The sequence below is a fragment of the Diceros bicornis genome, chromosome 19 (assembly GCF_020826845.1).
Source record: "Diceros bicornis minor isolate mBicDic1 chromosome 19, mDicBic1.mat.cur, whole genome shotgun sequence".
Classification (NCBI taxonomy): Eukaryota; Metazoa; Chordata; class Mammalia; order Perissodactyla; family Rhinocerotidae; genus Diceros; species Diceros bicornis.
This window is the reverse complement of record NC_080758.1, coordinates 27,868,821-27,939,493: the sequence shown is the minus strand read 5'-3', so window position 1 is coordinate 27,939,493 and position 70,673 is coordinate 27,868,821. Positions and strand designations below refer to the sequence as shown.

The following is a 70,673-nucleotide window of genomic DNA, read 5'->3' as shown; positions in this document are numbered from 1 at the left end:
TACCAAAATAATACATTTTAATTATAAGAATAAATCAAAATAGCAGAAAATATATTGGAAAAAGTGAAGATACATTTATCTGTTAAGCTGCCCTCAACTACACATGATAAAAATCCTTATAAGGATATTTTCTAACAAGATGTCCAGAGGTAGGCAATATTAAGGTTGATTCATCAGCTGTAAAATGCCAGGACACTAAGTCTGCATCTCCATAATATTCTAGGCATTTCCTTCATGGTTGCATTGTGGCTGCGGTGACTCTAAGCATCACATCCTCACACCAGTATCCCAAGCAAGGGTGGAAAGGGAAAGGTCAGAAAGGGGACTTTTTTATCAAGGTGGAAATTATTCTCTCAGCAGTTTCCCTTCATATCTCACTGGCCAAATTGAGTCTCATGGCCACCTCTAGCTGCAAAGGAGGCTGAGAAAGCAACTATCTGGCAAAAAGGAATGAGATTGCCAAACCTAGCTTGGGCCAATCATGATTCATCCCTTTGCTGCCCTAACAAGATGGCTTTCATGAGCAAAGAAGTGGGTAAGGATCACTGGATAGGCAACTTTAGTATTTGCCACAGAACTCCTTTCATTCTCCCCCAGTCCCACTCCTTTCCCCAGAGGTACCCACCAATTAGCAATTTGGGGTGTATCCTTCCGGATTTTTCAGCCCACTTACATATGCGTGTTAGCAGACATTTGGCCATTTCTCTTTCCTTTCACACTGTCAGAGCCACAATTTTGCTCTGTTGTTCTCTTTTTTGTGGGATCAGGAATAAATCCTGATTGCTCTAAGCCAGAGATTGGTTTAAAGATGGACCTACAACCCAGCTACAGCCAATGAGGTGTGAGGGAAGGTTGGCTGGAGGGTTCTAGAAAACGTTTCTTTGCTTTTAAAAAAGAGCTGAAAAACAAAGAAACAAAAAAAAAGAGCTGCAGCAGGAAGAGCCAGTCCCTTTTCTTCTACTGGTCATCGAAGGGTATGAATGTGATGCCTGGAACTGTCACCACCATTTTGCAATTATGACGAGATCTAGTCAGAGGACGGCAATGTAGAAAGATGGGAAGTACCCAAGTCCTTGATGATGAAGTTAAGTCACTGAATTAATCAACCCTGAAGCTGCCCCGCCTCTGGACTTACTGTTCTATAAAATAATATGTCTTCAGGGGCCGGCCTAGTGGTGTAGTGGTTAAGTTCCCAGGCTCTGCTTCGGTGGCCCAGGGTTCGCAGGTTCAGATCCCGGGCATGGACCTACGCACTGCTCATCAAGCCGTGCTGTGGCGGCGTCCCACATACAAAAATGGAGGAAGATGGGCACAGATGTTAGCTCAGGGCCAGTACTCCTCAGCAAAAAGAGGAGGATTGGCAACAGATGTTAGCTCAGGGTCAGTCTTCCTCACAAATAAAATAATAATAATAATAATGTCTTCAATGCTGAAGCTAATTATCTTGGGGATTTCTGGACCAAAGTCAAAATCATCCATCTAATATAGATATATAGGTTTGTTTGCTGTTTTTCACATAAATGGGGTCATAGTTATATGCGGTGGAACTGAGTTCAGTTGTGAGGAATGAAACCCGAAATAGCAGTGATGGAAACGGGATGGAAGTATGTTTCTCTCTCATGTAAAAGATGTCCAGAAGCAGGCAGTCCAAGGCTGGCACGGCATTCCACAGTGCAGGGACCCAGGCTCCTTCTGTCTTTTGGTTACCCCATCTTCAGTAGAATATGAAGCTGCAGCCACCGCATCCACATTCCAGCCAGCAGGAAGTGGGAAGGAGCAAAAAAAAACAAATGTGCAGGCTCGCAGAAGATGCACACGTTACCTCTGATTACATCTCATTGGCTGGAGCTTAGTCACATCGCCACACTTAATTGCAAAGGAGTCTAGGGAATGTACTTTATTCTGAATAGGCATGTGCCAGCTGAAAATCAGGGATTCATTCTGTGTTTAAGGAAGGAGAGAATGGACATTGAGGGGCAGCAAGCAATCTCTGCCATGATATGTATATATTTGGTGTAATTTGCTTTTTTCATTCAATTTATCCTGGCTTTATATCCATGTCAGTACATATAAATTTACCTTGATATTTTGATGTTTATTTTGTTCTTCTTTTCCTAGCTTCTTATGATAAAAACATAGATCATTTGTTTGAGAACTTTCTTCTTTTCTAATATAAGCATTTAAAGCTACATTAGAAAAAAGCTATAAATTTCTGAATGAACACTTATTTCCCAGTAAGCACTGCTCTAGATGCAGCCCACAAATTTTAGTATGTTGTGTTTCCATTATAATTCAGTTCAAAATATTTTCTAATTTCCCCTGTGATTTCTTCTTCCCATAGGTTATTCAGAGGATGTTGTTTAATTTCCAAGTATTTACGGGAGTTCTGCATATCTTTCTTTTTATTGATTCCTAATTTAATTTGCAAATTTGAGACTTGTTTTATAGTTCAACATATGGTCTGTCATGATCCATGTTCCAGGCACATTTGAAAATAATATTCATTCTGCCATTGTTGGGTGTGGTGTTCTAAAAATATCAATTAGGTCGAGGTAACTGATAACACTGTTCAAGTGTTCCTTATACTTAGTGATTTTATGCCTACTTGTTTTACCAGTTGCTGAGAAAGGAGTATTGAAATTTCCAATTATAATTGTGATGTGTCTACTTCTCCTTTTGGTCTGTCCATTTTTCTTTACCTTGTTCTTTTTCGTGGCTGCAAAATATTCCACAATATAGATATACAGATTTTACCCATTGAAGGACATTTAGGTTAATGTAAACGTTTGCCCTTACAGTGTGGCAGTGAATATTCTTGCACATGTAGGAGAAATTACCAAATTCAAATTTACTAGGTCAAAGAGCATGTACACTTTTGACAGACACAGCCAAGTTGCCCTCCAAAAGGACTGTTTCTGTTATATTCAGACCAACAGTGCCCAATTCCCCACACTATGACCCACATTAGATATTAGTCTTTTCTCATTCGACATTCTCTTGGGGACAGGATGAGGGAAGGTCTGGAAAGAAGATGTCTCATTGCTCACTTTGCGTTTCCCTAATTCTAAAAAAGCTAAGCAATATTTCCCTCCATGACTGTGCCCCTTATCTGCCCAAAACCCCAGTGAAGCTTTGAAATTAGAGCTTCTAAAGTCTGCATTAAATTCTCAGCCTAGGCTATTCCCCTCTGCTTTATCTGCCTGGAGTAGAGGGGTGTTCTTTCCCCAGTTACCAGAGCCTTGGTTAGAAGGAAATCTGGAATCAGCCAGATCTGACTTTGAATCCCTCTGGTTCAGCCGTCTGACACCTGTGTGACCTTGGGCAAGTTACTCAGCCTCGCTGAATCTTTGGGTCCTCAGCTTTACAAAGGCGATGACAAGCACTTTGTACAAGTGTTATATGTATTAGAAATCAGGTATGTAAAGGGCCTACACAGCATCTGGCACCTAATAGGCACTAATGACAACTAATTAAAAAGATATAGGTATTCATTGGGCACTTGCCATGTGCAGAGCACCGAGCTAAGCCCTTGTCTCAGATTATTTTATTAATCCTCACAACAGTAAGAGACAACATCACGCTATGATGAGAAAACTGAGACTCTAAGATGTTAAGTGTCTGTCCAAAGTCACACAGTGCGTAACCAGCAGAGCTAAGGATTAGATCAAGAATGTCTGACTCCCAAGCCTGCTTCCCAAGGCAGTTAGCTCATGTCACAGATTAAGAAACTGAGGCCCAGGGAGGTAAAATTAAATGGTAAGTGAGCAGCAACCAGTTGACCAAATATTTCCCCTCCTTCTAGGTCTGGGTGACCAGCTGGAGAAGAGACTGAAGAGAGTGGAGGCAGGGACAGCTACCCAGCAGAGGAGTCAAGAGCATGGAAAATGTCTCTTTCAGCCAATTTTCCTGAGGAACCCTGGCTGAGGCTCAGGGCTGGGAATGGAAAGTGTGCAGGGAGGAGGCGGCAGCCGCGTCCATCCGGAGAAGCTGTTTGCAAAGTCCTGCTGGGAGAGGCAAGGAGGGTGGGGATGCTGGGCCTGGAGGTGGGGGGAGAGGAGCAGACCCGGGAGGTGGGGGGTCTGGCATCCACCCAAGGCCTGGTCTCCTGGGAGAGGAGGAGCAGACGTCCCTCAAGCTCCCTGCTTCCTCCTTGGGCTCCCCTGCTCTGCCAGCTCCTGCTGTGCCCTACCGACTTGTCTCGGCATCAGCCATCCCAGAATTGAGACGCTGGCAAATCCAACTCTCTGGGGACTGTGCACAGTTGACTCAGGGAGGTGCAGTGGCCAGGAAAAAGGATTGATCCTACTCTTGTAGATCTTGACCAGGGGTGGGCTTGAGAGCCATCAGCTTTACAGTGACCTGATCTCTGTGACATCAGTGTGGCCCCTCTGCTCAGAAAATCTCCATTCACTACTCACATGCTGTAATTCCACCATTATAGATACCACTGAGGCTGTCGTTCAGCCAGTATGCAAAGGTATGGCCATACCAGTTGTCAAAATATTTAGATACATTCCTACTAGCTGTTAATAACCCCTGTCCTGAGTGTCCTCCAAGTATCCTCAAGCATAATGGCCACTCCAGACCCTCCTCTGGGACCACCCACACCTCCCCACTTACAGCCACTAAAGAGGTGACACCAGCCATAGCAGGGCAGTTCAGGCCTGTGTGGATGGTCATGAGTGACGGTCATAACAGTTGATAGTACTTTTCATATCATTCCTGGAAACAACCCTTTGTAAAACTTTGTCTCTGGTTTAAAGGCAAATTGATAGAAATCTAGAGGCAAAAGGGCCTTGTGCAACCTGTTCATTTTCCAGGTCCAGAGAGAAGTAGAGACTTGCCCAGGGTCACATGGCCTGTCAGTGTAAGAGAAGGCATTGGAACACAGGTCCCTGACTCCTGACACCTCCCTTGGCTGTTAACTTATCTGGCCCCACAAACACTGAACTTTAGCGGGTGATGGAAGGAGGTGATGGGGAGGAACCTGTCTCAAGGCAGAACTGATAGCCAATCACTTGGCTCTTGTACCTTGTAATCGTAGTCATGGCAATATTCTCCTTGGTCACTATCTCCATTGAGATAGCTGTCATGGCAACTACCACCCGGGGCCCCAACTTCCTGACACCAAGAGCCTTAAGATAAACTCAGAAGCAAGTCTGTTCCATAGCACTGACCCAGATCAGAGCTCCGAGTGATGCCCAACATCACACAGTAAGCTGGTGGTGAAGCCAAGGTTCCTGAGTCCCCAGGCCAAGGCTCTCACAGCTGCCCCGCCCTTTCCAGGGCTGACACCCCCACCCCGCCCCCGTTTTTCTGCCCGCCCTGGTGCTTCCCACATTCCTCCAGCCCTCAGTCAGGATCTCCTTCCCACGGCATCTCACCCTTGGCTGCCTGTCAGCCAGCTCCTCCTCCTGGGAACAGGCTGACATGAGTTTAGTGTAGGATTCATCGCAGGAGTGTTCATCATTAGCCGGGGCTCCCTAAAGACCAAAAAGACTTCAACACCCTTTGCCCCCCGAGAGGAAGTGCTTTCCAATGGTGGAATTGGGGGCACTTTTAGCCCAGGATTGAGGAGCTCTTTTTGGGTGGTCAGGCCCTGTTCTCTGTGTAATGCCAGAGTTGCTGCCCCATTGTGGAAAGGGCTCTGGGCGGGGAGTCCGGTGGCCTAGATTCTAGCCCTGCTCTGAGTCTGATCCCTTGTTCTGCTTTTATCAGGTCCCTTCTCCTCTCTGGGACTTGGTATCCCCACTAGACAGAGGGGGATGAGAATACTGTTCCACAGTCGCCTCCTTCAGCACCACCACTATTGTAAGGCTGCTGGAGACCAGATGAAATCTAATATTTTTGTATTACTAAACAAGGGTTGGCATGGTTTAAGGCACTGGCCTACCTTCCTGGTTTCTCCTTTTAGAATAATGGAATCTCAGGATTGGGAGGATGGTCCCAGCCCAGGGAAGAGCTTGAGCAAAAGCAGGGAGGCTAAAAGAATCTATAAGTTGTTAGCATGTTGAAGTGCAGGGTATACTGCCGAGGATGACAAGAGAGTAGGCTAGAAGGAGAGGACGGAGGTGATGGAAAAGGATAAGTCACCAGTTCCCGGGGTGAGGACATTGTCCCATGGGCCTCAGGGATTCACTGAGGGTCTAGGACAGTCTCCTGCCTGGGTCTGACCCAAGTAATTCCAATACTGTGGGACACAGCTGTGTAGGATGAGGGACAGCCTGGAGGCAAAAGAGAGCACGGTACACACCAGAGAAGCATTCATTCATCCATTCATTCCAGGAATATTTGTTAGACACAATCCAAGCTGTGTGACTTTGGGCAACTTATTTAGCCTCTCTGTACCTCAGACTCCTCATGTATAAAATGAGGACAGTGAAGACGCCTGCCCCATAGGGTCGTGTGAGGACCAAACGAGTTAGTGAATCCATGTAAACGTTAATCTCCAAGAGCTCCTTTTTGTCTCCCTCTGTCCGTGTCCTCAGAAGCAACAAGCACCCTCTCTACACCAAGGGTTTGCAAATTCAGAGTCTCCAGGGGCCAAGCAGATAACAAAAAAGGAGGTGTGAGACCTGGTGATGGGAGAGCACGTGCCCACCTAGAGGGGGAAGCACAGCACAAGTCACCAAACAGCTATCAGGCAGTGTTGCCTAGTGGTTAGGAGCCCACATTCTAGAGCTATGCTGCCTGGGTTCAAATTCGGCTGCTGCTGTTTACTGTCTGTGAGTTCTTAGGCAAATAACCACTCTGTGCCTGTTTCCTTAACCACAAAAAAGAATAATACTCATACGTACCTGAGTGACAACTTCACGTGAAAATGTACTTTGAACAGTGCCTGACGTTAGTAGGTACTCAATAAATATTAGCGCCTATCACAGGAAAATGCAGGGCTGAGATCGCCAGATCCTCTAAATATTCAAGAGAAGCCAAAGATCCAAAGTTTTATTTTGAAATTGCTCTATTTTTTAACTTTGGCAACTGAGTGAAAATAGTTGTTAAACCTTGGTGAAGGTCATACAAAACACATCTGCGAGCAGGACTGGGCCTAGGAAACTGCAATATCTGCTCTATGATGCTTAAACTTATAGAAAATGGAAGCCAGAAAGGAAAAAGTCTTGGAGGCAGCTTCTGCTTTGAACCCTATGACCAAACTCTGCCTAGGCAAGAGATACAGAAAGGGGAGGAGAAAATAGAGAGAAAAAACACAAATTAATACATCAAATTATCCTGGTACATAGTACATTGCCCACTGAAGTGTTATCTGCTATGAGCATTTTTTTTTAAGTAGCTGAGATAAATAACAGGAAAGGTGGTCGGGGTGGGGGGTGACATTTAAGCTGAAACTCATGAGAAGGAGCTAGCTTAACAAAAAAATCAGGGAGAGAGAAGACCAGACAGGGAGGGACAGCCTACGCAAAGGGCCTGAGGCAGAAAACAGCTCTATGTGAAAGAGGAGAGCAGTAATGGATGAACTGGACATCTTGGCAGGGGATTATTTTGGGGGTGGGGAAGCCATTGAAAGGTTTCAAGCAGAGAGAAATGATGTGGAGGGGTCTCCAGGAGATGAATTAGGAAGCTGTTGAAATAGCCTGGGAGGGAGGATGTGGCCTGGATTGGCCAGCAGCCTTGAACGTGGACAGCCCCAGATTTTTGAGTCTGAACTGGCCTCAAAGTCAAAGGCTGGATTTAAGCCTCAGAGCAGACCTGCTGCTTTTCCATAAACCAGGCAGTGGCCTTCCCATAGCTGGTATCCCTGGGACCATCTGGGACTTCCCCGCAGTGCCCAGGCAGAATCTGTTGACTGGCCTACGCTGCCCTCTGCTGGCAGAAGAGGGCAGTAGAGCAACGGCCGCAGCTGCCTCCCAAAGAAACAATTTCAGATTGAAAAAGATAGAAAGGATGACTCACCCCCAATAATCTTCCCCATCTCAGTTAATGGCATCTCCATCATCCAGTAGCTCAATTCAGAAACCCAGGACTCAGTTCCTTCTCCTCCATCACATCCCATTAGGGAGTCTCGTTGATTCTATTTTCTAAATAAAATCCTAAATCAGAAATTTCCTAAATATATCTTAATCACATCCACTTCTCTCCATCTCCACCAGCCCCACCGTAGCCAAAGCCACCGCCATCTCTTCTTTGATCTATTTATTCACTTTTATTCTTGTCCTGACCAGTCTATTTCCCATCCAGCAGCCAGAGTGCTCATGATATCCTCTCCTCAGTTTATAGCTCCTCAGACCATTCTGTGTTGAACCAAACAGGGAAATCCTTGATATACACACAGCCCCACCCACCCAGGGCACTCTGCAGGTGGAAAAACTGGATGAAGATGCAGAGAACAGAGAAGCTCACATCAGAACCTCACAAACAAGGGCTTGACCACCCGCCACTGGGAATTCCCCTCTCTCTACGTGGTGTCCCAGCCTCACACCATCTCACTGGCTGCTCTCCTTCCTCCATACTCCTCTTCATTTCTGTCTGTCTCATTCTCTCCCTCTTGTTCATTTCCATTAAGAAGCAGATTTGCCATGTCTGTTTCTTTGGCACCTGCCAGCCAGGGCTCTTAGGGTCTCACGTTCCCCTCAAGCAGATTGTCAAGGTATCTTCCCCTACTATACATATCTATAACTCCCTCCCTAGGAACAATACCCGTGCCAGGACGATAGCATTTTCACCCTGAGTACAGTCCTCCCTTGGTATCTGCAGGCGATTGGTTCCAGCCCCCACCCCACGCGGACACCAAAATCTGCGGACACTGAAGTCCCTTATATAAAATGGCATAGTATTCACATAACCTACGCACATCCTCCTGTTTCCTTTAATCATCTCTAGATGACTTATAATACCTAATACAATGTAAATGCTATGTAAATAGTTGTTATACTGTATTATTTAGGCAATAATGGCAAGAAAAAAAGTCTGTACATGTTCAGTACAGATGCAACCAAAGTAGGTCTTTCCATCTGCAGTTGGTGGAATCCGCAGATGTGGGACCCGCAGGTACGGGACCCGCAGATACAGAGGGGAGGACTGACTACACCTACATTGTGATGCTAACATTACATGACTCGAACATTCCATCATTGCAACATCCTATGGCTTGGCCTGTGATTACAGAAATCCTCAGTGACCCCAGACTGAGACCCTGCAATGGAAGCCTCACCCACCCCAGAGGCCTTTTGACAGTGGAGCTGGACACCCTGACCACACTGAGCCAAGGAGTTTCATGAACTCAGGTTCCTGAGGCAAATCATAACATGTTAAGTCAGCTCATGGGGCCTGCCATTTGTAGCACACCGGGTTTGCTGTGAAAGAGAATAAAGACAGTACGCAGAGAAAAGCAGAGAGGAGATGCAGAGAGGATCCTGACAACATAGACGCCCTAGTTTCCAGGTGTAACTGAGGCCCAGCTCTGTCCCTGCCTGTCCTGTCCAAGGGTTTGGCTTATTCACCTCTGCCTTGGAGTTCAAGAGCCTTATACCTTCCCTCCTTTGCCTAAAATGCTTCCAAGCCCTTGCAAACCAAAGAACCCTGGCTCACCGTCAGAAGGGCACTGGCCATTCCCTTTGCAAATCCAGCCTCTGTCCCCAACCCAGCAAAGAACAAAGGGAACTCTGAAATGACAACTCTTCCTTAAAGTCTCCAAAGACCTTTTATTTTCTTTTTTGAATCTCAAGAGCTGAGGGATCAGTTCATCATACCCATTCCTTCATGGTAGACCATCATCACCGTAATCCACACAGCCCCTGTTTTATTTTACTTATGTACATATTCTTTTGTTCTAATCCCCAGTTCTCACTCTCATTCCCATCCCTCTATAGGGAACCATTCTAATGTGCTTGATATGTATTCTTTAGCATGTAAATATCCTTGTTAGATTTGCGATGTTGCTATATGATATGTACTTCTAATTTACATAAATCATATCACACATCTTTCTTAATGCTCAGCTCTACATTTTAAAGATCTAAACATGTTGATGAGAGTTAGGGGGAGTGTAAGGGATGCAGTTGGTGCCCCATGCAGATCCCCTTTACCAGACATAGTGGCTCGACCCCCAGGTGTTGTGAGTATTGGCTGAAAGCCACTCGCAGCTGCCACCTTCTCGGGAGAACTGCTGTTGGTCAAACAGGAGCCAACTAGCCAGGAAGACTACCCCTCACCCCCTGACTCCTAGACTGTGGCCAATGACTGACAGATACAGGGGTACAAGAGGCCTAGCCTCAAGGCGGGAACAACTCTGCAGCGCAGTTTGTGCCCCAGAGCTCCCCTTGGGGTCACAGTGAAGCGAGTCTCTGGCTGAGACCCATCCTCACTTAGCCTTTTATCTCCTGCCTTCCTTCATTCCCTTCCTCCTAAGAATACTCTCCCCCAAAATCACTCAAACAAGAATCCTCATCTCAGGCTCTGCTTCTAGGAAACCTGACCTGTGATAGTGACCACACATTATCATCCAAACTGGTACACTTTTGAGAGTGCAAGGGGTTCTGTTAATAATTAGGCCAGGACAAAGGGCATAAACCATGACTGTCCTGCCCAAACCAGGATGCAACATCACCCCAGCTGAGCACGTGCTTGGGTTGTTGCTTCTTGTTGCTGCGTAGTACCCCAGAGTAGACACCCAGCACATTTTGTCAATCCATTCCCCAGGGACACACACCTAGGTTTGCTCTAACTTCCCGCTACCGAAAAAAAAACAAAAAACAAAAAAAAAACACTGCAGGAAAGTCCGTGGACATGTCTCCTAATAGACCTGTACAAGAATTTCTCTAGGGTTGTGGAGAGGAAAACACAACCCACATGAGTGGTTTTGGCCTCCAAAAAGATTTTCCCAAATGAGGATTCCAACCTTAATGCAAGGAGGTATGAAGGCACAGAAAGTGTTTCTTTCTGTTTCTTTTATCTTAGTAAAACCCCTCTGACACTTACTGCTGGCTCCACCTGCCATAAATACAGGAGTTCCCTGATGTTCCCTGAGGAGATGGCATTTGGCTGGGGCTCTGAGGGATGAGTAGGGTTAACCAGGATGTGGGGTAAGAAAAAGAAGGTTAGGAGGAAGGAACAATATACTCATTTATTCATATACAAATATTTATTGAGCACATATATGTCAAGGCTCTGTGATCTCTGCAGACAATAAGAACAGTAAACATTTGTACAGAGTTTTACAGCTTTCTCGCCCATTGTCTCACAAGGATCAGGAACACGGAATCACTTGGACTTCTGAGGTAGGCATCTGCCTCCTATGAATAAGCAGGTTCTCCTACACCAGCATTTCTCAAACTCAATGGGCATGTGGATCACCTGGAGATCTAGAAGGTCTAGGGTAGAGCCTGAGATTCTACATTTCTTCCAGCTACCCAGGTGATGCTGATGGTGCTAGTCTGGGGACCACACCTTGACTAGCAAGCTCCTACAGAACCACAAAACAATTATTACACCCAAACAATCCATATTCAAATTTCCACATTTGTCTGAAAATTTTCTTTACAGCCTTTTAAAAAATGTTGTGGTCCAGGATCCAACTAAGGGTGACGTATTACACTTGGATTTCACTTCTCCTCAGTCTCCTTTCATCTACAACAATCCGTGTGGATTTTTTTTTTTTTCTTTAATGGCATTGACATTTTGAAGAGTCCTGGCTGGTTGTCTTGTAGAATATGCCACAATCTGGATTTTTCTGATTTTTCCTGATGTTTCTTCATGCGTAGAAGTGGGTTAAACATGTCTGGCAAAAAGATTACACAGGTGATGTGTCCCCAGCATCGCATGACATCCTGTCATTTTGTCACATCCCATTTGGTGATGCTAAGTTTGGTCATGTGGTTAAGGGAATGTCTACCAGGTCACTCCACTGTAATGGAAACTTTTTCCTTTTATAATTAATACGTAATCGCTGGGGTAACACTTTAAGACTGTGTGAATATCCTGTCCCTCAACAATCTTTCTCCCAGTAGTTGTAGCATCCATTGATGATCCTTGCTTATTATTTTCAAAATTATTTAAGTATGTAACAGTATGTGCAAGTGTGTGTGTGTGAGCATATATGAGAAAAAAACTGGAAAATCTGAAATCCACTCACAGTGACAGTAATAAATGAAAAAGGGGAGTAGGGCTGCATCTTTCTTTGGAACAAATATTTGGTCATTTAACTACCCCAGGATCTAAAGAGACTCCATTCCTGACCTCAGCTCAGATCTCCTCTGGGAAAGAAACCCCATATGGGAGGCTTCGGCAGGTAAAGCCTCGGGACACCCACCCTCAGACTGTCTCCCTGTCTCAGAGACTATCAAGACAGGTCAGCCCCAAGCCAGAAATTCAACCCTCTGGAAGCCTGAGAGGAGCTTTCTGAACTTGGGTTAACCCCTCAATTCCCTGGGTCATATTCACAATCTCCCACTCTGGAGTGTAAAGGGAGATGGCCAGATCTGCCCTAGGACAAACTAAATCAATTGGTCAGCCTAGTGGGAAGCAGGCAGTGTCTCCAATTTCCCATCATATGCTCTCAGATAAGGCGGCTCAGAGCCAGGAGGCCTGGTTGCTGGGCAAATCCTGTGACCTGAATTATTGATGGATGAATTCATCAGGCACACTGCCTTCACCCATCCACTCAGGTCCTGTCCAACTTGTTGAAAAACAGAGCCTCAAACTGTACACCATCTGCCCAGGACTAAGTTACTCTGGTCCAAACACCTTAGCCTCTGTTAGCTGGAATGTTAGAAAGAGCAGGGACTTTAGGGTCCTACAGACCTGAGTACAAGTCTCTCCTCTTCCACCGCTGACTGTGTGATCTGAGCTGGCTAGTTTACCGCTGTGAGGCTCAGTTTCCTCATCTGTAAAATGGGACAAAACATCCCTTACTAGTTTTATTTGGATCAAAGAAAACACACAAAGTTGCTAGTACCATCCCTGGCGTGTACTAGGCAAACAACTCTATTATTCAAACTTTTATAGTCTGACTCCTTGCCTTTGTCTCCCCTCACCATAAATCGCATGCTCCAACCCCACCTCACACCTGCCAAGCTTGGACCAGGCCATGTGATATTACACCATTTGTGTCATTTATCAACTTATTGCTTCTAAGCTCTAAATCTGCTCTTTTTGTTGTGATAATGGAGCTGGACCTTGTAAATATTTCTCCTTTGCAGCTGACATATGTTAAGCCTTTTCAGTAGAGTGTACTAGAAGGGCACTGGAGGAGAATGGCTCTTCCCTTCCTTGTTCCAGCTTGGCTAATTCCTGAGTTCCCACAGAGCATGCTTGTTTCTCCACTGGTTGGCCCAAAGTTTCTCCAGTGCTAGGTGCCTACAGGGTGCAATTTCCTCCAGTTTATCTACCACATACTTTCTCCAGCTCTTAACTAGGGCAGCAGTAGCACAGCCAGAAGCCCCAGATAACGTGGGCCTTCACCCAAATCCAGGTCACTGCTACCAACACCCTCTCCTCACCCCTGAACACACATACACTGGGACCCCCATAGTGCTGGCCATTTATAGTGCCAGCCACCTGACCTTCATCCTCTGGAACTGGTTGGAATCGCTTTGGCCCAAGTCGTATGCAGAAGTGCCCTAGGTTCCTAGGGAGGGAGGTCTCTCTAAATTATTTATCTCCATTAACATGCTATGTAACACGTAACTACACACTACCATCTTATAGACTTTATATTTTATTTGTTCATTTTATTGTCTTCCAAACACCCCAACTCCTGCCATACTAAAAATGCAAGCTCCAAGAGGGCAGGGACGGACTTTTGCCTGTATTGTTCACCTCGGTGTCCCCAGAGCCTAATACAGTGCCTGGAATATAATGGGATACTCAACAAATATTTAAGGAGTAGAGGAAAGATTGAATAGTGAGGAACAATTGAATATTGGATGAATGCATGAATAAACAAATTCTTAGTTATTAGGATGAGGATTTGTGGGGAGTGGGACAGCCTGCGATTGAGGAGGTCAACTAGAACTGAGGAACGTGGTCCTCCGGTCTCCCTCTGGATGGACGCCCACCGCAGCGACCCAGTGTTCCTTTCGCGACCGCCAACAAGTTGCTTAGCAACCGGCCGCCCGCCCCTCCGCTACCGCTAGAGGGCGCGCGGGCGGGGAGACGTGAACGCGCACGCGTGCGCGACGCGCGCCGGCGAGGGAGGCACGTCACTTCCTGTTTCTTTAGGGGAACGTGGCTTTCCCTGCAGCGTCCGTCTTCTCTTCTGCGTCTCTGGTGCAGCAGCCAGAGCGGGAGTCCGACCCCCGAGCGCAGCCTCGCCATGGACTCGGCCCTCAGCGACCCGCTTAACGGCAGCGCCGAGGCAGGCGGCCCAGCCAACGGCAAGACGCGGCCGCCTTCCACGCCCGAGGGCATCGCGCTGGCCTACGGCAGCCTCCTGCTCATGGCGCTGCTGCCCATCTTCTTCGGCGCCCTGCGCTCCGTGCGCTGCGCCCGCGGCAAGGTAGGGTCAGCGGCAAAACCGGGCGCTTTCCACCTCCCACCCGGGACACGGCTGACACGCCCGCCCGAGACCGGACAGACACCTCCTCTCCCCGGACACTGACTCTTCCCACACTAAACGCTACCATTTCCCCACCCTGGGCCCACGACCCTGGCCTTCGGTGCCCCGGGATCTGGGCACCGACCCGCGAACCGGATACTGACACCTTCCTCAAATAGGGGCTGGTTTCTAGCCCCTATCGGACCGTGACACATCCCTTCTTCTATGCTTCTTTCTGGGAACACTGTCAGCTGCCCCTCACACTGCTGTTCGGGCTAATTGTTCTGAGTCTCTTGGACCCGGCCATACTAGCCCCACCTTCAGCTCTCGCTGCTCATCCCATCTGGGACAGTCACCCCATTCTGGGCTCTGGGTCAACCCCAGTCTGACCTGATGGGGTACTGGGCCTGACAACTCCTGAATGGTACAAGCTCATGGCATTCCTCCGTCAGGAACCCTGCCTCACCCCACCCCAGGGCAAATTCTAGCATCCAGGCCCATCCCTAGACTCTGACGCCTGTCCAGCTGGAATCTGTGACCCATCGTGTGCTCTCTTAAACCCTGAGATGAGGCCCTTGCCCCACCTCAAGAAAATTAAGCCAGGAATAGAGCCCCAGCTCAGGCCTCAGGTTTTTGCATCACTTTTTGGAACCAATTCCAGTCAGCCAGCCCCTCAGAACCCAGCACCTTGGTGCCTCTCTTTTTAACCAGGTATAGGCCCCTTATTTTTCTGATTTCCTCTCACTGACCACCACCCAACCTTGGACCTGCCCTAGCCTGAGCCCAGACCCTGTTCCTAACCCTTGACTCTGTACCCGACCAGACCCTGATCCTACCTCAAAGTAGCTTTTCTCCCTCTGCCCCCTAAGACAGTTCTTCCACCAAATTGGGCTTACTTGCTGAGTAACTGAGCTGCTGTTGGCCTCTCTTTTGAGACTGGGTCAGACCCCATCCCTGGCCTTCCTCAACATCTGTCCCCTTTCAATACCCAAGAGGACCCCAGCACCTTCCACCTCCTGACTTCCTCCCTCCACTCTTCTTCCCTGTATTAAGCCTCTGTAGCCCATTGTACCAATGGCTTCTCACTTCCTGGCACCCTCTCCCCTCCTCCACAACCTCCTGATCTGCAGCTCCCTGCTCCTTCCCCTCCCAAACCTGAAGTTGAACCTAAGCGGAAGCTGTATTACCCAAAGAGGGCAGGCCACAAAGCAGCTGCCACTTTTGAAACTGCTCAAATCCGGGCTCGCAAAACACTACCCAACTTGAGCAATGGCCGAGGCCTGCCACCGTCCTTCCCCAGGATCAGAGAACTCACTGCTGGCTCTCTGTGTGGTCAGACGCAAAGGAGGGTAGTCAGGCATTGCTAAGGTGACCTCATTTGCCTTCCTCTTCTGCCTCTTCTAAGCAGAGTTCAGGTGGCCTTCAGCTTCCCTACCGTGCTTTTCAGGCAGACTCTTGGTGCAGAGAGAAGTTCTGAAATAGACCAGGACAGAGGAGGTAAAGGGCACCATGGCGTGAGCTGAGCAGCTTGACCTGAGGGCCCCCCAAAACTAAATAATTCTCCTTGGCGCCTTCTGCACATGGATCACTAATCTCTTCAGAAAACACCTTCCAGGCAGCAGAATTTCCTGAACCTCCACTGTTGTCTAGGGTCGGGGGATGCTTCAGAGATGAGTGGGTCAGAGTCCTGTCACCGAGGAGTTGGGGTATCTGGATGAGGGAGGAGTAACTGTGATTGTAATACAGGTGGTGCCGTGGGTTTCAGGAGAAAGATTGCGCGTACCTGGGCAGGGCAGGGCGGCTTTGTGCTGGAGGTGGGCTTAGCCTTGATGTAGAAGCAGAATTTCAGCTAGAAGACCTTCTAGGCAGAGGAGACCAGGTAGGCAGAGGCACAAGGCAGTTCAGGAGATGGTGGAAGGTCTGGTGTGGCTGGGGCAGAGGGTATGGATAGAAGAGAGCTGTAGATCCACTGTAGCCGCTGAATACCTCCCCCCAGTGTCTCCTGCAGGGCCGGGGGCTGGTAGACTGTGTGTGAAATTGTAAACGGCCTGATCCTTAGTAGGCCCCCACCATGAACAACCAGGATATTCTAAAGTTTACACAGCCTTCACCCTCTTTGATTCTCACAGCAACTGAGTGTGGCAGGCTGAGCCAGTTTTTTTGTTTTTTTTTTTGTGAGGAAGCTCAGCCCTGAGCTAACACCCATGTTAATCCTGCTCTTTTTGCTGAGGAAGACCGGCTCTGAGCTAACATCTATTGCCAATCCTCCTCCTTTTTTTTTTCCCCAAAGCCCCAGTAGATAGTTGTATGTCATAGTTGCACATCCTTCTGGTTGCTGTATGTGGGACGTGGCCTCAGCATGGCTGGAGAAGCAGTGCGTCGGTGCGCACCTGGGATCCGAACCCCGGGCCGCCAGTAGCGGAGCACGCGCACTTAACTGCTAAGCCACGGGGCCGGCCCGTGAGCCAGTTTTTTATCCCCATTGTACAGGGAAAGAAACTGAGGGTCAAGGAAATGACTTCTCAAGATCCTTCTGCCAGTGAGGGGCAGAACCAGGTGTCCTAGTCCAGGGCTCTCTCCTTGGTACAGGTGCCCTAAAGACCCATACAAGTGGCTTTTTGGCCTAGGGAAAGGACAAGGACAAGCCAGACAACTCCCTTTTTCTACCCTGAGTCGTACGTCCCTGGTCATTTGGCAAGGAGAGAGAAAAGTGTGGGGGCCCAGGAGTTTTGATTTCCCACCCATGTTAGACCCCAAAGCCAGCTGAGAGAGGGCATGTGAGGACAGAATTCTCTCCCTGGGGCCAAGTCGTCCATAACAGGCAGGGCGCATTGTGAAATCGTGGGGAGAAGGTGGAGCATCCAGGAGCGTGTTGGGAGGAGCGATCGTAGCGCAGTGCCCATCCGTGTCAGACCTGCATTCCCAGAAGGGAGCAGATCCCAGCCCGAGCAATAGCTGTACCGCAGACTGCTGCAGAGGCCCATGGCCTGTAACTCGGAGGAGCCCCTCAGCCAGCTGGACTGGGCGCCTGCTCTGTGCCAGGCCCCGGGCTGGGTACCAGGGACGCAGCGACAAAGAAGGCTAAGGCTTGTCCTCACAGAGCTCAGTCACCAAGGAGAAATGGATGTGTGACCAGCCAACTAACCTGAATTCTGATACACTTCCTGGAGGAGGCAGCAACTGTCTTTGCATGTGTGGGGGAGAGGTCAGCAGGCAGCACAGGAAGAGAGGGAGGCATGGGACCACAGGGTGTATTCAGGGAGGCAGTGAGTAGGGTGACGTGAGCCCTGCACAGGGGCTGGGATGCAGCAACAAGATGCTCAGGGAGCCTGCAGCCTTTCTAAGGTACAGAATCCTGAAGGCAACGCAGCTGTTAATCTTCATAGTTAACAAAATTACTACACGCTTGCACTTGTAGAAGATTCCAGCAATGCAGAAATATAAAGGAAAAGCCTCCTCAGTACCACTCCTTGGATGTAACCCAGTTAGCTGTTTGGTGTGTAACCTTCCAGAACTTCTTCTGTGTGTATGCAGACATATTATGTATGTGCCTGTGTGTATATGCATGTATAAGTTTATTTTTACAAAAATGATATTTTACAGTACGTATTGCTCTGCAACTTGATTTTTTTTTTTTTTTTTAAGAATATGTCTTGGTCATTTTCCTATGTCAATACATGTAGCTCTACCTCATTGGTTTATGGAGGGGAGGGTAGGTAATGCATACCCATGGTATAGAATTCCAGAAGTACAGAGGGGTGCACACGGAAAGTCTCCCTCCCACCCCAGCTGCCCAGTTTCCCTCCCCAGAGGCAGCCCGTTTTACCTGTTTCTTGGATAACTATCTGAGAGATTCTGTGCCTTTGTAAATAAACACGCATATGCTTTCCCCCATTTTTGCTATATAACTGTTATAATTTGTTATATATATATGTATGTATATATGTGTGTGTGCGTGTGTATACACTTTTTTGCACCTTGCTTTTTTTGCCAAATACCTGTTGGAGATCAAATATGTCAGTACATTGTGAATGGTCGTGGTCTTCTTTAACGGCTGTATGGTGTCCCACCTGTACCCCACAGTGTGTTTTGAGCAGTGGTTCTCAGAGTGCAATCCTTGGACCAGCAACAGCAGCAGCATCACCTGGGAACTTGTTAGAAATGCACATTCTGAATCAAAAACTCAAGGTAGGCCCAGCAGTCTGTTTTCACGAGCCCTCGTGGCAATTCTAATGTGTGCTCAAGTGTGAGAACCCTTGACTTAGAGTCCTCCACTGGTCATTTAGACTGCGGTCAGTCTTTGGCTGTTACACCTGCTGACATTAGTCTCCTTATACATTTGTTATTTCATATTTGTCTGTGTGTTTCTACGATAAATTCGTCAAAACTGATTTGCTGGCTCAAAGGCTGTGTGCATGTTTGATTTAGGTAGATTTTACCAAATTATCCACCACAGAGGTTGAATCAGTTTACACTCGCACCGGCAGCAACCTTGATTCCTGTGTAATGGCTGCTGAGTAGTCCATTCTCCAGTGGTTTTTGAGCAGGTATGTGATACAGTCAGGTCTAGGCTTCAGAACAAGCTCTTGGCGGGGTAGGTGAGGGGTGGGAGGGAAAACAGGAAGGAGGCTGGTGAGGTGGATGTGAAGACTGCAGTGGGGCCAAAGGATTGGAGTGGGGGTCAGTTCAAGAAATGCTTAGGAAGTGGAATTGTGGCGAGGCGAGTGAGTGAAAGTGGTGGTAAGGAGAGGAGACCCTGGGGTCCCCAGCTGGAGCGACAGAGTAACAGAATGGTCCACAAGTTCTGCATCCTTTCTGGGGCATGGCCTGGAAGCAGTACTCCCAGAGCTCGCACTGAGCCAATGGCTGGGAGCTGGGCATCTGTCTTCCCTCACTGCTTTTGCTTCCGCCCTTATAACTGAACATCCAGAATGTCACTGGAAGCTAAATTTATTTTTGCTATTTGTGTCAGCTTTTCCCCCCACTCTCTAATCATGCTTTGTGTTCCAGGAGCTATTGCATTTGCTTAAGAGCATCTGGTTAAATAATCCAAATTGAATTGGTAGGGAATTCTAACAACTTTTAGTATTTTTGTAACCATGAAGATTAACTGTTTTCTTGCCTTCAGGATTCTGTTCCTCAGAAAGGTCGCAGGCTCCCTGAGCACAATTTTCCAACAGAAATTTCCAGATAGGAAAGGTAGAGGTCGTCTAGGGATTAGTGGCCAAGAGTTTGGGCTTTGGAACCAGACTGCCTCAGTTGGAATCCACGTGCCAGCTGTGTGACCATAAGCAAGTTACTTCACCTCTCTGAGCCTCAGTTTCCTCATCTATAAAATGGAGCTATTAAAAGTACCTGCTTCGTGGGGGTTTTTGTGAGGGTGAAATCATGTAAAGCACCTAGAAGAGTGCTCGGCACCTAGAAAGCTCTCGGTAAATGTTGTCCTTACTACTGTTATTGTCAGTCAGGTTTCTGGTCTCCCTTTCTGACTCAGCATTGCAGCATGAGATATTTATAACAGCCACCCACAGAGGAGACCAGATTCCTCTGTGTGGTGGAGCATCTGTCCAACCTTGGTTTGCCATCACATAGTATTAAGCCTCTTCCGGCCCAGGATACTGGGCTGAATTGAAAGGAATAGGTGGAAATGAGCCATAGCACGGGTTTGCAGGTGATGCCAGAGCCCCGTGTGTACTCTCACACCTGTGTGCTCTGCACCTGCAGGTCCCTCTGCCTGGTAAGTGCTTCCCTTCCTTGTACACACAGCAACTCCTCAGCTCAGTCTGCATGTATCTGGCTCCTGCTACATACCAGACCCTGTGTTGACCTTCAAGGCCTTGCTTAAGTGGCATCTGCTCTAACTACCTCTGACACTCCCCTTCTTCCCTGCAGACGTGTTGTCCTGTCTGCTTTCTCATGAGTCTCTCATACATAATAATGACGCAAATAGTTTATTTCAGCTTGAGTGAAGTACTCAAAGCACCACACTGAGTACTTCCATGGAAGAGTCACAGAATCCTGACAACTCACTTGACAGCTAAGGAACTCGAGGCTCTGAGAGAGAAAATAACTTTCCCAAGGCTGCACCACTGGGAGGAAGCAGAGCCGGGAGTCAGGCTGGGCTTTCTGACACCAGAGCCCTCTCGAGACTCAGACCATGTGTCACACCAGTGTCCATGTCTCTATTTTGTCACTTGTCACACTGTGTCGTGATATTCTGTTTACATGTCAAGGTCTTGGCCTACCTGCCTGTGAACTGTTCAAGGTCAGGAGATTTATTTTAATTTATAGTTTATGTATTAGGTATGTTATTATATAATATATATATTATAGTATATGTTATTTATAATTGATTTTTGTGCTTACACTGCTGCTTCACAGGAAGTATGTTGAATTTGTGGAGGTACACAGAGGGGACGAGGAAACTTTCCCAAGGCCCGCAGCACACTCCCTCCCAAGGCAGAAACCAGGGGCTGGGAGAGAAGAGAGAAGGAAGATAACCTTGCCTCTCAGTGTCAGTATTGCTCACCCACCCTCCCCCATCTCCCAGCAAAGCTACCCAAGAGTGACTCACACAGAGCTGCCTCTGGGCGCTCCAGAGGGGAGGGTCTACCCTCCAGCTCTGTGTCTGGGCCGCCTCAGCCGTGCATATGTTGGGGTTTGGTTGTGGGCCTCCCTGCTTGCCTCTCCCTGATAATCACAGCTCCTCATACAGTCACTGTACTTCACCAGGCTCTTTTGCATCCCATATCTTATTTGATTGAAGCCTCTTGGCCCTTTGAGAGGTAAGTAAAGCTAGATATTATCATCCCGTTTGACAGATGAGTAAACTTAGGCTCAAAAAGCAAATGATTTGCCTCAGTCACCCAGCAAGCCATTAATAGAGCGATGAATACCTTGGATACACTTTATATGCATCATTTTGCTTGTGTGTGAATTATATCTGTAGGAAGAATTCCCAGGGGTGGAATTGCTTGGTGAAAGGGTATATGCGTTTGTGAATTTGACATGTATCGCCAAAGTACTCTCTGCAGCGAGATGGATTTACCCTCCTGCCAGCACTGCAGGTCAGCGCCTGCTTCCCCACAGCCGCACCGGCTCAGTATGTTATCAGATGTGTGGATTTTTGCCATTCTGATAGATGAAAAATGGAATCTCAGTGTACTTTAATTTGAGCTTCTCATTAAGAGTGAGGATGAGCACTTTTTCCTATGATTAAGAGCCATTTGTAGTTCCTGATCTGTGAATCTTATCTTCACATCCTTGGGCATGTGCAAATTACGATTTGATGCATCCTGCCAAGTTGTCCTCCCCAAAAGGCTGGACCAGTCTGTACTCAAACCGATGGCATATCCACATCCCATTCCCCACATCTCCATCTCCTGGTGATCATTTCGTGGGCTCACTGCCGAATGCCCCCATCTCCTTCCCCTTCTGCAGTCTTCCACCCTGGGGCACGAGGCCTCCCTGAGCCAAAATCTGCCCTCTCCAGGCAGCTTCCCCCTTAGCATGTTTTGTCCTATTGATTTTTAAGAGGCAGCTGTCAGCCAAAATGTTCGTGAGAGTCTGCAGCTGAACGTGATCCCTTGTCCCAGGGATGCTGGTGCCTTATTCACAGAATGGACGTGGTCGTGGTGATGAGCCTATGGCTCTCGTAGAGAGCACTTCACTTTGGCATGCACGGAAATCTAATCCAGCATTGCTAGGACTTTTGGTAGCTATGATATAAAATAGAATTAGACATATAAAATGTGATGAGAATTGCAGTTGGGGAGTAGGTTTACCCCAATGGGGAAATCTGGAAAAACTCCATGTCAGTGATATTTGCTGCATCGTTGAGAACTAAGGATTTTGCCTAGCAGAGAGAGGGCATAGAGAGCATCATGATCCTCAAAGCTTTTGACTCTGTGTTTTTTAATATAAATTTAAACCAGAATTGAGCCAGCCCTGATGGGCTAGCAGTTAAAGTTCGTCGCGCTCTGCTGCGGTGGCCCAGGTTCAGTTCCCGGGTGCAGAACCACACCACTCATCTGTCAGTAGCCATGCTATGGTGGCGGCTCACATAGAAAAACTAGAAGGACTTACAACTAGAATATACAACTATGTACTGGGGCTTTGGAGAGGGAAAAAAGAGAGAGAGAGAGAGAGGAAGATTGGCAACAGACATTAGCTCAGAGTGAATCTTTCCCAGCAAAAAGAAAAAAAAAAAGAAACAAGTGAAATTAATTTAAAAAAAGAAATTTAAACCAGAATTGTGCTACTGTTGATGTATTTTCATTTGAAAGTTTTTGGCATGAATTCTATGAAGCTAATTTAATTCCTGTGTTGCATTGTTATTCCACTTTCAACTTTTTCCCTTTTTATAATATTGAAATTTTTTTTATTACATTCAGTTCTTTTTCATGTAAATATTTATCGTCTGTCAGCTCTTTACCCAGATCACATTCTTGCCAACTATAGCGTCTACCATTGTAAATTTAATTGTAGCTTTTACTCTTACCAGATTCAACTTTCCCACTCACATTTCTTAAAATTTAAGTTTTGTCCTGATTTGCTTCTCCTTGCAGTTGGCGTCTTCCCATGTGCAGTGTCAGCCATTGTCAGTTTTGTTTGTGGTTGGTTGATTTCCACTCAGTATTCACCACCTACTAGATGAAAGATTAATCCTCTTTACCTCTCAGCTAATCCATAAGAAAATTGGAAATAGTTCTCATGAAGTCTAGAACCACTCTGTTGTCACTAGTTTCCAGGATTTTTACTTTCAGTTATCACATGCGATAACTGCCTCCGCCATAACTCCCCTCCCCAGCTATGCCACGTGCGCTGTCTCCTCCCCAGACTGTCCCTGTCGGGGTCCAGATCTCCTCAATGGCAAAATGGCCAGATCAGAGCATGTTGCCCTAGGGTGGGCTGAGCACCATCCCTGGCAGAGGGAGCAGCCTTGAGTTAGGAAAACACGGAAACCCCTGAGGCACCTGAGTGAACCGGGCACAGAGGGGGAGAAGGAGGTGAATGAGCTCTTGGTGCATCACATTCTCACCGTATCCAGTCCCTGGAGGCAGACCACACCCCTGCTCAGTAGGCACCTTTCTTCTCTCTCCAGAACGCCTCGGACATGCCCGAGACCATCACCAGCCGGGACGCTGCCCGCTTCCCCATCATCGCCAGCTGCACGCTCTTGGGGCTCTACCTCTTTTTCAAAGTAAGTCCTCTTCCACCTGTTGTGTCATTCGGTTTAAATAACTTTATTTTATTTTGTTTTATTTTTCCCATCACAGGAGACATGCATGTTCATTTATAGAAAATAAAGAGCAGGAAAAAATAATACTAATTCACCCGTAGACCCACTACCCAGAGACGACCACTGTTGGTGTTGGGGATTCTTTCCCGCCAGCCTTTATTTCTTTTCTCCATGTAGCTTTTTGTTTTGTTTTCATGGTACCAGTTTGGTTTCATTGTACCATTTATGTTGGGATGGGGTATAGCTTGTGTCTCAGACATACCTCTACCATACTAATTGCTTTTTTTTTTTTTTTTTAATTTATCGAGGTTTATTTTCCCAATAAAAGTTACACAGACTCAGTCTTGAAAACCTGGAAAACACAGAAAGGTAAAAAGGGAAAAACAGCAGTCATCCAAAACCCCACTACCAGAGACAATCACAGACTCCCTGTTGAGGTGTGTCCTTCCGCTGTTCCTCCCCGTGCGTGGTTTCTCCGTGGCTGTGACCATGTGGTGCATTCGCTTCTGTAGCTGCTTTTCCACTTCACATGAATAACATCAGAAGCATTTCCTCATATTACTACAAACTCTCCTTAAACTTTCTTTTACTATAACGTGGGATTTTCTGATTATAAAAGTAATATATGCAAGAACTCGGAGGGAAAAATATCAAGAGAGGGAAAAATACACAGAGATAATCACTGTTAACATTTTGACATACCTCCTTTCAGGCTTTTAATAAGCATATTTTTAACATAATCCTGTTATAACATAGTCTTGCATCTTTTTATTTTTTTTAACAGTGCATCACAAGCACTTTTTTCTTGGTCATTGAAAATTCCTCAAGGATGACTTTTAATTTACATTTTAAAAATATAAGTACATGATTAAAAACAGTTTTCAACCTAAGGGAAGGTGCAAATGAGCCATAATCCTCTCTCCAATATAGTTTCTTATGAACCTTTCTATTATGCATAGATCTACGTTTATGTTAAAATTTAAAAACAGGGCCGGCCCCGTGGCTTAGCGGTTAAGTGCGCGCGCTCCGCTGCTGGCAGCCCAGGTTCAGACCCTGGGCGCGCACTGAGGCACCGCTTTTCCGGCCATGCTGAGGCCGCGTCCCACGTACAGCAACTAGAAGGATGTGCAGCTATGACATACAACTATCTACTGGGGCTTTGGGGGGAAAAAAATAAATAAATTAAAAAATCTAAAAAAAAAAATTTTTTTTAAACAAATATATGTATCAAACATGTAGTTCTTAGCATGGAGGTTTTTTTTTTTTTTTTTTGGTGAGGAAGATTAGCCCTGAGCTAACATCTGTTGCCAGTCCTCCTCTTTTTGCTGAGGACGATTGGCCCTGGGCTAACATCTGTGCCCATCTTCCTCTGCTTTATATGGGACGCCACCACAGCATGGCTTGACAAGCAGTGCTTAGGTCCGTGCCTGGGATCCGAACCCGCGAACCCTGGGCTGCTGAAGCGGAGCACGTGAACTTAACCACTACGCCACCAGGCCGACTCCTCCAGCTTGTCTTTTTTAACGGCTACTCGTGGTTCTGCTTTACAGACGTGCCCCTGAGGGGTATTTAGTGGTGGGGTATTATAGCACTGCTGCCATGAACATCTTCTTGTATATATCTTGGCACATGCACATATTTTCAGGTATGTCTGCAGTAGGATTACCAGGTCAAATAGCATCTCCACTTGTAATTTGGACAGATAGTGCCAAATCCCTCCAAAAAGATCATACCAATTTACATTCCCTCTAACAGAGAGTGCTGGCTCCCCTGTACTCTCACCTGCATTGAGTAGCATCAGAATTCTTTATTTTTACCGCTCTGTAAATGAGTCAAAAAAATAATTTTTAATGCCTGTTTCCTGTCCCATCGCTCCCCCATTGTTGAATCAGAACCACTCTTTTTAATGATTTCAGGATATCCCCACAAGCGGATACACCACGGTTGACTTACAGCATCTCTCTCACTTTAAACAGAAAAAATCATCCTGATTTTGACTCTCATAAATAAGAGTGTATCAAATAACATTAGGAATTCACATTTCTTTTTCTTTTCTTCCTGGACCTCAGGTGAAAAGTCGAATGTATCAAACACTTTGGTTCATAGCACACCGTCATCAGTCCATGCCAGGCCCCCCTTTGTTTCTTTCTCCCTCTTCACCCCTAATGCCCACCTCCATTTCCCACATCCATTTCCCTTTCTGCCAGAGGCACCTGTTCTAATGTGTTTTATGTCCTTAGATGTGTGTGTCTCCTTATAAAATATATGGTGTTAATGTATCTGTGTGTATTGAGTAAGTCTAGTTTCTGTAAACAGAACAGTGCAATACTTGGCCCTCTGTTTCCTTTTCCTCTCCCCTATGCTTCTGAGATCTCTCTGTGGCTCTGTACATCTAGCCCATTGCCTCCAGCTTGGCTTTTGGCAGATGTTTCTCAAGTCTCTGCTGTGCTAAAGGTGCTAGGGGGCCCGCCCAGTGGCGCAGTGGTTAAGTGCGCGTGCTCTGCTGAGGCGGCCCAGGGTTCGCAGGTTCTGATCCCGGGTGCGCACCAACGCACCGCTTATTAAGCCGTGCTGTGGCGGCGTCCCATATGAAGTAGAGGAAGATGGGCACGGATGTTAGCCCAGGGCCAGTCTTCCTCAAGAAAAAAAGGGGAGGATTGGCATCGGATGTTAGCTCAGGGCTAGTCCTCCTCACAAAAAAAAAAAATACTAAAATAAAGTGCTAGGAATACACACCCAGGCCCTTGGCTCAAGACCTTCTTATATTTTAGTATTTAGGATTCCATCCTTAGCTGAGATTCCCAAAAGGAATTTCTGGCAGCAGAGAGTGTGAACATTTTTGTTTAAGGCACCAGCTTCCTGTTGCTCAGCCTGTCCTCCTCTCCAGGCAGGTAAGCCCCAGCCTGCCTTGTGCCAGAGGACACGGCACACAGCTTCCCCATGTCTCTAGAGTGTCCACGTTGAGAGTTCTGAAAAGCAGCTGCCTGGACAGCATGGCCACCAGGTCCCTCTGAACTCCGGACTGACAGCTGGTTGGTTGGTTGGTTTGCTTAACAGTGGCTCTCACTCAGCCCCTTTCCTCCTCTCCTCTTGAGGGGGGCGCTAGAGTTTGTAACATTTCTCAAAATCACAAAATTTACTTTATCCTACCTCATTTAAAACTGATTGCTTTGAGGCAGCTTCTACAAATTAAATCCAACAGCATAAGAAAAATAAAGGAAGAAATTGGAGTGAAGGAGAAAATTAAAATAGGCTAAAACAATGAAGCTTTGGGTAAGGACCAGACCCAGACCCCATGTTCTAAACTCTAAAGACTTGTACCCTTGCCAGAAATGTCTCTGACATAGGTGTGACTCTGACTTTCTAGCAGTTGAAGCACAAAGAAAGTGAGACTTGGTGCACAATTCATAGTCCACATAGTCAAGCCACCAGAAGCTCAAAGGTGCAGCCAGAGAGACATTTTTCCCAAGGGCCAACATTGAAAAACACTCTGAGAGGTACACCACGTCTTCATAAGGAAAACCCAGTCCACATGCTGTGTTCCCAGGAGTTTTTCTTATAGCATTCACATTACAGGCCACTGATTTGCTCATCCATTCAGTCAGTCTACAAACATTTACTGAGTGCCAGCTGTGCACCAGGTCCTGGGCTAGGTGCTCAGGACACTGGAGTGAGGAAAACAGCTGACCCATCCCTACCCTCAAGGAGCGTCTTATTAAGTGGTGGAGACAGACACCCATCAAATAATCCCATAGATAAATGTGAAGTTACAGTCCTAGGAAGTGCTGTGAAGGCAAGGTCTGTAGCACCAGGAAAGCACAGAAAAACCAGACTAGAGTGAAGCCCTGCTCCTGCCCAGGCCCCCGACCTCAGCACCTCCATCCACCTTGCTGTTCAGCCAAAAACCCTGGGAGTCATCCTTCTCCCTGCTCCTTCTCTCAGCCCTCATAGCCAGCCCCTCGGCACATCCTGCATCTCCAGTTCCAGAACAAATCTGGGATCTGAGCACTGCTCCTCACTTCCCTCCATCCCCCAGCCCAAGGCACCACCCCCCCTCCTCTGGATTATGCTGTGCCCTCCTCACTGGGCTGTCTCCTTTCACTTTTGCCCTGTGGAGTCTGTCTGCCACACAGCAGCAGAAGGATCCTCTCAGGCCATCAGATCACGTCACAACCTGGCCCTCAGCCCTCCACTACCAGCCTGGCTCACACAGATAAAGCTAACACCTTTTTCTTGACACCATAGGGTTTGTCTCTGTCTTGCCTTCCCAGCCTCATCTCCTGACACTCTCCCTTTTCGCCCTCAGCTCCAGCCTCACAGTCCTTCACTGTTCCCTGCACACATTAGCATGTGCTTGCCTCAGGACCTTTGCTCTCACCCTTCCCCCTGCCTCAGATGGGCTTCCCTCAGTGTCCTCACAGCTGCTCCCTTCCGGCATTAAGGTTTCTACTCCTAAGTGAGCGAGTGTCCTCCCGTTAGGAGGCTCTGCCCCTCTCTCCATCTCCTCGCCTTGCTTTGCTTTTCTCCCCAGCGCCCGTCGCCACCTGACAATGTATTGCATATTCATTTCTTTTGAGATCCTTTCTCCCTCACGGGCACATGAGGGCAGGCACTCTTCTGCCTTATTCCTGGCTGTATCCCCAGAGTTTGGCACGATGCACTGCGCTTAGTAGGCAGTCAGTAACATGAGCTGAATTCATGAGGGGGTGGTCGTGTCAGGGAAAGCTGCTCTGAGCTGAGAGCGGAAGGATGAGGAGGGGGCCTAGGTGGAGAGGAGAGATCCCAGGCAGCAGAAGAATGCATACAACTGCCTGTGGGCGGGAGGGGGGCACGAACAAGGCCCTGCAGGAGGGCCAGTGTGGCCGCAGCATGTAGAACAGGAATGAGCTGCGGCTGAGGAGGTCTGCGGGGGTCACCATGAGGGCCTGAGAGTCCAGGGTAGGTGAGGGTGTGGGCCTCAAGCTTGTGAGAGCAGAGGGAAGCTGCTAAGAGGCTTTAAGCAGGGGAAACACGTTCCGGAACAGCCCTACTTGAGAATGGCCAAGGTCCCTACGCCCCACGCAGCAGCACATTATTCCCTCCCAGTTAGAGACCCTCGCAGTAACAAATCCAGAAGATGATGCAGTGAATGTGGAGTGATGTGGCATAGCCTTCCCAAAGCCCAGAGTTAACAACATGTGACACTTTGGAGCACTGTGAGGGAAAACATTTCTCAGTTTCACATAACGATAATAAGACCAGGAAGCAGCTATCAGGACCTGCTGTCCATGCCTCCAGCCATCACTGTGGGAGGAGTCATCCAGAAGAGCGTGATGTGGAGAGTGGAGCGGGGCACAGGAGACATGTGACCAGCGTGCTCAGGGCCTTGGTGGCCACTGTAGGGGACTCCCTAGGTTTCTGAGCAAGGAGACAGAAACCTGGCAGAGTGCGTCATTCTGAGGTTCAGATGGCTCTCTTGGGGCTCTGAACTTCAGACTCCCCTCCCCCATGATTCCCATGCAGGACTCTGGGTACAAACATAACATTGCCCGTCTCCAGATATTAGAGCCACCAAGCCCAGCCTACAGACTCCTTTGGGAGCTGCATCTGGGGGCCTGAGGTTCCTTCCTTTTTCTCCATAGCTGCAGAAACTGGAAGATCCCTAGGACTGTCTGAGATTCTTCCTGACACCATTCCCCAACTCCAGAGGGGTGAGACCAACCCCTAGAAGAGAAGCGGGGACTCTGGTTTCTTCATAGCCACCAGCAACCCTGACTGCCTGTTTCTCTTTGTATTTCTGCCTCAGATATTCTCCCAGGAATACATCAACCTCTTGCTGTCCATGTATTTCTTCGTACTGGGAATCCTGGCCCTGTCCCACACCATCAGGTCAGAAGGCATCTCTGCAACACTTGAAGCAGCTTTCTCAGGAGCCAGAACAGGGTCTTGGATGAGAACATGACCTTTGGCGTCATTCAGAGCCAGGTTTGAATCCTGGCTGTAAAACCCAAGGGAATCTTTGCCCTGTGTCACACTGTGGGTGACCTAGAACAAGAACCATAACCTCTCTGGGCCACAGTTTCCTTACAGGGAGTGATAAGAGTATCCGATTGGGAAAGTCATTTGTGAACAGTAATGTCATGCTAGTTGTCACAGTACTGAGGTGAGTAGCGCCAATGCCACCTGCCAAGTGGTGTAGCCTGCCGTGCCAAGCGAGGCTTCTCGCATGTGGTCTCATTTCCTAGTGAGAGACGGGCAGTAGAGTGAGAAGTGAGTGCAGCTCTGGAATTTGACTACCTGACTTTGCATCCACCTCTGCCACTTAATAGCCTTGTGACTTGGGCAAGTTACTTAATCTCTCTGGCCTCAATTTCCTCGCTTGAATGTGGAAGAAAATGATAGTACCTTCTTTATGGGTCATGTGGCAAGCTTTTAGCACAGTATCTGGCCGTAACATGTTCAATAACTGTTAACTATTGTTGTTGTTGCTGTTACTGTGTAAACCTGCCAGGTAACCTTATAAGGTTAGCTTTTGCTTTTAATCCTGTTTTACATTCAGAAACTGAAGCTCAGAGAGGTTACAAAATTTGCTAGGATCACACAGCTGATATGCAGCCGAGCCAAGATTCAAACCCAGGTCTGTGTGGCCCCAGAGCCCATCCTCTTCCCACTGTCACCCTGCTCAGATCGCCACATGCTTGTGTCGGTTCAGTGGGGATGAAGGATCTAGGCCAATGATCCTCGGGTGGGGCTGCTGTTGGCGATTTGGACAGGCCAGTTCTCCATGCCTTGTAAACATTTGAAATCTTTAGCCCTGCTTACCAGATGGGAGTTGTTCCCCTAGCCCATCCCTTAACTTGTGACTACAAAAGCGTCGCAGCCTGTTTCCATCTGGCCTCTTGAGGTGGTTCAGCCTCAGGCTGAGAACCACTGATAGTCCATGAGGCAGCCAGCAAACCAGGGAAAGTTCCCAGAGGGAAGGAACACAACTTGGACTGAGCTTTGAAGGGTAGGAAACCTGGAAGAGGCACGAAGGAGGGAGAGGCCAGGCCAGGAGCTGGAAGGTCTGTGCATGTTGAGGGCACAGTCAAGATCTTCCCAGAGTAGTCAGAGAGAAAGCTAGAGAGAAAGAGCAGGATCTGCTCACAGAAGGCATTGAAAGCTGCGCTAAGTTTGACCTCGTTGCTGTCATCAAGCTGGCAGGGCAGCATGGTAGTCAAGAGGTGGGTTCAAGAGGCAGACAGCCTGGACCCCAGGCCTGGCTCTTCTGCTCTGTGATGTGTGTAAGTTACTCAGGCTCTCCGAGCCTCAGTTTCTTCACCTGTAAAATGGAGATACCAGGAGCACGTCCTCGTAGGGGCGTGAGCAGGATCAAGTGAGCCACGTCTGTAACCTGCCTAGAGCACAGTGCCCAGTACACCGTGAGTTGAGTGGCTGGCCTGAGGTCACACAGCTGGGACTTGAACTCTGGTCTTTTGACTGAGTTCATTGTTGTCTTCAATACACCCACCCTTCATCCACAGAATCTTGTTCTAGCCACCTTGGGAGAATTCTAGTCCAGCCCCCCATCCTCAGAAATGAAGACCCAGAGAACCTGGGTGACTTGGACCTGGCAAGAGACTGGCAGACCCAGTCATCCTTCATCAAAGGACAGACCTCTCCTTTCCTAGTGGACCGGGGGTGGGGTGGGACAGTCAGTTCCAGACACTGGGGCCCTTCCTTTCCAATGCTGATTAGGATCCCCCCAGCTCTAGCTCATCCCACCCCAGCATACATGAGAGGCTTGAGACCCCCAGTCCTCCCCACAGCCCAAACCCCACCTCAGAGCACGAGAACCCAATATATTTTGAAAGCCACTGTTAGGCCATGTACTGAGTGAGCAATTGATTATTTCACTTTATCTCAACAACCCTGCAAGAGGGATCTCCATCCCTCAAGCAAGGTGTTTTGAACCTGCATCATTTTAACACCAAAGACATTTTTTTTCCTTTTAAAACAAGAACTCAGGAATATGGTCCCAAATTTCTCGTGGATTAGCCAAGAAACAGTTGTCTGTCTGTCTTTTAACCAATTCATAATTTTTACTGATAGAAATTATCAACAGAAAACAGAACCAACAACAACTAAAACTACACGTGGTAAAATTTGTTAGTGACCAAAAGTTTACAGAAGAATCATTTTCTTGCTAAAACTTAGAGCACAAAATTTGACCTGGGAAAATTAGACCTTATAAAAATAATGGATGGCCATGGGCAGAAGGGGTGCTCACCATAGGGAGTCAGAGCTATCCCCTCAAGAATTTGACATGGACCAAAAACTATGGGATGAAAGAAGTCATTACTATAAAATTTACATGGAAAAGAACTGAATCGGATGAAAATAAGGTTAGCAAAAGAGGGGGAGGCCATAATTTAATCATGCTATTTAGAAAATTGATCTAAGAATTAAATAATACTTCTTCAATCAAATTTTTCCTTAAATACTTTCTCAGAGAAAGTCTACGTTGTTGTTAGGATTTTGATGAGCTGTTTACACCTACAAACTTAAGATTCAAACCTTCCTCAGGATCCGAACAACAAGGTCTGAAGGTTTGAGACAGAAATTGAGGCTCAAGGGTTCTGTGACCACCAGGATTCACAGCTGGTGGGGGCAGAGTGAGGTTTTGAGCCCAGTTCTGTCTGACTCCACGACCAGTTTTGTTTCCAGTTTTGGCAAAAGTGAAGGGGAAGAGGGGGCCTCAAGAGGGTGGGCTGGCCTCCCTCTCCCAGGGAGCCTGTGGTCTCCTAAGGATTGCAGAGGACAGGCCTGCTGAAAGGCTGTAGGAGCGGAGCCGCAGGCCAGTGGAGGTTCTTGTGGGATTCCTTCCACCCCCTCCACCGTCCCCAGCCCACCTCAGGCCTCTCTGGGAAGAAACCGCAGCTGGGGGTGTTAGGGGAAGGTAGGGACCGCAGCCTGCCTCATCCTGTGCAATCACCAAGACCCGAGCCCATGCCAGAATCCTTCCTGCCAAGGGAACCGCGGCTTATTTTTATCACCTCTGAGCTCCCATCCCACCCAGCTGACCTTTAGATGAGAAAAGACCCATGAGGCCAAAATCTGCCACCTGGGGGAGGCCACATCCCCAGTTTCACTGACCCTTGCTTCCACCCGCAGGGGAGAAAGGCACCGGGATGTGGTTTCCCAGCAGGAAGCAGTGACCTTTAGGTTTGACGTGAGCTATCGAGGGCTGGAAGGAATCTCTGCCTGCTACGAAAGGCTGCATTCAGAGGCGCTCGGCAGGCACCTGCCAGCTGCTGCCCAGGCATAGGCCTGGCGAGGAGGGGTGAAGGTGATGAGACAGAGCCCTGCCCTCGAGGTCAGGCTCACCCCAGCCAGGCTGCTTGCCTCTTGCCTTGTGTTATCCAGCAGCCCCTCTTTTCTCAGGATAACAGACATCAGTCTAGAGACTTCCTACTTGAAGTTGAAGCTGCAGTTAATCTTACAGAGTACCAAACATTCATTTAATCTTCTTGATAACCCTATGAGAAATGTTGTAGTGTTCCAAATGAGGAAACAGTTGCATGGAACAGTCAAGTAACTTTCCCAAGGTTGCACAGCTAATAAGTGGCAGAGCTGGGATTTGAACCCAGGATGTCTGGCTCCAGAGTCCATGCTCTTAACCACTGCACTCTGCTGGTTGAAAAGCTAACAGCATCAAGCTTCTAAGGAAGAGGCCAGGCTGGTGTGATGGGCTTAGCTCCTCAGGCCCTCTCCCTGCCTCGGCACACCCACGCTGGCTTCAGACTCCCCTGGAAGGGATTCGGTAAACTGAGGTGGAACTAGCTTCCAGCCTCATCCACCCCAGCTTCTGCCTCCCACCTCCTCAGCCCTGCTGTGGAAGCCCACTCCCAGTTCCATCCTGTGGCCGTGCCGCCTCTATTCACAAAGCCCTCTCATCATTCATGCCACAGCCCTGCAGCCTGAGAGGGATTGGCTCTTTGACAGGTGGGGAAGCTGAGGCCAGGAGATGGTTCTTGAATCCACATCTTCCTCCAGCCCCAGGGTCTTAGAGAGCTCCCTTTTCCTTGCCTTTACCGCTGTGCCCCAGGTACCTCTTGGCCTGCCTCAGTTTACCTACAGTTGGGAGCACCATCCTGGATCTGCCCACCTCGTTAGTCGTCGTCAGTCCAAGCTGGTGTTGCCGAATGCTCTCGAGCTCAGGCTCCGGACAAGTGCCAGTGATGACGGAAGCCTGCAGTTCTTAGGTCCCTGTTGTGGGTCCAGTGCTGGGCTAAGCTGCTGCCCTGCCTTCACAGCAACCCTCGGCGAGAGGCACTGTTATTATCACCACATACAGCTGTGGAGACTGAGCCACTAAGGTGGCTCCCCCAGGGCCACACGGCTGGCTTGTGGCAGAGCAGGCTTCAGGCGGGGCCACCCAAGCTTGTAGCCAGTCCACAATATTGCTGCCTTCAGGACCAGGCTGGGCCAAGAGCGCTGATTTGCTAATCTTGCTCTGAAGGGGATCCAGAAAAGAAAGTCTCTTCCTGCCTGGCCAGGAAGTAGAGTGTGCTGGTAATCGGAGAGAATGCTTCCAGAGATGGGCCATCCTGAGCAACAGAGGCCTTGCGGAAGGAGTGAATGGGAGGAGAGGGTGCTCCCACCTGAGGGGCTGTGCTTCAGCTAGCTGATCAAGTCCAGTCAGTTTGTAAAACTCTCAGGCCTGACAAGTCCTGGAGTGGAGTAGCCCTCAGTCATCTGACTGACTAGGTCGGGGTGGGAGTCCAGGTATATGCATTCTTGACCAAGGGACTCATACAGACGGCACGTGAACCGGACTCTGGAATCCATTGCTCTCCTGAAAACTGCATTTTATGTGGAAGTCTGCCTCTGCTTTCTGTTTCTTGGGTGATAACCAAGAGATAGTACGGAGACACCAGGAGTCCAGACACCTGGGTTCGAGTCTCAGCTCAGGTATTGGCTCCCTGTGTGACCCTGGGCAGCACTTACCCAATGAGGGCCTCTGTTTCCACATGTGTATAATGGGCCCAAGAATACCTGCCCACTCTGGGCAGCAGTCAGGGTGTCAAGAGGTAACAGCTGTCAATGGGCTCCCGCGTGGGGTGGTGTTGCGGCTGTGATTGTCCGTGGGGCCTCTGTTTGCCAACCTGCTTTGTCTTTCCTTCTAGCCCCTTCATGAATAAGTTTTTTCCAGCCAACTTCCCAAATCGACAGTACCAGCTGCTCTTCACGCAGGGCTCTGGGGAGAACAAGGAAGGTCAGTGCTGCCCACCTTCCCCTGCCTCGGGTGTCATCCATCTCTGCTCCCCTTTGTCCCTCAGATGTTGGGGCTCTTCAGTAGAGCAAGTGATGGAAAAGGGGGGCCTCTGGAATCCCAATGCCTGGGTTCACGGCCCAGTTCTGCCACCACCTAGACGTGGGACTCTGGGTGAACGCCTTTACCTCTCTGAGCCTTGGGTGTTTTTGTTGGGTTTTTTTTTTTTTTTTTTTTCCCATCTGTAAAATGAACATTAAAATCTAGTACCTCCCTTATGGGCATGTTGTTAGGACTGCGAGTCAGTGACAAGTGGAAAGCATCTGCACACTGCCTGGCTCGTAGCGAGCGCTCAGTAACAGTTGGCCATTGTAGCTATTTTTATCTATTTTTAGTGTGATTACTGCCCCACCTAAGATTTGAAACAGGTTCCACGGCTTTTAAAAAAATGAAAACTCAGGGCCGGCCCCGTGGCTTAGCGGTTAAGTCCTTGCGCTCTGCTGCTGGCGGCCCGGGGTTCGGATCCCAGGCGCGCACCGGCGCACCGCTTCTCCGGCCATGCTGAGGCTGCATCCCACATACAGCAACTAGAAGGCTGTGCAACTATGACATACAGCTATCTACTGAGGCTTTGGGGGAAAATAATTAATTAATTAATTAATTTAAAAAAATGAAAACTCAGGAGAATTGGGGAAAGCCTGGGCTGTGGAGGTTACTTAGGGTATGGGTTCAAATGCTCTAACAAGATCATCAATGGCTTGACCAAATGGAAGGTATTTCTCTCTTGTGTAAAAGTTTGGGCTCGTGAATGTCGTGCTCATTGTGAAGGTGCCCAGCACACTCTGCCTTGTCCCTAGAGAGCAGCAATTTTATATGCGTCTCTTTTTGCATCTCTAGTGCATCTGTGCCCAGTAAATGGTTGTTGAGATTAAAAGAAAAAACTAAGCTTGCACCACAAGTCTTCAGGGTCCCAGGCTCCATCTGTCTCATGCTCTGCACACTCGGGTGACCCTCGGGTCTGGGATGGTGCACCGTCACTCCACAGTCCCACCAGAGGGAATGGGAACAGCTGTGTCACGGGCCCATTTAGTGGCAGGGGAAGCTGGAAAATGTGGCCGTGAGGCTAGGTGGCGTCATGTCCAGTTAAAAATCATCAGAGTGCCGTTACCACAAAGGAGGGAACAGAAGTCGGGGCTAACCAGCAGTCTGCTGCACTCTGGAATCTGAAAGAAATGGCTGTGCTGGGTGACCCTGGGGAAGCTCCACCACCTCTCTGGGCTTCCTTATTAGGAGACTTGGAAGTGATGGAGAGTGGGTCTGACATCAGGGCTCCCCACAAGAGCAGCCTCAGGGACTCTCTCCAGCTTTTCTCCAGCTCTCCGTCTCTTACCTTCTTCCTCCTGCTCTTCCTCCTCTGCTAGTGACGCAGGGCTGCCAGCAACCTTCTTGATCCCTTTGGTGGCAGATTAGAAAGATTCCTGAATGAACTGGGGCCTTGCTAAAGAGCTGGGCTCAGTGGCAGCTGGCAGTGGTTGAGCACCAGCTCTGTGCCAGGCACTGTGCTGAGTGCTTTGTAAGAGCCATCTCACTTGCTCCCCACAGCAGCCCTATCAGGGAGGTGCTGGGGTCCCATTTTTACAGATGAGGGAACTGAAGCTCAGAGAGCGAGCTGCCTCCCCCAAGGTCACCCAGCATGGACCCTGTGCTTCCAGCACCACGGACCCCTTCCCACTGAGCCTGCCTCAGGCCTGTGTTCTCTCTGGGCCTCCGTTCCCTCCGACAGGAAATTGGAGGGGCTGGGGGTGGCTCCAGTGAGCACCCCTGGCCTGTGAGCCTCTGACAGTGCCCACAGCCATGCCCTCCTCCGTCCAGGGGCTGACAGGTGGGAGGGGCAGCCCCGCCCCGGGGAGTGGACTTACCCGGCCTCTCTGCCCAGAGATCATCAATTATGAGTTTGACACCAAGGACCTGGTGTGCCTGGGCCTGAGCAGCATCGTTGGCATCTGGTACCTGCTGAGGAAGGTAAGGAGCCAGGGCTGGGCCGGGGTGGGGAAGGTGCTGGAGAGGACAGGGAAGTGGGCAGCACAGCGGGCTGATCTCACCCCCTCCTTTCCCAGCACTGGATTGCCAACAACCTCTTTGGCCTGGCCTTCTCCCTTAACGGTGTGGAGCTGCTGCACCTAAACAACGTCAGCACTGGCTGCATCCTGCTGGGCGGGCTCTTCATCTACGATGTCTTCTGGGTGAGTCGGGCAGGGGCACCACGGATGCCTGCCGCCGCACGCCTGTGCATGTGCCTGCCTTCTCCCGTCTCTCCAACCGGACCGGCGGTCAGCTGATGAAGGGCGACGGCCTTGGCCTGGAAGCCAGGACCCCAGAGCAGGTCCTCTCCCGGCCAAGTGCCCTCATCTGTGACACTTGCTCAGAGCCCACCCTGTGCCCGGTGGCTTCCGGCCATCCTCAGGTCCTCCTCACGGTGGCCCTAGCAGGGGTCTTCTTTATCCCGTGTCTCCCCACAAGCAAACGAAGACTCAGAGAAGTTCAGGCAGGGATGGTTAATGCTGATGAGTGGACCCCACCAAGGCACGGATCTCTGAGGACAGAGGCTGCTGTTGACAGCATGCTCTGGCTCACACCAGCCCTGGGCTGAGGGACCTGCCACCTCACTCCGAGAGGCGTCGCTGAGGGATCGAGGTCAGCCTGACGCAGGTGCCCTTTCCCAGGCCTCAGGCAGCCTCTTCTCCACTTCAGTGGGGGATGCTGGAGGACTTTGTCTCTTGGGAGGGGCTGGGCCCTGAACAAACATAGGGTGCCCAGCCACGGCCATCAGAGGCCTTTTCCCACTCCTTCGAATTGCCCCTTTTTGTTGCCCAGAACCAGGAGCCCCGTGAAGTGTCCATGTGACCAGTATCAGTGGCCACCTGACCTCAACTTCACATCTGCCCTGGAGCCCCTCACGGTTCCCTGGCTCCCTCCCTGCAGATCTCAGGGAGCAGCACATCGAAGAGGCTGAGGACAGCCATGCTTCCCACTGGCCCTCACCTCCCTTCAGACTCCTCTCTTCTCCTTCTAGGTATTTGGCACCAATGTGATGGTGACAGTGGCCAAGTCCTTTGAGGCACCAATAAAATGTAAGTGAGGGAGCCCTTCTGCCTCTGCCCCAATAGCCCTTCCCCTCCCGGTCCCTGTTGTGGTCGCACCCACCCTTAGCTCCTGCCCCCATACCTCTTCCTCCTCCGAGCTCTCCTGTGTCTCCAGCCTGGTTTCCTTCTGCTCATTGATTCATCTGGCTGTGTTCACGCACAGCCACCCTCTGCCCAAGCCCCAGCCTCCGGCGGCTTGGTCACAGTGCACTGTGCTGTGGGAGGAGCCAGAATGGGAGCACGCACAGAGGGAGTATCTAACACGGCCTCTGGCGGGGCATGCAGAGGCTCTCCAGAAGAGGAGACCTCCACACTGAGACCTGAAGCCCCCTCACTGGATCCATCTAGCGCCTAGTTATCTGGTGCTGTCTGTCCCACGCCTCTCACACTGCCCTGCTTCTATTCTTTAGTATATCCATTGTATAAATATTAGAAAATCCGGCTACAAGTGTCTTTAAACATGCAGAATTTTGTTACCTCACACTACAGCAAGCCCAGGGGTAGGGTGTCTCAGGTTGGTTGATGAGCCTCAGTGGAGTCACCTGGAGCCAAGGTTACTTCAGTCCTCGCCCCACTGTTCTCAGCTTGTCTGCCTGTCCCTTAAGCTCCACCCTTCATGGTCCCAAGATGACTGCCGCGGTCTGTAGCGTTGACTCCTCACACAGCCACATCCAGAGGCAGAAAGGGGGAACTCTGTCTCTCTTTCATCAGAGAGGGGTATTTTCCCCCAAATCCCCCCTGCAACCTCCCGCATATTCCATTGGCCAGAATTGGGTCACAGGCGCAAATCCAAACTAGTCATTAACAAGGGGGGTAGGAGAAGCATGATTACCTTCGAGTTAAGCCTTAGACTAATCAAGAATCACCTCCTGGGATCACGAGACCCAAAGAGGAGGACGGAATCAGTCATGATAGCAAGGAAGAAGAGGAGGATCCTGTTGGGGGGCATCAACAGGGAGCAAGTGCCGTGGGAAGCGTTGGCTCATGGCAGTGAGCAGTCGGGGTGAAGTTGACCTCGGAGAATCAAGAAATAGCTCTTTTTCTCACTGTCTGATTCTCCACTTCATCAAACAGGTCTTCTCCATGGGCTGGCAAGAGGCTCATGGCCACACACTGTTCCTAAATGCTGTGGTCCCAGCTTAGTGGCCCAGGGGAAAACAAGTTTCTCCCAGTTTTAAACCTATGGAGCCTGGCCTGGCCCATGAGCCAGGCACTCCTGCTGGGGAGACGGAGGATTGTGATGGACAGGCCTGGGTCGCTGCTGTCTCCAGTGCCAGGGGGCAGAGTGTTTGAATTGGTAGCCCCCCAGAACCAAAGGTGTAAGGTGAGGGCAGGGCTCCAGAGCAAGAGAACAAATGCTGGGCAAGCCGGGACAGCAGCTCCTCCCCACGCGCTGTGATGGAACCCAGCCGAGGTGTAAGGAGAGCTTTCCCGGGCCGTGAGGGGTGAAGGTGTGTTGACCAAGCATCAAGGGCAGTATGGGCACTTGAAAGAGGGAGTAGAGCTTCAGCAAAGGGCTGGAGGCAGGAAAACGCTTGAGGGCCCTGGGAGCCGAGGCTCAGGGAGGGAGTGTGGCTGGGTTTAGGGGAGCAGCAGGAGAGGCCAGATTTGGGGAAGCCAAGGATGTCATGCCAAGGAGCCTGGACACCGTCCTCTAGGTAGTGGATGAGCCATTGGAAGGCTCTGAACAGCAAAATGACACTGTCATATTTGGTTTCTGGCACTTGGAATCCGGCTTTCTGGCCTGGGGAGAAGGCTCCTTGCCTCCTGCTAGGCGTGGAGCTCAGAGGCAGTATAGCAGAGTGGTTAAGTGTGTATGTGCTGAAGTCAGGCTGGCTGGATGTGAATCTTAGATCTGACACTTGCTGCCTGTGTGGCCTTAGGGAAGAGACTTCACCTCCCTGGGCCCTGGTTTCCACATCCACCACTCAGAATTGAATGGCACCAGGATTGGGAGGATCGCATGAGGAAATCTGTAAATCATTGTGACTCTGCATTCAAGGCAGGAAGAAGTGGGCAGGGAGGGGCGTCTGTACGTTTATTAGGAAGGCACAAGCTTACCCATAACCCCCAGCATACCTCTGTTTACATACCATTGGTCAGAGCTGGGTCACGTGACCACCCCTAGTGGCAAGGGAATCAAGAATTCAGGGACTGGGATTGTCCTGATTGTCTTAGCCTTACACTACACCTGATCCATCACCTGGGAAGGCTGCCCCACACAGAATCAGGACTGGGTTAGTAAAGATGGCGTGGGTTACCAGTTAACACTGTGCAAATCACCTAATCCTATGGGATCAGTTCTGTTGTTATATCCATTTCACAGGTGAGAAAACTAGGGCACAGAGAAGTTAAGTAACTTGTGCAAAGCCACACAGCAAAGCCAGGATTCAGACCCACGCAGTCTGACCCTGAAGCCCACACTTAACTGCTCTTCTGCTCACAAGGCCCTCTGGATGAAATCCGGTTACAGCTGCCCCTTGCCATAATTGGACACAGGGGACGTTTCTCTCAATCTGTATTTGTCCAGACAAGCTGCAGCAGGATTTCTGAGAGGGCTTCAAGCAAGGAATTGGTAGGTGTGTGGCCTTTTCTCCCTCAGCATATGCAGAAAGAGCCTATAGCCCAGGCTCCCCCTGCTTCAGAACGAGGGCCACCGTCTGTCCGGCCCCTGTTGTAGTGTGACGGAATGCCTATTGGACGTCAGCACTGTGTGTACTCTCTTATTTCTTTTATGTACTGTGCTTTAGAGTCGATCCTATTTAACCAAAGGGTTCCATGGCTTTAAAAGGGTATTGAAACTGTATAGAATGTGAGTTATAGCTCAATAAAGGCATTAAGCCTTTGGCCTAGATGATCCTAGATTCTTCCCCACTCTAACCAGCTGTGATTCCAGATGGAAACATTGCCCTTCGGCCTGTCAACATTCTCTCGCCTCCCCATCCCCATATCCCTACCCAGGTTCACATGGCAGTGGTGGGAGGCTAGGAGTCAAAGTGGGTGGGGCTCTCACCAATTGCTTGTTTCCCTGCCTCCCCCTGCAGTGGTGTTTCCCCAGGATCTGCTGGAGAAGGGCCTCGAAGCAGACAACTTTGCCATGCTGGGTCTCGGAGATATCGTCATTCCAGGTGACCAGGCTGGGGTCGGGGCCATGGTGCAGGGGCTGGAGGGGGCATTCCCTGTACTGTGAAACAGACAGCCTTACCATTGGGAAAGAGAAAGGGGAAGGGTTAGGCCAGGTGATTCCACACCCCTAGCCCTGGTGAGCCCAGGGGTTTGGTAGAGGAGTCCACTCAACACATATTATAGAGAGCCAGTCATGTGCCCGGCCCCAAGCTGGGCACTGGAGGGACAGCAATGAGCAAGACTGTCCTCACAGAGCTGCTGGTCTGGGAGCACAGACATTACTCAGGAACAATAAAAATAAATGTGTGTGACAGACTGAAATACACTCTGAAAAAGCACATTCTGGGACGGTCTTAAAGGAACCTGACCCCTCTCACACACCTACACATGTCCACGCCCCTTCCCAATGTGTGCAAGAATTACAGATGTGCTAGAACTGCCTAATCTCCGTGGTCCCCCTCTCCCCTGTGCTGGGAGGGCTTCAGGGAGAACAGGCACTGTGTGTGGACACGGGGCACCATGGGTGTGGGCTCCTGCGTCTGTACTCTTAGAGGGACGCGGGGCATGCACCTGCTCGTCTGCACGAGCTAGCCTTTGAGCCCGTCATCTATGTGTGAGTGCTAGTCAGCACCTGTGGATATGGGCACAGGTGCCCTGTCTGTGGGCCCGAGCATGGGCATACGTCCCTGAGGGCCCACTGCCTTGCCTGGCCTCGGGGCACCAGCAGCCCATACTACCAGTCAGGAGAAGAAGGGCAAAGCTGAGCTGCACTCTGAGGGCAGCCAAGTGGCTGAGGCTTGGATGCTGTGTGTCTGCAGATCTGGGCCTGGTGTTGGGCAGTGAACATCCAGAGGGCATGCTTGTTCCCCTGTCCCAGAGGCTCAGAATCAGAGGATTAGAAGCACCCCTGGTGCTTGCTTAAAAGAAGAAAGTTTGGAACAAATTAAAAGCCACCTTATTTTCCAGCGTAGGAAGCAATTCTAATAACCTGGAAAGGCGCGGACATTTGTGTTGTGATCCGTGTGGAGAGGAGGCAGAGGCTGGCTCTCTCTTACCAGTGAGGACACTGAGGCTCAGCGTGAGGGACTTACATAAATTCACACACGAGTAGGCAACAGGGCCAGGACTCAGACCATGTCTGTCTGACTGTGAAAAAGGTCACACAGTCAGAGCTGCTCTTATGACAATGACAACAGTAATAAGATGATAATCACAGGAGCCCTCATTTGCCCCCACCTGGTGTGTGCCATGCACTATGTTAGGTGTTTTTATACATTGTATTTGCTGCTCCTAACAGTCCAGTGAGGTAAGGGGTGTTTCCATTTTACAGACGAGGAAACCGAGGTTCAAAGAGACTTGCCTAAGGCCTCGGGGACATGGGGGGTGTCATCCTGAGCCCAGGTGGCTCCGTACCTTGCAGTGCTATGAGGCAGAGAGGCTTGCTTCCCTGGGAGGAGGCAGCTCCATCAGATGGAGGAAATGGAGTCCCCTGAAGCATTTGGCTCAGTCCACAGGGGATGGTCTGTCACAAGCACCTACACCCATTTCCCCCGTGTCTTTGTTGGTCCTAGTTCTGCGCTTGAGGCTCCACAGGCCTTCTCTGCATGTCCGTATATACCTGTGTATATCTAAGTCCTTCAGCAGTCACAGTCGATGTAAGCTGACTGCACCCTCACAGAGCCTCAGTGGTATTCTTCAGAGAAGAATGGGTTTGGGGGCCTTGTTTTGAGGACCAGATGCCTTATTAGGAGTAAAAGCTTCTGGTGGAGCCCTGACACCTGGATTAGTTGAACAGTTATAGAATTCAGCCGCCAGGGGGCACTGAGTCCACAGCTTTGTTTCCAGAAAGGCAGCATTTGCCTACTCTTCTCCAGCAACTCCCTACTCACAGTCTTCACTAAAATTGATCATATGTCGCCAGTTGGTACTTCTGATAAGCACAGAATGTGAGAGCCTAACTTCAACTAAATGAGATTCAGCCCTTAGGCTGTCTGAGCCCAAACACCAGTCAGGAAGACAAACACACAGACGGATGTGGTGTATGGCTAGAGGCTAGAGGCTGTGTCTGGGATTTTTAGGCTTCTGGGGCGTGTGGGCTGGGTTTTGAAGTGTAAATAGGAGTGCAGTGGGTGGACTAAGGTAACCGTTCTCTCTTGAACTCCTTCAGGGCCTCCTAATGGTCTACTTGTTCCTACTCTCTCCCTCCAACCAAGCAGCCGCCATAGGGGTCTTTTCCAAAATCTGTTTAGGTGGTTCTCCTGCTTAGAACTCGTCCAGTGTGTCCCCTTACTCTCAGGGTGAAGACCCAACTCCTCTTCATGCCCTGTAGTGCCATGCATGGCTGATCCATCCCCTGCATCTCCTGCTCTGGGTTGCAGCCATACTGGCTCCTTGACCCCTGTCACACCCCCGGAGCCCTCTTTCCTCAAGACCTTTGTACATGCTGTTCCCTCTCCCTGGCAAGTATCCACTTCCTCAAAGAAGCTTGCCTGCCTGCCCCCAGCCTGGGTCTCATCCCCTCATACACCTTCCCATGATACAGGAATCACCCTTGCAGTTACAGTCTTAGGTTGATTTTTGTTAACATTCGATCAGCTTGTCTGCCCCATTGCCTGAGCTCTCTGAGAGCAGAGATTCTGCTTCCTCGGTATTGCCTACAGTGCCTGGTAGTTAGCAGGCACCCAATAAACATTTGAGTGGAGGACCCAGTGTACACAGTATGCTATGAGGTTCCCAGTCAACATGGTCCCAGGCCAAAGCAAAATCCTGGGACCTTCTCATTGTTCTAGGTAGCCTGATGGTAGAGAATCGGGATTTCAGTTGGCAGTGCTGGCTATACCCTTGGCCCCCGATGATTGCTCCATGACTGGGAACTCCAGGTTGGGGACCAAGTTGCATGTTAGTTCCCTACCCTGCTCCTCCCTGGGACTCCGTCTCATAGCCCTCCTGAGGCGCTGGTGTCCCTGCCACTGTCTAACCCTGGCTTTCTCCCCGCAGGGATCTTCATTGCCCTGCTGCTGCGTTTTGACATCAGGTAAGCTACGTAGGAGGCCTAACCCTCAGGCTCCACGAGGGAGAGGCCTTCCCCGGCAGGGAGGTCCTCCCGGGGTTCTGTAGCAGCTTGCAGGAGCCCAGAGAAGGGGACCAGACCCTTCACCCCCACGGCAGCCAGAGTAGTTTTGCTTTTATATGCATTTTGCATTTTGAGGTTCTAAATGTTCAAAGAGCCTATGGCAAAAAAAAAAAAAAAAAGTTAAGACTCTCAGGCCGAGAGATTTAAACCCAGAATGTCCTGGTGGTACCCATAGTGCTTTCTCACCGTGTGACCCTGGCAAATGACGTGACCTTTCTGAGCTAAGGCTTCTCATCCTTACATGTTCATGGTAAGCAACAGCTCCTACCCCAGGATTACCGAGAAAGTCTAGAAGGAGAGCTGAGCACAGGCTGACCTCAGTAGCTCTGGGGCAAATCCAGCTGCAGGCGCAGTCGTCATCCTTATCATTGCTTATCACCCCGGGGTCAGGTCACCGCATCCCAGCTGTTCTAGCTGTTCCCTACCCTCTCCCTACTCAGACCTTTTTCAGTCTATTATAGAAAGTGAGCACAAGGGAGGGGGAAGGGGGCTAACTTGGGTCACCACTTAGAAAAGGTGGCACTGAGCTAATGCACCCGGGCATCTGGGCCTGCCACCAGCAAGTGGCACTCAGTTGTCCCAGTGGAGGGCTTGCTGTTGTGTGTGCTTCATTTTGACATGGTTTATGAACTTTTCTTAGTCTCCTCGTGCCCAGTAATTGCAAAAACGGTAATGTTGACAATGGTAATGAGAAACTCAGTGCAAGCGTCATTGGAATCCAGTTTGCATGTGAAACGTAACTTTTCCCTACTCGCGTACATCTGGGTTATTTGGGTAGTGCCACGCTGGACCTCATGAACACACAGGCTTACAGTCTTTGGAAGGGACCTGGCCAGTTTGTAAGCAGAGGCACATCTGTGCCAGCTGCTCTACTCCTGGCTGTCCAGAGGTGATACAAAGAAAAGCCCACGAGAGTCCACGTGGCAGTTGTTGGAGACACAGATTCAGCTGCCAGCACCCTCAGAGGCAGAATCTCATTCCTGGCCTGGACTTGCAGGATAAGCAAGCCCTTCAGAGCTGGTTCCAGAATCTGTGCGACATTCCCAGAGGGAGTCATTTGCATCCCAGGCTTCACCACAGGGTAGCTCCCAATGTACTCTTCGCTCCAGGCTCATAAGCAGCCAGGGCAAGGAGAGAAGGGGGTCAGAAGTGCTCATTCATCCCACACGTTGCTGGGCACCATCCCAGGTGCTGGGGACACACACAGGTCGTGGTCTGGCATTGTAAAGGGGAGTCCGGTAGTGGCAGTGCCAGGTTGTTGTGGTTCAGCTATTCTGAAGTTGCTCTGGGATGAGCTGCCTCCAGGAAGCTGCTGGCAATTTATTCGTGTAGTCAGCATCTGTTCAGTCTTCACAACAGGTTACTGAACTGCTACATCCACTGCACCTAAGTAACAACGTACTTAAAGTTTGTGTATCAGTGTTTCTCAAAGCAGGAGCCACCTGTATCAGATTCACCTGAGTTGTGTCAAAATGCAGATTCCCTGACCTGTTATTTCAGACTCCCTGGGAAATGGACCTAGAACACTGTATTTTTTTTTTTACAAGCTTTCCAGGTGACTTTTTATCCTGGCTAAAGTCTTATACCTACTGTTCTAGGCTACAGCATTTGCTATTCAACAACCCCCAGGGAGATGGCTCATGGTTCCCCATTTTGCAGATGAATAAACAGGCTGAGAGAGGAAAAGTGACTTGTCCAAAGACACACAGCTAGGGCAGTAGCAGAGTGCACACCCACCTCCAGACTCCCAGCTACCCCACACAGCCTGCAGGCTCTTCCCAGCTCCCATCCTCAGAAGGGCTGCTGCTCCAGTGCCTACATCTAACCCTCCTCTTTCTCCCCACACCTTCCCTGAAGCTTGAAGAAGAACACCCACACCTACTTCTACACCAGCTTTGCAGCCTACATCTTCGGCCTGGGCCTTACCATCTTCATCATGCATATCTTCAAGCACGCCCAGGTGAGTAGGACTGTACTCAGTATATCAGGAGTGCTTCCACTGCAAGGAACAGGGACTTACAGGGCTTATTTGTCACATATACAAGCAGTCCAGAGGTAGGTGCTACCCATGGTGACAAAGCAGGCTTGTCTGTGATTCTCTTGGCCTTTCACCTGTGGTTATCGCAAGATGGTTGCCTTCATCAGGAAGGCAAAACCTTTCTCAGAACCCTCTCAGCAGATTTTTGCCCACATCTCATGGGTCAGATCAGTGTCACATGGCCCCAGCTGTGATGTGGCTGGGAAAGAGAGGATGTGGGTTTCTCAGCCTTGGTAGTGGCAGCAAACAGAAGAACAGGATTGGGGTGGGTGTTGGGTGTTTCAACCCAGTGTCTGCCTCACCAGATAAGTGATAGGGTGTTGGGGCCCCCCTTCTCCCACTCGCCAGGCAGGCCAGGCTCTGCCTCCTTCTTCCACCAAGTTGGGTCCTGAGCTGCCACATAAGGAACCAGGTGGGCTGGGAGCTGTCAGTGTGGCCTAGAGAGGGGAAGGCTGGGAGGGGAAAGCAGCAGACAGGATTACTCTCTGCTGGAGATGAGAGCACTTCCTGTGTGCCAGGCTCTGCTCAGGACTTGATGAGAGTCTTCGTGAACAAATGAGGGAACTGGAGTTGCGGTGCCATATGGCAGGTCTGTGATGGAGCCAGGATTCAAACCTGTGTCACGTGAAAACAAAGCCCAGGCTCTGAACCCCCGGCCACAGGGAAGGCAGTGTGGATTGGAGGCTTAGGCAGCCCTGGCAGGAATCCAGACTTCACCATCTGCGAGCCACGGGACTCCAGGCGGGTTGCTGAAGTTACATTCCACATTCCTCATAGATGCATAAAAACAGGAAATGAGTCTAAATAATAGTAGCCACCTTGGGGTTGTTTGAGGATGAAATGAGTTAATATAGGTAAAGTGCTCAGAACCATGCCTGGTCCAGTCGGTATTAGCTGTCATTATTGTCCCCATTTCCCCTCTGTCTTCTCTCCTCCTCCTGCCCGCTTCCCAGGGCACCAGCCACAGAAGAGCCACCTTTGAATTAATACAAGAGCTGTTTGTTGAGCAGTTACTCTGTGCCGGGCACTGCGCTAAGCCCTTTTGCTCATTAATTCATTTAGTGCTTACAATATTTTCATATCTACAATATCTGTGAAATCAAGGCCAGTATTTTACAGAAGGTCCATGGTCCCCTAGCCCATAGGGGGAGAAACCAAGAACCCATGGGGAACCACCTCTCATTCACTTCTGCTCCAGATGGCCTGGAGAGCTGTGCAAGCTGAGAGTGACATGCACTTGGCAAGAAGTTCAGAGACAGTAGTTGGACCTGGATTGGGGGGAGCAGCTCAGAGGCCTCTTAGAGGTCTCCAGCTCTAAGCCCCATTAGATTCCAAGCCCAGAGCCATTCCCTTGGCCGCCACCAGGTGGCAGGCTTGCCTTCTGTCTGGGCTGGACTTGTGGAGGATCCCACTGGGAGCTCTCACAGGCTGGAACAGAGCTGGGCCTCTCTGTGGGGAAACTGTAACCCAGAGAGAAAAGGAGACTCCCCTGAGTCACACAGAAAATCAAGCTAGCCCCAGGCCTGTGCTGCTCCCCAGCAGTAGCCCAGCTGTTCTCCCCTGTCATCCACATGGGCATCTCCCTGAAAATCTTTCTTGGGAAGGGATCCGGGACACAAGGGGAACCTGTTCCATGAGGTCTCTCTCCCTCTCCAAGACACACGCAGTCCCAGTGCCAGCAGTTCCCTAGATAGGGGTCACCTCTGCCTATGTGGTCCTCAAGCCATTCGGCCTCCATCAAAAACCCATTCCAAGCCAGGAGGCTAGCAGCCTCCTAGAAAGGCCCTGAATGATGATCAGGTGTCCTCACTATGCAAGGGAGAAGGAAGCCCAGAGAGGAAAGCAATTTATCTGTGGTCACACAACAAAGCCAAGGCAGGATGGAGAGCCAGGTGTCCTGACTCCCAGTCACCGCCCTGAGTGGTACATCCCAGCCTCTCCTTAGCACTGACTTTCTTTGGAGAGGTTCCCTGGTGCCTTGAGAGGAAAGAAAATAATAGGCTTGTATCCCTCTGATAATAGCAAACTCACTGCCTCCCAAAGGAGCCCCTCAGTGGCTACTGGCCCTCCAAGGAGGCAGGCCTCGCGGGGGCCAGACTTTCCCCCCTGGAAGCCCTCTGTTTTGCCCAGCCTGGCGTTGGTGAAGAAAATACACTGGACTTAGAGACAGGAACCTGGGTCCACATTCTGAGCAATGGTGTGATTTAGGGCAGATCCTTTTCCCTCCTCTGATCCTCATCTCTTCATCTATAAAATGGGTATGAGGAGGTCAATTTTTCAGAAATTAAATTTTAATGTTTGTATTTGTTTCCTTTTATATTTCATTAATTTTTGCTTTTGCCTTCATTATTTTCTTTCTAGCTTTGGGTGTTTATTCTTTTTCTAGCTTCTTGATTTGGAAGCTCAGATTATTTATTTCAAGTCTTTCTAATAAATGCACTTAGGGTTATAAATTTTCCTCTGAGTACTGCTTTGGCTGCCTGTCACAAATTTTGGTGCAAACCTTTGTCATTGTGATTTCTATCACTCTTGGCCCGAAGCTTAGCTCATAGCAAAGGCCTGATGCAGTGGGAGAAGCTCAGCTGCCCCAGTTCAAATCCCAGCTCAGCTACTTACACACCCTGTGTGACCCTGAGCAAGTCATTTGCCCCTGTCTGAACCTCCGTAGCATCATCTTTAAAACTCAGATCCTAGTACTTATGGTGTCATTAGATTCAAGAATAATATATATGAAGTGATGTGGTTTACAGCCCACCCACGGCAGGTGCCAAGAAATGGTCTGAAGGTCAGGCTCAGGGGCTGTGGAGCCCTGTTGTCTGGCCAGGGGCTGGCCGTGCCTTGGGAATGTCGTCTCCTCACCCTCACCCCAGTCATCTCCAGGACACCCTCTTGGCTTTGTGAGCACTGTGAAGGAGCCATTGCGTAGTATTGACCAGGGCCTCTTCTGAGTGGCAGGAATACAGCAGTGAACAGGACAGCCGTGGAGCCTGCCCTCACGGAGCTCACAGCCTAGTAGGAGAGACTCATCTGTAATGGCACAGGGATGTTTCGTTCCCAATTGCCAGAGAATGCTGTGAAGGATTGCAGGGGCCCCCCAGTGTGTGCCATGAGAGGACCTGACTCCATGCAAGTAAAGGCTCCCGCATGGAAGTAACAGCTGAGCTGAGGTCTGAAGGAGGAGGAGACTAGGCACAAGTGGGAAGAGCATCCCAGAAACCGCATGTGCAGAGGTCCTGTGGCTGGAGGTGACAAGGATGACCAAAATGAGGCCAGTGTGTCCAGAGTAGGGCAGGTCAGGTGAGGTTGGAGAAGGAAGCAGGGGTCACATCTCATGGGGACTTCAGGCCGCTGGGAGCATAGGGGCCATGGAGGGTTGAACGTAGAGTGATGTCCAGCTTCCAGTTGCTGCAAGGAAAAGAATGGCTTTAGAGTCCAGTATGCATGAGGTTTGGTCCGTGGTTGACTAGACCTCAGAGGCCTGAGCTGTCCCCTCTCCTCCCAAAGCATCAGCCCTCCTCCAGTACACAAGGAGGACGGTCACGGGATGTGGGGATGGCCTGAAACGCTCCCTGGGAGGCCCGAGTTCAGTGCACACAGTAGGTGCTCCATGAACAGGGCCTGTTAGTAGAATTGTCCTGTCCTCCAAACCCAGCTTCACCGGGAGTCTCATCACGGGCTCTGGGCCCAGACCACCTGGGCATGAATCCCGGCAGAGCCAGTGACCAGCTGGGTGACCTCAATACAGGCCACAGCAAGTACTCCATATATAGCAGCTGTGTCATCGTCATTGTCATCATCATCATAACAGCATCTCCTGAAATTTGTTAAAAATGCAAACTTCTGGCCCCAGACCTAGGGAAGCAGGGTCTCTGGGAATAGGACCAACCCAGGAGGTTGCATGTTTGAACCTGGTGTCTCAGGTGATTCATACGCTGCCAGCCAGGCTCCTGGGCACCCTTTAAGCCTTGCATACTTGAGTTTCTTGCGTTCCCTCCCACAGAGGAGCAACCCTGCTCTGGGAGTCGGGAGCCGCAGGTTCAGGCCCGGTTCACTGACTTGCTCTGTGAACCTGGGCAGTCCCTGTCCCTCGGTCGCGCCCAGGAGAGGGTTGGAGTGATGGATGTCGCCCTGAGCAAGTGCCCTGCCCAACATTGCCTCACCAGCCTGTGTCCTTTCACAGCCTGCCCTCCTGTACCTGGTCCCTGCCTGCATCGGCTTTCCCATCCTGGTGGCACTGGCCAAAGGAGAAGTGACAGAGATGTTCAGGTAAGAGGGGGCAGAGGGCAGACGCTTGCATGGCACAGGTGTACCTGCAGGCAGCTAGTGGAGCCTGCCTGGGCTGTTTGTACACGTCTCCAGGGGAACACTCTTCCCACCACCAGCCCCACCCCTCACCCTTTCCGCCAACACGTAGGTGCCTGGCCTGTGAGCACCAGCAGGAACCTTTCTTTGGGCTGGAAGCCAGGGGAGGGCAAGGCCTGGGGGCTCTCTAGGCAGCCCCACACCCAGAGGCCAGCTGGGTCTTGAGAAGGGGCTGGCTGGTGTAGATATTGCCCTGGGCTGCCCTGCTGTCAGGAGCCCTGGGTTCCCAGCCTGACTCTGCCACCATGTGACTTGAGGCATGTCCTTCCCCTCTCCTGGCCTCAGTTTTCACATATAAGTTATGGGGGGACCCCAGTGTAACCATAGCTGGCTGGTTTCTCTGACTCAATCACACACATATTCCTTCCCCATAGCCGTAGCACACCTGCCATACACTGTGCACAGCCCCATCCATACCCCAAAGCCTGCGTGACTCTAACAGGTGTCTGCTCCCCAGCACCACTGGCCCCACCTGCCAACACCCAGAAATAACTGCCAGCTGCAATTGAAGCTGCCCACTCAGGCGCCTTCCACCCAGCTCCACCTGCCTGGCCTCCAGGTTGTCCCTGGAGCGCCTGCCAGGGTTTTCTGTGCACCTGGCTGCCTGCAGGGGAACCTGTGACTCAGCCCTCCCCTGTTATCTGCCTCTGCCCTCCCTGCCCTGCCCAGAAGCCCCAGGCTCCCAACCTGCCTGCCCGTATCTCCTGGCCTGGCAAAGCCCTGTGGACTCTGAGGCGAGGCTGAGGGGGTGAACTTGGGGGCAGATCTTGGGGAGCTCTGGGGACAGGAGTGGGACCTGATCCCTGAGCTCAGCACCTGCCCCTCACCCTCCTCTGACTCTCATCCACTCTCAGCCCCAGGCCCCCACCCCTTGGGGTAACCTCCCCAGACCCTTCATGGGGTCAAGCTCTGAACACCCCCAGCCAGGGCAGAGGGTGTGCTTCAACCACTTGCTACTTGGTTTCCCTAAATGTTCTGCCATGTGGGCACTGTGCCCTCCTTTCTGCCCCCGCCCCTCAGGAGGGTCTTAGGGGGAGGTGAAAAAGCAGGTGGTCTCTCTTCTCTTTCTGTCCATCTCTCTCCCTAATCCTCCACCTTATCCTTTGTTTTACTTTTCCCTTTATTGGCGCTCCCTTTTTTATTCATTTATTTTTAAATAGGTAACACATTCACATGGTTCCGAGTTCATGGCTGTGAGAGGGACAACCCCTTCACACCCCAGCCGCCCCACAGGCCAGCTCCGTCACACACACGTTCTGAGACATCTTTGCACCTAAAGCAAATGTGTGGATGTAATCTTGCACAGATGGGGGCATTCTCGGAGCATCCTGCGTCTTGATTTTTCACACAACAGTGTCTTAGAGATGTTTCTGCAGCAGCACGTATACATCTAGAGCGTCCTTGTTCTTTTGTGCAGCTGTGTAGCATCCCCTGTATAGGTACATCTTTTCTTTTTTATTCTCCAAGTAATACCGGCTTCTTTCCACAGAGTCGGAAAGTGCAGACATAGATAAAAATAGTCACAGTTCTGCTCCCTGCTCCTTGGAAGGAAAATCTCTGTCCTCCCTCAGTCTTTTCCTCTCCATCTCTTTTTTCTGTCTGTCTGTCTGTCTCTCACACAGCTACGAGTCCTCGGCGGAAATCCTGCCTCATACCCCGAGGCTCACCCACTTCCCCACAGTCTCGGGCTCCCCAGCCAGCCTGGCCGACTCCATGCAGCAGAAGCTAGCCGGCCCTCGCCGCCGGCGCCCGCAGAATCCCAGCGCCATGTAATACCCAGCGGGTGCCCACCTGCCCGCTTCCCCCCACTGCCCCGGGGCCCAAGGTAGGGCAGACCCCCCAGCTCCAGCGTATGGGGCAGGGAGTATTGCCAGGGGCAGGCAGCAGGAGGCAGCTCCTCCACAACCACCAGGCAGTCAGTGCACCCGGCCGTGGGGCCGTGGAGCAGAGCAACCCAGAACCTCCCTGTCCACACCAGTAATGCGGGGCTCACGTGAGAGAGTGCAGATCAACAGCCCTTGCCATACGGTAGTAGTACTGTTACTGCTCACTGTATATATATAACCTTGGGCAAGTCACTTTCCTCTTTCGGAGCCTCTCATTGTTCATCTGTAAGTGGGCACATTCCTGCCTCGCAGGTTGACCTGGTGAGGAAATGTGGGTATTGTCCTTGGCGTGAACTCAGCTGCTCAGTGAGTGGAGCCGATAGTAAGAGCTGAGCCAGGATGTCCGCCTTCAAGGTGGCACCTTGCCACTTGCCAGTAGAGCAACCCTCCGCCCACCCACACCCCTGGGGCTGAGCTGTTTGACTCCTGCCATGTGCCCTGGGAGGCAGCCCATCTCCCATAGCCTCGTCCAGGCCACCCCGTTTTTTACCCCATTCTCTCCAGCGGAAGGTTCAAGAAACTTAAAGTTGGTCCACACAAGCCCAAGCCCAACCTCTTCCATTTGCCGCTGCCCTTGCCACCACCAGGCGCAGAGCAGAGCAGCCTGTCAGAGGCGGGCACACAGTGGGCCAGGGCCAGGTACTGGAAGATGCTGGGCCATGGATGTGGGGCTGTTGTTCCTCGTGAGCCTGGGGGTTTCCTGGGATGGTGGGGAGGTGGGGCACAAGGTTCTACTCTCCCCGCTCCTCTAAATGTGGTGTTTTTATTGTTTTGTTTTTGGTCAGTTATGAGGAGTCAAACCCTAAGGACCCAGCGGCAGTGACAGAATCCAAAGAGGGAACAGAGGCCTCAGCATCGAAGGGGCTGGAGAAGAAGGAGAAATGATGCGGCCGGTGCCTGACCCTCTGCGGGCCAGACCAGACAGGCAGGGATGGACCAGCACAGGCCTGCACAGGCAGAGGCCCAGGAGGCCCGGCAGCTCCAGCAGAGGGGTGCGGGCGGCAGGATCCCTCCAGCGGGGCCTCTGTGGCCTGGTTTCCTCTCCCCCTTCTCTGGCGTCCTTCTGCCCTCCCCATCCCCTGCAGGCAAAGGAAGCCCCCAACTTCCCCCACCCTCCCAGGTGCCAGGTGGGAAAAGGGGGTCTGATTTTTAGACTTTTGTATTGTGGACTGACTTTGCCTCACATTAAAAACTCATCCCATTGCTCGGGCAGGCCCCTGCACTCCTGGAAAGGTTCTGCACCCAGCATCTTGTGTTGGGTTTACTAGCTCTCACCCTCCCACCCAGAAACTTTACTATAAGCCCCTTCCTGAGGACTTCCTCGGGGACTATTGCAACCTGGAGGGGAGGCCCTGACCTCCCAGCCCCTCCATCCTCCTGGATGCCCACCCAGTGGCCGGTCTGCCAGCTCAGCACCCCCAAGGACGCCTTCTGGCCAGCAGAGGGGGCCCATGAGCGCTCCTCTCCCCGCAGCCGTTCAGTTTCCCTCACTACCTTCCTCCCAACACTTGGGGGCAGCGACAGAATTGGACAGGTGCTAGTGGTTGAAAGGTGGGGTGGGCAAAAGGCTGACCTGACTCAGCAAGAGGACCAGTATCTGAAAGGAACAGAAATGGGCAGGGCCTCATGGGCCCCAGGGACGAGTTTAGATTTTATTCCCAGATTGGCAGGAGCCAGCTTCCCTGGTCCCAATGTCCATATGGCTTCAGCTGGGTCAAGGCCCCATGGCTCCCATTCTGCCCATTTCCAAGGTTCTTCCAAAATGACTACTGCAAGGCCTGCTTCTAGGAGCCACCCCCCTTCCCCACAGCGAGGCCAGTCACAGCACAAGGGCCAGAGCTCCTGGAGAGTCTAGAGTGGGAAAGGATTGGGCCCAGTGCTTCTGGGAGGCCATCCAGGTCCGAGAGCTGGAGATCCCAGAACCAGAGTTTCTCCAAGGTTTGCTGAAGACAGCAGCCCTGGCCTGCAGGAGAACCCCCAGTCAACCAGGCAAGGAGTAGGCACAGCCCTCATCCACCTGCCTGGTGCAGAGTCACTCGGTGGAGAAAGTGAGCTGGGAGAGGGTGGCTACTGTCCTAAGACTCAGGCCTCCAACTCCCAGCCCAGGCCTCTCCCTTGCCCAAGCTTCAGCTTCAAAGGCTGAAAATAACAGTGGCTTCCAGACAATTTGGAGGTGGCTGAAGGACAAGTATGAGCAGACATTTGGAAGTATTGCTGTAATATTCTCACTAGGGATTGAGTGTTACATGTACCAAGCACCTCAGCACAGGATTTCACTGAATTCTCCGTCTTGGGCTGTAGGTGCCAGTATTCACCCCATTGTGCAAATGAGAGAGTTGAGGCAGCTTGCCCATAGACATGGATTCCATCTCAAGCAATCCAAATAGAATTCCAGAGGTCCTAAGGACTGTGCAACTCCTCTCCAGAGCCCTGGGCCTGAGTCACAGTGGCTGGTGTGCTGGGCACCTTTGAGCCAGCCACCCAACTTCTCTGGGCATACAAGTCTATGGAAAGGAAAAGAAGCATAGAAAATCTCAAAGGCTTCTCCCAGCCAGGGGGGTCCCTTTCAGGGGCTTCTCGGATCTCTACCGCCTCCAGAGGGGAGGCCGTGTGGTCCTGGAACAAGGCCTCTCTGAGGGCGGCAGATGGGGCAGGCAGCCCAGGCACACAGCGCGGTTGGCTCTGCAGCCCAGAGCCCACAAAGGCCTCATTGAGTCACCGCCGGCCCCCGGCTGAGGCTGAGGTGGCAGTGGCGCCGGGCGCCTGCCACCTAATGACCATCCTGGCCTGGCCAGATGTTCCACAGACCTCGGCAGCGGCCATCCAGGGCCCGCCCGGCCAGCCAGCACCGCAGAGGCCACTCTAATTCCAATTAACCAGCTTCAGCTGAGCAAACAGCGGGCAGCGGTGGCCCAGCCCGGGCGGTAGGCCCGGCCCGCAGAGCCTCCGAGTCTAGACTCCAGATGTGAACTGCCACCGCCAGAGTCCCATGGAAAAATGGCAGCAGGCCGGGCACGGATTGGGCCTGCACGCTGGAGAGGCAGGGTGGGTGGCTGGCCAGGGCCCTGGGTGGGCCTAGTGCCAGCCTCACCCCAGGATGGGGGTGGATGCTCCGGAAACTGCTCCAGAACTCTCAAGTTCTGCCCCTGGTTTGTCCATCTCTGTGGCTTCAGTCTCCTTTGAGTACAGTAGGTGGGGCGCTCCAAGGGGGGAAGAGCAGCCCTGCTGAGAGCCCCCAGTATACACTTTCATTTGTATGTAACATCTCTAGCATCATGCTATGTATTTTAGAAATATTTATGTAATCATTATAACAACCCTACAAGGTAGATACCATCATTTTTACAGATAAAGGAAACTAAAGCAGAGAGACATTAAGTGCCTCAGGGGGGTTTGAACTAGGGTGCCTGGCTTCCAAGACCGTGATGTTCACCAGATGTGCTGTTTGACATGAATCAGGACACTGGATTCTGGGGTTCCCTGCTTGGCGTGGTGCTGGAGAAGGTGAGCGTCTGATGGAGAGGGCGGGCTGCCCACTCTTATCTTGTTTCCTTAGCTGTGAAATGGGTAAGACCCTCCCAAGGGGGACTCCAACTTTTGGGGGTAAAGCCTTGAGATGCCTTCTCAGACCTCAGCACCCAGTATGAGGTGGGCGCCGGTCAAGCCGTTTGGCACACCAAGGAACACAGGCCAAGCGCCCGCTCTGGAGCTGAAGTTGTGATCGGGGAGACAGACTTGAAATGGCTGAATAAATGGATGTCAAGTCAATGATAATGTTAAGACCTAAGGCAGGAGAGGTGCCCCGGGCCCCCACAATCCTGTCTGGGTTCCCTGAGGGACAAGGCAAGAACCTGTGAGACCCAGGGGGTCAGAGTTCTGCTATCTTTGCGCAAATGGGAAAACAGTCCCCCAAAAAAAGGGCAAGACTTGCCCAGGGGCGTCATAAGGAGTGGATGGCAGAGGCGTGGCCTGCTGCTCCCTACCCACCCGCTCTCCCTCCGCTAGGATTCCCGCCCCGATTCCGGGCCGGGTCGCGGGAGGCGGAGGCTGCGGAGGGGGCGGGAGGAGGCTGCATCCTGCCCGGGTGCGTCAGGAAGGGCCGAGCGGGAAGGAAGGCACCACCCCCGCCGCGGCCACACCTGGGCTCTCCAGGCGGGCGGGGGGGCCCGAGCCGGCGCCTGGCTCCAGCGAGTCTGGGCCGCCTCCCCGCGCCGCCCCGTGGGGGCCGCCAGATGGGCCGGCCGCCCGCCCAGCGACGCAGGCAGGAAACGGCCGCCGGGGCCGCCAGGAACGCGTCCGCGCGGGGCGGGGCGGGGCGGCGCGGGGCGGGCCCGGCTGGACACGCCCTCCTCGGGGAGGGGCCAGGCGGCCGCGCGTGGTCGGGCCAGCCCGCGTGGGCGGTCGAATCCCGGCGTTGCACCTACTGGCTAGGTTTTCTTGGACAAGTCACTTCTCTTTTCTGTGCCCCAGTTTTCCCACCAATAAAGCGAGGGTGCTTATCACAGCTCTATTCGTATCACCGTGTCACCACAGAGCAGTTTCTTGTCTTTCTGTTCCGTGGTTTTCTTACCCGGAAAATGGGGCGACAGCGATGGCCTCTCTCCACTGGGATATAAACTCTGGGAGGGCGGAACACTTTGTTCCCCCGCACACACACACCGTTGTAGCCACAGCTCCTGCCCCAGTGCCTGAAAGATGAAGACACTCAGTATTTGTTGAATGACCAGCAGAGTGTCCCAGGTCTGGGCCAGTCCCGGGGCCTGGCACATAGCAGGCACTTCATAAATGGACACGCTCACGTTACCTTGGGTCTACTGCTTACCAAAGGTGTGGCTTCAGGCAAGTGGCTTCTCATCTCTGAGCCTCAGTTTCCTTGTCGACCTCATGGGCGGCTATGAGGACTGAGTGAAACAATCCATGGAGAGCACGTTAGCAGGTCCTCAGTAGATGATATTTATGGAAGTGTCTAGAAGATGTGTAAAAAGAGACACTATTTGAGTAAATTTGTGGGCAAGGAATATACAAAGGAACTGGGTGGCTTGGAAGGAAATTTTTGCTGTATATGTAATCTTTTGTATATTTTGTGTTTTTAAATATTTCAGCCAAGTGAACATATTTTTTCAAAAACAAATACAATTGAAAACTGAAATAAATCCAGCCCTAGCAAAAAGAAATATTAACTGTTATCTCCATCTAGCAAAGGAGGCCTCTAAAACTCAGAGTCCGAAACCTGCCCAGGGTCACAAAGAGCTAGAAAATGGCAGAGATGAGATTCGAGTGCAAATTTGTTGGACTCCAAATTAAATACAAAGAGAAGAGGAAGCTCCCCTCCCTCATTTACCCTTCACAGCTTCCAGGAGGGGGTGCCAGTCTGAGCAGAGGGAGAAGGCCAGCAGAGTGAAGAGGGAGAGAGGAGAGAGGAGGAAAGGGGAGCAGATCCCACCAGGCCCGGCCAGGGAGCTTAGGCTTTCTCCTGAAGGCAGTGGGAGCCAAGGAAGGAGTCTCAGCAGGGGAGCGACGTAGTTCTTCCTAAGCATTAGAAATGGAGAAGGCCAGGAAGCCACGATGGGAGTCCAAGCCAGTGATGAGGATGATGCTCTGAGTGATAAATGGGCAATGGCCCATGGGGGTGCATGGACAGGAGAGACCGAGGACTGAAAGCAGGCCAGAGGATGGACCCAGGGTCATCCAGATGTCCCTCAGCCGCATGGCAGGGCCACAAACCCAGGTGTCCGGACGCTACTTACCACTTTCCTCTTCCTTGGAAGTTATTCAATCTGCTCCACTCCGACCATTTTTGTCCCGCTTAGGACAAAAATGTCCTAAGACCCCTCCAGGCCCCTGGGTCTAGTCAGCTGCCAAGAAGAAGCCTAAATTCCCAGCAGCCCTGAGCTGAGTTCGAGGGGGGGGCGGGGGATAGAGAACTGAAATTGAAACAGCATTTCCCCCTCCCCAGGGTGTTCTCAGAGCCATCCTGTTTGCACACACTTGTGTATGTGTCTGATGCCTCACACGAGTGCAGTGTGCCTCGTGCAATGTACACACTTTAGGTGTGCACAAGGCACACTTATGTGCATGGGCAGACCTATATGTGCATGAACCTGCACGTGAGCCAGCCTGGGGGACTCATGTACACCCATCCCTGCAGGCACCCAGGAGGTGTCCAGTCTCTACTGGGCAGTGCAAACAGACACCTTCGTGGAAGAAGAAGAACAGCAGTTACCGTCGCTGAGCGTTTACCGTGTGCCAAGCCCCACGGCAAGTGTTTCCACGCATTATGTCCTTACCCCGCACATCACCCTCCACGTGATGAGTCACCATCATACAGATGAGGAAGTAAAGGGGCAGAGAAGGCCCTGCCCACACGGCAATCAGGAGCCTGCCGAAGCTCTGGGCTCACAGGAGGCCACCACCCCCTTGTCATTTTTCATGCCATTAAATATTCGTTTATAAAACCTTTTATTATCCAGAAGCTGCATACACATACCTTGCAGAAAATTAAAATATGTGTAAAAAATTAGGAAACTAAAACAGCATAATCCTGCCATCCAGAGATCACTGCTATTAACACCTTAACATAGATTTCAGATTTTTTTTCTGTTTATTATGTATGTTTTAACACAAATCCTATCTGCGGTGCATACTATTTTGACATCTGTTTTCTTTCCACAGTTAACAACCTTCCCCTCCCTATTTTGGTCCGTTGTCATCTCATCTAGTACCCAGACAGCATCCAACCTCTTTGTCATTTTAAGGCAGACCAGGTGAGACAAACAGCCTATCTGCATGTGTAAGGCAGACCCCTGCGTGCGTGGCGGATGAGGCCTGCTGGGGTCTGTGAGGGGCCCTTCCTCCCCTCTGCGCCCGCCCTCCTCAAAGCTGTGGCCCGGCCCTGTGCCTGCCTGGGACCAGCCCAGGGGGAAGGGGGAGGGAACCCAGATAAGGCTGAGCCCTTTGGTGCTGCATTCAAGGCCTCTACGTGCCTGTCCCCTCCGCCCCCCACCCCAGGCAGGTGCCCACCCCTCCTCGGGCTACCCCAGGGTCCAGCTGGGGCCCTGAAGTGGGGGAGGGCAGGTGGAGGCACAGGAGACGCACGTGTCACAGATGGTGGGGAGAGTGAAGAAAACTCAGGGGGCCAAGGCTGGTAAGCCAGCTGCCAAGATGCGGGGTTTGGGAGAGGGGCTGAGCGCCTTTCTGCTTGACCCAGGTCCTCTCCGCTTGACAGGTTGTCTATGCAGTTATGGGCATGTGTGAGTAAGAGAGTGTGTGTGTTCTTGTTTGGGTTGGTACAAGTGTGTGGGTAAGTGTGAGGGTGCTGAATCTTCTGTGGGACGGTGTCATAGATGGGCTTCTACCTGGTTGTGTTTGCTTACTCAGGCTTATGCATCTGGAGCGATCTTGGTGTGTTTAGGAGTGTGTGGTTGTGAGAACCTTTGTGAGCAAGCGCCTGCATTGGTGGGTGTGTGAGAGAAAGAAAGAGAGAGGGATCATGTGTGACTGTGGGAGTGTTTGGGTTTGTAAAAGGGTGTTTGGAAAGGCTCTGCTTGTACGAGCTGGGGAATGTGTGCTGTTCGACCTTCTTTCTGCCCACATGTATGTGAGTCTGTGTGTTCCGGCTCTCGTTCTGTGGTCCATGCTCCCCTCTGCCTGGGTCACTCTGAAGCCTCAGTTTTCCCATCTGTAAAATGGAGGTACATAGTCACTGGTTATTGTTGTTGTTATTCTGATTACTATTATTCTCTCTCTCTACCTGCCGCCTTTCCAAGTGCTGGCCAGTCCTTTCTGCTCCAGCCAAATTGATGACAGCTTGGTTTTTTAAGCCTAAAACTTGCTTCTCCCAATTTGCTCGGCAACTATTTGCTAATCACCCAGGATTTACCTAGCACATATTTTACATGAATGAAAGAGCCATTCAGGGAATAGCGCTGGGAAATGCCCCCACAGAGATGCTGATTGTGCGCATGCTGTGAAAGGCTCGACTTGAACTGTTCAGGCCAGAATGTGCAGCGCAATCAGTGGGAAAGTTGCAACTGCGAGGGGAAAAAAGCGTTTTTCTTCCTTTAAAAAAATCTTTTTGTTTTCAATCTGTGTCTCTTTTAAGCCCCACCGGATGGAGATGTCCTAAAATAAGAAATTAAACAAGAGGGGAAATCCCATTATCTGTTTTTGTTGATGGCTCCCTCAGGATTCCGCGGGGACCCCCTTCCCAGCTGCTGTGTGGTCCAGGCCTGAGAACACCAAGCCCCTGGCCCCATGGCCCATGCCCACCCACCACCTAGCCCGGGCGGCAGTTTCCCAGGATTCACATGGTAATGAAGGCATCCATCTTCTCCCAGACACACACTGGGCCCTCCGACCCTCCCAGGCCCCCCGCACAATGGCCCCCAGCGCTGCGGCCCCACCACCTGTTGGATTTTCCCAGGGAAGGGAGGGAGAGGGTGGAGGAGAGGAGCCCCTTCCCCCAACCCCCAGCCTCATTTGCCTCCTGGTCCTGGGAGTCAGACGGTGAGGGCGCCCATGTCCTCAACCCCCCGTCCGTCCTTAGCAGTCTGCACCTCAGTTTCCTCATCTGCAAAGTGGAGGTGATGGTACCTGAGTCACAGTGCGTCTAGGAGGATGCCGTTGGGAACGGCGCTAAGTGACAGGCTCAGGAACTGTGGGCTGTGGACAAACGGAGAGTGGGACCAATGATAAACTCTCAGGAACCACCACTGTCTGTGCCGGACCAGGCAGGGCGGAGCACGTTGCGTCATTGTCACAGTGCGTCCCCACCACAACCCTAGCCGGTGGCGCTGCTAGAATCCCATTTGCAGAAGAGTCACTGAGGCCCAGGGAAGGTGGACTATGTGTCCGAAGCACCACAGGCCCCAAAGCTGCAGAGCCATGATTTGGCTCCAGTTTTGCCCCACCCCAAAGCCTGAAATCTCAACCTCTACGTTCAATCATTACCGTCATTATCATCATCACAATTATTGAATTAGATAATGATCTTGGAAAAGGCCAGACGAAAGTCCCTAAGGAAGCCAGGAGGGGAAGGAGCCCTAAATGTTACTCATCTCTGTCTCTCCAGGACTTGGCCAGAGCTTGGCACATAGTAGGTGCTTAATAAGTGAGGATTGAACAAGTGAGATAACTGAGAAATGAAACACACATCTTTATTCTCAGGTCACGGAGTCTGTCTCCTCATCGCTCACACTCTATTGAGCATCTGCTGTCTGCCAGGCCGGGCCCTGCCGGTTTCAGTCTTTGCCCGCATTGCTTGCTCTTTGCACGGCGCTGGACTTGTTATTCCTACTTGGTTTATACCCTCCGGAAACCCAAATACTCATGAATAAATAATTCCCCAAATAAATACATAATTCCACTTTGTGATAAGTAACAGAGATGGGGGGGAGATGGAGAGGGCATTCACAGCAGGCCTCTGGGAGAAGGGATATTTACCAATTACAGCAAGTAACAGAAAAATCAAAATCATTGCCTCTTTAAATGGAATCTTGAACATCACTGGATCCACCCCATACACACAGCTCCTGCTGTTTCCCAGGGCAGAAATTTCATCTCCTGCCCCTTGCCCAAATCCAGCCCCCCCCAACTTAAATACTCAGTTTTCTCTATGCATTTATGAGCATAGGGATAAGATTAAGGATGATTTTAATTTTGTGTAGAGCTGATCTGTATTTCCAAATTCTCTATAATGAATATGTTATCATTTAACTCAGCTTTAATACAAGGCATACATTATTATGAAAAAGCAAATCACACAGAAGTACATGCAACAAAAAGAGGAAAGTGAAAAATAATAATAAAAAAATTATAAACCAGTGTTATCTCAATAAAAAAATAATTAATTTTAAAAAAGGGGAAAGTCCACTTTCACTCTGAGTCCCCCTCCCTCTCCGCCTCCCCAACCCCAGAGGTAAGCCCTACTACAGCTTGCTGGTGTCTCTGGGTATTTAGAAAGTATATTCTAGAGAAACTTTGAAAACACTATGCTACACGAAAGAAGCCAGTCACAAAAGACCACATATTGTATGATTCCAGTTATATGAAATATCCTGAATAGGCAAATCCATAGAGACAGAAGGTAGATAGTAGATTAGTGGCTGCCAGGGGCTGGGAGGTAGGGGAAACGGGGAATAACTGCTAACAAGTATGGCATTTCTTTTTGGGTGATGAAAATGTTCTAAAATTAATTGTGATGACTGCACAAATCTATGAATATACTAAAAACCATTGAGTTGTACACTTTAAATGGGTGAATTGTATGATATGTGAATTATATCTCAATATAATAAGATATATATATATATATATATAATCTCAAAGCTGTTAAAGAAAAGAAAGTAAATTCTGGAAATGCTCTTGTCTCTGGGCCCCCAGCCCAGTCACAGGCATTCACTACCTCCAAGCCCCCTGGCCCACTTCCAGCCTGCTCTGAGTGTGAGCAATTCTCAGGCCCAATCATGGGTCCAGGTGAGTTTCACTCGTTATTCACAGATGTCTCCAAACCACACAATCTCAGAGGGTGGGGTGGGGGGATCCCCAGGGACACAGCACTCTTCCTTAATCTTTTCTTGGTCCAGACCTTTCCCCTCTACACTTTCATTTCATTTCATTTTTGAATAGGTAATACATGCTCATGGAACAAAACTTCAAAAGTACAAACATCTCCCTTTTCCCCTTCAGAGGCAGCCATGGTCAGTTTCCTAGTGAGATACAAGCAGATACGTATATGATCTTTTATCTTTTCTTTTTCTTCTTTTGTAAACACAAGAGGTACAGTCTGCATACTGCTCTGCAGCTCGCTTTGGTTTGGTTTTTTCCACTTAACAATGTACCTTGGAGAACTTAGCAGGTCAAGGTAACAGGGAGCTCCCCCATTCTGTTCTCTTTAAGCGCTGCATGTGCTCCATTCTATGGAGAGAACACCCTTTATTCAACCAACCCCCAGTGATGGACACATGGGTTTTTCCCAGCTGGCTGTTCTTCCGGTACCTACAGCATTTCACACATTTGAGTGTATCCTTAGTACAAATTCCTGAGAGTGGAGGTGCTGTCTCATGATTGCCCAGGGCCACATGGTATTTCAAAGTTGATTTAGCCATTCTCCTTTCACGGACATTTAGGCTGTTTGCAATTGGCTGCTCTTATGAACAGGCTGCTTGCAATTGGCTGCTCTTACGAACAGGCTGCTAAGAACACTTTACACCCTCCCAGACCCCTTTGGCAATGTGTTAGAAGCCTTGGATCCTTTCCCTCCAAAAAGACACATCAAATTCACCCAACTTTGAAACCCACCCCAGGAGCCTCAAAATTACGAAACCCTGAACTGAACCAACTGCTGTCATTATACAAACAGAGAAACACAAGGCCCTTGATGAGCAGGGCCATGCCTCACATACAGTGTGGATAATAACCTTGCAGCAGTCGGATCAGAGTTGTTGAGATTCAGCACAATGAGTCAGGCCACAATCCTCCTCTGCTCAAAACCTTCCATGGCTCCTGTCTCCCCCAGAGTAAAAGCCAAAGTCCTCACTGTGGCCTGCTTGGGCCTCAGTGATCCAGCTATGCCCCCACCCCCAATATCTCCCTGACCTCACTTCCTAGCACCCTCCTCCTTGCTCGCTCAGCTAAAGTCACATTGGCCTCTTGAACATACCAGGCACATTTCTGCCTCAGGACCTTTGCACTGCTTGTGACTTCTGCCTAGAATGTCTTCCCCCCAATAGCTGAAGGAAGTGAGAGAACAAGTTCTTTACTGAAATATCACCTTCTCAAAGAGGCCTTTGCTGACCATCACCACCCCCATTTAAGACTGCAACCCATCTCAACGCCAGCTTTCTCTATGTCCTCCTTTCCTCACTTATTTTTCTGCATAATATTTATCACCAGATGAGATAACATATATTACACTTACGCTGCTCACTGTGTACTCCCTTCTCCAAATGTAAACTCTGCAGGACGGGGACTTCTGTCTATTCTGTTCCCTAAAACATCCCAGTGCTGGCCTCCAGCCAGGCACGCAATGGGTGCTCCACAAATATTTGCTGATTGAATGAAGGAATGGAGTTTGTAGAGCACTTAGCACACAGGAAGCCAAAGGAGGTGTGGTATATGGGAACCATGGGCTTCCAGAATCCTGGACTCCAACCCTAGCCCTGCCACATTCTTGCTGTGACCTTCGCCAAGTCACTTATCATTCAGGACCTCCATGTCCCTCGTCCCTCCATTGGAGGTGTTACTTAGAGCACCTTCTGCGCAGGGTGGCTGTGAGATGAAATGAGATAATGGTTTAATAAATGTCAGCCAGCATCGCTGCTGCTAGGACGACGGCGGCGGCGGCGGCGGCGGCGGTGGTGGTGCAGCTGGGGGTGCGCTGACACCTCCGCATGCAGGATACCGCACTAACACACATGGGGAGGGGAGTTCAGACCAAATTCCTGGGAAGTCTTTGTGGTATTTTACAGCAAGAGGGTGGGACAGTTGGGGTAGAGGGTACAGGCGGCCGCTGGAGGTAAAATGCTTCCACTAGACAAGCCCTTAGACCCTGTCCCCGGCTGCCCCTGGCGGTGGCCACCCCAGCCGCACCTTGCTCCAGGCCCGCCCGAAGCAGCCGCAGGGGAGGGCGGCGGGAGGGCGAGCTGCTGTTCCCAGGCTCCCCCCTTCCGCGAACATCTGGCCGCAAACATCTGCCCTCAGCCTTTGTCGCCGGGCCCCAGGGCCTCGCACCCATCTGCCGCCGCCCGCGGCCCCGCCCATGCGCGCCGCTCCCCCGGGGCGGTTCCCGGCGCCCGCGCCCCCGCGCGCCGGGCTCGGTTCCCACGGGCCGAGCGCGGGAAGCCGGGCGGCCCATCTGCCCGGCGCGGCGGGTCCAGCCCGGGCGGCCCCGAGGGCGGGGCTCCGCGCCCAGGAATGCCTTTCAGGCGGGTGCGCGCCCCGAACAAAGCCCGGGGTGCGGTCCTCTCCCCGCCCGCTCGGCCCAAGGTCACGGCCCGGGTGCTGGGGCAAAGGGCGGCTTCCCGGAGGGCCGTCTGCCAACCTCCCGCCGCCCCCTCCACCTCTGATGCCAACACCGCACACTCGGGGTTCCCCTGCGACCCTCCATCTCTAGCCCCCGAGCCTTGACCTGCGTAGGCTCTTCTGCCTGGAAACGCCCCTTTCCCTCATTGCTTGCCTACTTGGATGAAACGTAAAAATGGCCGAGAAATACAGCGATCTGCGCAGGGTGGCTGTGAGATGAAACGAGACAACGTTCCTCCATTGTTCCCACCACCAGAGCTGACAACTGGGCAGTTGGCTGTATTCGCTCCCCTCCCCTCTTCTTTAAAGAAGAAACTTCAGGAGCCGGCCTGGTGGTGGCTTAGTGGTTAAGTTCCCAGCCGCCCGGCCTGGGGGTTTGCCGGTTCGGATCTCAGGCGGGGACAGACGCACCGCTTGTCAAGCCATGCTGTGGCGGTGTCCCATATAAAGTAGAGGAAGATGGACAGGGATGTTAGCCCAGGGCCAGTTTTCCTCAGCAAAAAGAGGAGGATTGGCAACAGATGTTAGCTCAGGGCTAATCTTCCTCACCAAAAAAAAAAAAAAAAAGAATAAACTTCACACACAGTGCTAGCCTTCCTGTCACCGGTACCCCCCTGCCCTTCCCTCCAGGACTGCTTGCCACCCCCTCCACCCAGCCCCCACCTAGCATCATGACTTGGGCACGTTTTCTTCCCAGACATTTTTCTTTTACTTTTACTGCATGTATATGTGTTAGTATTGTCTGCGTGTGTGTTTTTAAACTTTAAAAAATTTTTTTTTTATTTTAAAAAATCATTCTGCATTTTCCCTAAGCAACATATTTTTGCATGTATCAGAAAGAATGCATGTGCGTCTCAGTCAGTCGTCTTGGCTGCTGTATACTATTCCCCTGTCATCGCATTTCCCTGTTCTCCTGTTGTGGGACAGGGAAAGCAGATAGTTTTCAGTTTGCTGCTGCTGTAGACACAGCTGCCACCTTCTTGCTGGTGTCTTTGGCGGCTCGTGTGCAGGACTTTCAGGGTCTGTCCGTGGGAGGGCATTGCTGGGTCACAGGGTGTTCCGGTGTTCATTTTTACTCAATGTTGCCAAATTGGGCTCCCAGGTGATCACACGGTTTACACACGCACCAGCTGTGGATGAGAGTTGTTTCCCACATCCTCACCACGTTTTATATTATCGAACTTTGAAGTTTTTGCAGTTTGATGTGGCAATTGTCTCCCGTGTAATGCCAGGACTCAGGAGCATCTGCCTTGCCCTCCCTCGCCTTTTTTCTTCTCAGCTGGGATATCGCCTCCTCCTACAAGAAGGCCTCCCTGACCTCCCTTAGCTGACTGGAGTCTCTCCCAGGCCACACCTCCCACAGCCGTATGTGCTTCCCCATCTCAGCACTGGGAGCCTGGAGGGTGATTTCCTCCCCGACCAGACCATGAGATCCCCAGGCAGGGACCGTGTTTGCAGGGCCACTGAGCAGGTTTCGAGGAGCACAAAGATGCTACAGAGGGTGCTCCTGGAAGGCTTCATCTACTCAAAATAAGGGGCTTCTCTAATTCCTACAAAGTGCCCCCTTGGGATGGCAGAAGCCCACATATCCTATTGGTGACATCTGGGTCCCCAGCATGTGGACACAGCAGCCAGGAACCAACCGCCTGGCCAGTGTTGTTTAGTCCATTTGGTTCCTCCCAACGGAACATGGCTCCAGAAATAGCACAGACCTGCACCTTGTTAGTTCACCACTGTGCTGGGCGGTGCCCAAAGTCGGCGAGCACTAATTGTTTATGGAATGAACGGCTGGCATCTGGTGATTCTAAAGCCCTGTAAGTCAGCGGTGGAGCACAGACCCGATGACTTAATAGGGTTCCCTCTCGGAGAGGTGGACTAGCCACAGCAACGATAATAACGAGTGTCCATTGACGGCCGACTCTGCCGGGCACTGGTCTAAGCTCTCTGTGACTGACCTTGGTCCTCGGAGAGATGGGCACTCACACCATCCCCACTTTCACGGATGGGGAAACTGAGACTTACAGCCACCCAGCTCATACGCAGTGGACCAGGATGCCAGCCCAGGGCTCTTTGGCTCTGAGAGCCCTCACTCTGCTGTCTTCCAGGAAAAGCGTCCTTTTCTTCCTTAAGTGTTTCTGAGAAGTCAACTTCCCTTTTAACTAGAACAGCTCTGCTTTTGCATCAGCAAAAAATAACGCTTGTTAAAAGACTTAAGAGATTGTCCTGAGTCACAGTTTTTGGGGAGTATAGGCACGCCCGTGACCTGGGGCAGGGGTGCAGCTGGAGGTGCCACCCCCTGGTGACAGAGTACTCAGGGTTGGGGTGAGCAGAGAGGGTGGGGACTGCTCCAGGCTCTTCAGGGTGGGCGGGTAGCTGGGCGGGCCCTGAGAGACGCACCCTTAGCTGGTTCCTGGTTCCGGGCCCTGAGGCAGGAGGGGAGCCAGGTGGATGGGAGGCAGGTGAGTCAAGGGAGGGCAGGGCTGGGCACCAGGCAGGGGAGGGGGGTACTGCTTCTGGCAGGGGCCTCTTGGGCCCCCGTCCATCCCCCAGTGGGTATATGGGGAAACCACCAGAGCCCCCCAACAGAGGCCTCTTGCCCAGTCTCCTTGCTTCCACCTCAGTGGTCCTGTGTGGGCCTTGAAGCAGGGGCTCTACAGAGGGCATGGCTGGTGGCATCAGCTTCTGGGGCTGCTGGAGTCAGACCAGCTCCTACACCTCTGCCCTGAGCAGGGCCCAGGCCCGTGTTCTCTTCCCGGGCAAGAGTTCCCAGGGTCTGGGTGGGTGTAGTGGAGTGGTTGTGTGTCCTTGGGGCTTGTGCAGGATTCTGGGGGGGGTGTGTGTGTGTGTGTGTGTGTTGGGCGTTGGTGTCTACATCTAAAAAGACTTTGGGGGTAGTGGGAGGCAGTGTGGGGTCTTTGAAGCGGTGAAGGCAGGTGCTGGTTGGGTATGTGCAGTGTGGGGACGGGGCACGTAGGGGAAGCTGGCTTGTTGATTTGTATTTGGTCATTTTCCCCAAGGATGTAAGCATTGTGTGTCAGCGTCTTGGTGTGAGCAATACTGATACGGGTGTAAGTGTACGTTGTGCTTGGTGAATGTGTGTGTTGTGGTATAGGGTGCGTGGATCTGTGTGTTGTGTTTGTTGAGGGTATTGTGGTGTGTTGCCTTTGCCTGGTTGTTAGGTGTGACAGTTGGGCGTTTTGCTGTGCTGCCTCCTTAGTCTCTGTTTTTTTTTGTCGGTGTGTTGGTTGTGCAGATTTGGGTTTTGGTTGTGTGCTTGGGGTTGGTGTGTTGATTGCACGTAGTGGTGTCCTGCTGTGTTGTGCATTTTGGCAGGCTGCGCTGGTGGTCGTGTGTTGAGGTGGTGCTGTCAGTCGGACGAGTCAGTTGTGTCAGTTTACATGTATATGCTGTGTTGGTTGTATAGGTATGTGCATTTGTGTCGCTCTCTGGGTGTGTGTAGCAGTGTGTTTGTGCAGCCGTGCATATGTGAGTGACCTAAGATGGGAGCCCCCTGGGCCCTGACTCTGCCCTTCCCTTTGGCCTCTGAGACCCCAGGGCAGCAGCGGTCCTTTGTCAGGCGGCAGGAAGGCCCCCCCCTCCATCTGCGGGGGACCCAGGGAGGGGCCCAGACTGGTAGGCTCCAGCCTCCCTGTCCATTGTTCTGGGGCTTCTTTGGAAAACAGGATGGGAGGCAAAAGGTGGACCCAAGCCTGGACCCCTACACTCCTTGACATGACCCAGGAGCCCAGCACAGAACCCTTAGGATGGAGGGCCAGCAACAGTCCCCATTTTGCAGATGGGGAAACTGAGGTCCAGAATGGGAAAGGGACTTAGCAGAGGTTTCACAGCCTGTTGAAGACAGAGAGCTTGAAGCCTCCACATCCTGCATGTGCCCATCCACAGCCTCCTGCTGGGTTTGGGATATGGAAAAATGAGACTCTGGGAAGGACACGAAACTGTCTACTCTGGTTCCCATTTCTGAGTGCTTTTCTTGTGCTAAGTACTGAAGTGTGGTAACTCTGTGGGTTACGTTCAAATTTGCCTCCATTTTGCGCGTGAGGAAACTGAGGACCCTGAGGTAACAATTCATTAATTTAACAGATATTACCCTAAATATTACTCTATTCTAAGTACTATGCTGTGTGACCTTGAGCAAGTCGCTTACCCTCTCTGGGACAGGCCCTGTGCTCAGCTCTAGGGACATAGCAGTGACTAAAGGAGCCATGGTTCCTGCCCTCCTAGAGCTCAGCCTGGGGAAACAAAGATCATTTCAGATGGTAATAAATTCTATGAATAATCAAGACCAGAGGAATGTGAAAGAAAGTGAATAGCCAAGGGAGGATCTAAGAAGGCCTGTGAAGAGGTGACATTTGACCTGAGACATGAAGAATGAGAAGTCTTGTAAAGATCTGGATGAGGGTTCTGGACAGAGGGAACAGCAAGGGCAAAGGCCCTGAGGTAGGCCGGCGCCGGTTTAGTAGAGGAGGCCGTGTGGCTGGTGAGAGACAGGGAGGGGCAGGAGATGGGGTTGGTGGTGGTGGGCAGGGGCCACTGGCTGGGGAGCAGTTGGGATTTTACTCCCAGTGTGATGGGCAGAGAGGCAGTGTCGGCTGAGCTCAAGGTTCTAGGGGCAGTGTGGAGCGCGCTTGTGGTCTCCTGTTACAAGGGGGGCGGGACAGCCAGAGCCAAAGGTCTCTCCCCCGCAGCTCCAGCAGTCCCAGCCCAGAGGCGCCGGCCTGGCGGCGGGAAGACCGAGCTGTGGGCACATCTGGGGAGCAGCTGCCGGGCCGGGGCCAGAGCAGGTCACGTGGCTCGGGGCAGGCCTGCCCTGGAGCCTACAAGGCCAGCGCTCCAGGGAGGGGCGGCGGGGAACATGCTGGACGTGAGCACGCGTCAACAAAGATGCACTCCGCAATGCAGACGCGTGCACGCGAGTCCTCCGCCCCACACAGCCACTGCCTCGGGAGCCAGACAGCCCGGGCTCAGTGCCACATCTCAGC

General features: G+C 51.0%; 1 protein-coding gene across 2 annotated transcripts; it reads left to right on the top strand.

Annotated features, from left to right (window-relative positions):
- The first annotated feature begins 14,180 nt into the window (after window positions 1-14,180).
- Window positions 14,181-53,875, top strand: HM13 (histocompatibility minor 13). 2 transcript variants are annotated; one of them, XM_058562994.1, is made up of 13 exons: window positions 14,181-14,452; window positions 23,595-23,693; window positions 29,518-29,600; window positions 34,880-34,968; window positions 36,902-36,987; window positions 37,083-37,208; window positions 38,039-38,096; window positions 41,153-41,236; window positions 44,232-44,268; window positions 46,225-46,327; window positions 50,586-50,671; window positions 52,390-52,536; window positions 53,439-53,875. In XM_058562994.1, exons 1-13 carry the CDS (start codon window positions 14,270-14,272, stop codon window positions 53,536-53,538), a joined length of 1,281 nt encoding a protein of 426 aa, XP_058418977.1. In that variant the 5' UTR covers window positions 14,181-14,269; the 3' UTR covers window positions 53,539-53,875. The 2 variants fall into 2 exon arrangements, with proteins under 2 accessions (XP_058418977.1, XP_058418976.1); XM_058562993.1 differs by lacking the exon at window positions 52,390-52,536.
- The last annotated feature ends 16,798 nt before the right edge of the window (window positions 53,876-70,673 follow it).

Excerpts from the sequence above, each read along its gene's own strand:
- HM13 (XM_058562994.1), top strand. The coding sequence starts at position 14,270 with ATGGACTCGGCCCTCAGCGACCCGCTTAACGGCAGCGCCGAGGCAGGC. Across the intron at positions 14,453-23,594 it reads TGCGCTGCGCCCGCGGCAAG|AACGCCTCGGACATGCCCGA; the intron begins GTAGGGTCAGCG and ends TTCTCTCTCCAG. Across the intron at positions 44,269-46,224 it reads CTGCTGCGTTTTGACATCAG|CTTGAAGAAGAACACCCACA; the intron begins GTAAGCTACGTA and ends CCTTCCCTGAAG.